The following is a 68263-nucleotide window of genomic DNA, read 5'->3' on the forward strand; positions in this document are numbered from 1 at the left end:
ATGTATATACAGCTGTCGTTGTGTGTACTCATTAACGCCTGACCCATTCCTTAATCCGCTGATTAAATAAAACGACTGACTACGTAATAATTTGTTTTGTAATTTATTTTAATTTAATTTAGCATCCAATTTAGAATTTCTTTTATAATGTCCCACCCTCTCTTCTCACGACAGCTATTTTAAAGTTGTGTTTTAAAGTGACTTTTTAATAGAGTCACTCTACCATCATGTGCAGTCCAAACGATTCGTGATACATTTCCGTCAAAAGAGTATTGTTGTTATAATTTCCCCGAGTAAAAGAGTACAGGGCTAAAAAGATGCGGTCATGCAAAATGTATCGTAAACGTCAAACATGATTGAAACGCGATTTGTAAGACGATCCGTTATCAGAGTAGCCAATAGTATCTCGTTTTCCTGTAACCATCGTACGGCTCCATTCTTTCTGCATGTGGAGCGTGTGCGTAATACCCCACGAACATACGAAACAAGTTACGGGGGAACTATGCTACACACATTTCTCCACACCACAACTAATCGTTGACTCGTATACACGTTAATTGTATAGAATAATCAAGTTTTGTTGTTGTTGTTTGGGGGGTTGGGTGGCTGAATGGTTAGCGTGCGCGCGCTGTATCATAAAGTCTGTCATTGAGTCGACTGGCGTGGTTTCGAATCCCCGGTTGTACGTGACAAGGAGTAGGGTCGCCTGTCCAACCTCATGGGTTTTCTACGGGTCCTCCGGTTTCCTCCCACTGCTAAAAACCCCTACGCGCAAGCGAATTATTGAAATAAAATTAAACCATATGTTAGTCCCGAAATGACCTAGTTTGTGTCGAGTGGACATTAAACCCCATCTCTCTCTCTCTCTCTCTCTCTCTCTCTCTATTGTTGTTTATTACAGATTTAACGTCCAATACAATAAATATGATATTATTGACAGGTTGATTTAATTAAATTATTTACACTTGAAAGTTATTAAAAACACAAAATAAAAAAGTCCTCGGACATAAATAAATTCGCTGTCGTGAGAAGAGAGGGCGGGTCATCTTCTCCCTTTGTCATAATAAAGTTAAAACAGGAGGCCCAGCTGACTGATGTTTGGCGTCATCAGAGCGGATAGAAAAAGAAAGGTTGGGAAAAAGAATCCGTTGGCTTTATGTGGAAATGCGAAGTGCATTCCATTAGACTTTTTCTTGCGTACGGCTTACCACAGATAAAAGTTATCTGAAAAGAAAAAAAGAGCCAGCAGCAACACACACACACACAAAATAAACAATAAAACAAATTGAACCATTTATAGGAATAAATACATTTTTAAACACAGGTTAAATTAAATTGATTGATGTGCACTGTCATTGTTAATAATGGTTGTGTAGGTCCCTATTCCTTTATTTTGTCATTATTTTTCCCTAGTATATTATTATATTAAATCATGCAGTAGACTGAACCGCCATACTGTCCTACAACAATAGTTCCTTTTTTGTAACTAGATATGTAGTTCCCTATCTTATAAAAGCATCCAGGTGGCTTAGGGGTCAACCTGGTCTACACAACCAGTTATCTTTCTTTGACTAGTGCTATTTTAACGCAACTAATTTAACAGTTAATTCCCGATTCTGCTTTGAATTTTGAGTTAGCTTCATAAATTGTATATGACATATTCCGAGGGGGGAAGAGTACATTTTAGAGGGTATATTGAAGTTTGGCATTTTCCATTAAACTTCTTTTCTTTTCCAATTTACTGCACGTAATGATAACATGATTAACGGTCAAATTGTGGCTACATTCGCACTTGACTGAGTTAAATTTATGGTCGGTAATTAAATCCTTAGTTCTTAATCTTGTGATTAACCCACAATTTTTGCGCGATGGGTGATTAATCTTCGTCTTTACAACCAGATCGTTGTTTAAATTGAATCTAAAAGTATTTGCTATGTCCAACTCAATTTTCCATTGTGATTTAATTTTAGTTTTGACGATGCTATTAAATTCCTAACGCTATATTTTAAGTATTCGGTCTCGCAAAGGCTGAGTCCTTTACATGGTATGGTATCCATGTAAATTCTACGGTTTTATTTTTGTTTCGGAGGGAATAAACACTTGCTCGAATATTCTGAACAATTTCTGGTCGAGGTGTTTTTTTGTCATGTATTATTGACTTTATGCTGCTAAGGGAGTCTGACACAATGACTTTTCTTTGAACGGTGGATGACACGATCCATTCGAGGGCTGTGGATATTGCCTTTAGTTCTGCTGTATATATAGAGCATCCATCTGATAGCCTTTTCGATATATTAATATTAAATTCGGGAATGACCACACCTAATGCAGTTTTGGTAGTGTTTGGATCGTGAGACTCGTCCATGTATATTTTCACATGCGATCACCATTTTTCGTTCAAGAATTCCCTCGATAGCAATAGAGCTTGTTGTGGATTTTCTTTTTTCTTAACAACGTTACCTAGGCTTATGTCAAAGTTTGGATTTAAAAAAAGTAGATGGGGCTTGATACGAAAATACCCTGTCAATAATCTGATAGTGGTCTAATCTTAGGTCTTTTAAAAGATCATTTGCTCTGTGACCGAACGTTTTACTCATCAGTTGTTTATAATTATTTTTTACCCAATAATCAATTAGCTTTGTTCACCGATGTTTTTGTAATAGCCTCGTATTATTTGTTGATTGGCGTTTAGACAACATTTAATTGATATGAAATCTGAATATAAATTATTCGATGGATAAACGTTTGTGTTAAGATTAGTTTATAATGTCTACTATCGTTTAACTTCTTTTTAAAAAAAGTTATTTTACAATTACATTGACAGTTTAATAACTCACCAAACGGCATCAGGAACTCCACGATGATCACGTGTATTTCATATTCATGTCCATGAATCCCATGCAATTTTCGCGCCAAAATTTAACCTCGGTTACTACGCCCGTAGTATACACGAAACCGTACATGATAATAAGATTCTCAGCGTTCCCCAAGACTTTCGACTTAAAATAATATTCATAGAGTGTTTTTGGTCTGTGGTGTTTTTCACCACAAGAGTTCCACAAGATATTGGACTTAGAAATAATATCAATTTTTTCAAATTTCTTCTCATACCTCCCTATGTGCCTGTGCGGTACCACATTCCACAAGATTTCTTCTCATACCCCCCTATGTTTTTCACCACAAGAGTTCCACAAGATTTTGGACCTAAAAAAAATATCAATTTTTTCAAAAATTTCTTCTCAGACACCTCTCTGGGCCTGTGTGGTACTACATCCCACAAAATTTTCGACTTAGAATAATTTTGATAGAGTGTTTTGAGTCTGTGGTGTTTTTCACCACAAGAGTTCCACAAGATATTGGACTTAGAAAAAATATCAATTTTTTCAAAAATTTCTTCTCAGACACGCCTCTGGGCGTGTGTGGTACTACATTCCACAAAATTTTCGACTTAGAATAATTTTGATAGAGTGTTTTGGGTCTGTGGTGTTTTTCACCACAAGAGTTCCACAAGATTTTGGACTTAGGAAAAATATAAATTTTTTCAAAAATTTCTTCTCAGACACCCCTCTGTGCCTGTGTGGTACCACATTCCACAAAATTTTCGACTTAGAATAATTTTGATAGAGTGTTTTGGGTCTGTGGTGTTTTTCACCACAAGAGTTCCACAATATATTGGACTTTTTTGAAAAATTTCTTCTCAGACCGTAAGTATTACGGGGTTATCCAAATTATCGGTAAATGCGCTAATTGCTTGGTTCGTCTTCATTTGTCACGTGGCCTATTCAAACAATGGACGCTTAAATGGATCTACGGCATAATACGGCATTTTAAATTCACTCTAAAATATTCCAATCACAAATGTCTAATCTATAACAATGCAAGACGATAATTCGGTGATTATGGTTAGGCCAGTCACATGTTAAGTGGATCGTCAATAGACACTTGTCAACTGGTGGTGTGTGTAGACAGTGATATATTGTACAGACAGTGATATATTGTACAGATAATGTATATACTATGTGTAGTCCCTGTGACGTCACCAGCCAATCAATTGGATTAAGATCGTAATTGACAAATTGAAAAGCCTTTTGGCGTGGCGGGATTAATAGCCGAATTAATTTTAATCAGATTGGTGTGACCCTGCCGGCCGTAAAGTGGATATAGTAACCATTGAATATACGTACCGAAAAGTTTTTTTCACCCATCTTATGTCCACTTTAAACTAAAACATTTTCAGAATGCAGCATTTTCATCGGCTTTGAGGTACAATTTTCATTTAGATTTTTAACCCTTATCCAATGAACATTCCGCATCGTTAAAATATTTAGTTTAAGTTCTTCTGAATAAGACCCCGGGTGAATAGTGTAACCTTTATGCTTGTTATACCTGATCTGGCGGGAAATTTATCCTTTGCCTGTCACAATCAGACAACTGGACGTTAAAACCGCCTCTCATTTTTGTTTTCTTTTAATATTTTTTTTATTATTTATTCATTTTTTTTCATGGAATCACACGGTAACAGGTGTATTAGAAAAATTTATTGTTGCTGGCGAACGGATGTAGCCACTTATTCCAAGCCCCTGATGGAGACGTCGCTTAAATTTCTTAAGAGTTGCATTATCATATTGCAAGCTATTTTATAAATATGCATATATTTTGTTGGTGGATATATAAATTATGTATTCGTATCCCCTGATAACGATAACAAACATACATCCTGGTGCATTCAGATGCTAATTTATTATACAAGGTTTAAAGATACATTATGTAAGATATGGATAACGAGCTGGTTGTTCTTACTATAACAGTTTAATTATAGATAATAATAAATGAATATTGCGAAAATTACTGAGCGAAGTTATGAATGTTTGAAGTTTTTACGAGAAATAGCGTAAATAGGCTCGATTTTCTATTTTAACATTTAACGAATATATTATAATCCACTTAATAGCTAAGCCATCCGATGACCTACAGAGTTAATTATGGGCTTGTTATATAAATAAATGGCAAAACAATAATTTATATACATTTAAAGCCAGGCAAAAGACCTGCAATAGGAAGATTTAAAGGAGCTAAATCACTAATATTTTGGACCTAGAAATTGGCATAAATGGGTCGCAACACATATAATAATGTAATATGAATTTATATAAACTGTTTTACATTCAATCGTGTCCGTTTTACTGTGAATTGTCATCAGTTATGTTCCGCGAAATACGACAGAAGTCTCAACCGCAAGTCAGTTTCTAGCGTCTGGCTATTCCAGTCAACACCGATATTATTTATTCCGCATGCTCTCCAAATAAGAACATGATATCACCGTTTGACATGACTTGTGGAATATGTCTAGCCTCATTCATTGAGCACCTTGTTACAAATGGCGCTGAAACGCATTATGGTACACGATTCGTTTATTTTGACTTAAATATTGGATATCAGAAGCCCATCTTTTCCAGGTAAAATCACAACACCAATGCTGATTTAAATTGCAAAACAAAATCGTGTTTTCAATGTCGAAGATTTTGGATGATATTGAGTTACGGACTTAGCTACTTTAACTCTTACATACTTCATCTTTACTACTTGCCAATGACATCTAACCATATCCGGCAAATTATTTATTTGTCTTTTGCCCATCACTACAATGTATGTAAACATTTGTTTAACGATATTTACATAAAATTAATTCAAAAACCCTACCAGTGGCGATTTTAGAAGGGTATGGGTGTAACATTATCGCGGTAATCGCTTCAAGATTTTTTTTATTATTTAAAACAAATTGTTATGTTTCCTATAAAATATGAAACGAGCCTTTGTGTCTGCAGCTGGATATTTTAGCTCTGCTTATGTTGAGAACCATACACTGGAATACGAAACTTACCAAGATGAGACTAGTTATTAGTGCGTTAGTTGTTATAGCTTGTCTATATGACGTCTCGGCTGACGTGTAAGTATTACTTTATCATATAAACCAGTCTAATTAATAGCATATTATTGTTTCACCATTTCCTTTTCAGTTGATTTGTTCCATTCTGAATACATAGAACTACTTTGAGAATAGGTATCTGCGTTGAATCGCATTTTCAAAAACCAGTATACTATTTTGTAATACCGTTCTAATCGATTTAACTTTTTCAAACACGTGCAGAATACCTAAAATTAATAATTTCGACTTTATTATAAGAAAGCAGAATAAATACTTCGACTGAAATGTGTAGTAAAATGGAGGGAAAAAATTTGTGCTTGGAAACATCTATGTAAAATAATTATAGGGTTTTGATTAATTATTCTCCATTGTCAAAATATTAGCTATGGTATAAGTTAATTCTGAAACGCAAATTAAAATTGTTTATAAATATTGTGACAATAACAAGACATGGGGTATAAAGATAAAGGATAGCGAAATATGAGAGCCGAAACAATATCATTATCTTTACAAATTATTGATTCTAAGTTCATAGCCAAAAATAGAGAACGTGTGCTGGTTGTTTAGATACATTAACGCAGTTAGAGTTTAGCAATCATGTTGGTCATTTGCATTTTTCAAGGATAAATTCTAAAAGCACGTGATGGGAAAGTTACCATTTCATATTTGGCACGGAGTGACCAATCACATGATTAATTACATCATAATTAGCCAATAGAATAATTAATGGGTGTGAATCTGAGAATATATAATTAATAGAATATGCGCTTTAGAGTAGACAGCCATGTAGTTCTCGTAGGGAGAAGATGTAGGAATTTCCATTCTGCATGAGAGAATGACTTTATTATGCTTGTAACTTTGTAACCTATATGTAGCAGTGCTTAATATAAAATGTAGAAGCAAAATGTGGTATTGTTGTTACTGTGTGTAACCATAAACTGAATGAGGAGTGGCAGAATAAATACACAATATTTAAAGTGGAGTCCTAAGAAGAAAACAAGAAACAAACGCGGTCAGAGACAATACTAGACGATCATGGGCTGTTCCAGAATATGTAGTAAGAAACAATGCATGGGTCATACGCCAGAGGTGGCCACCGGTTTCGGATCGCCAGCTCTCCACGTCTGACAGACGACCCATGATACTACAAGTGTCGAATTAAAAGTAGTAATTAAAATGTCGAATTAAAATGTCAATCAATTATCTTCGTGACCGAACTACTTTTAGACAGACAGCGCTACAATCGTATGATTTTTTTTTTTTTTTTTTTTTATATATATATATTACAAACGACATCAAAAATATAATAAATCGTAATTGACTTTTCACTCTAGCCTGACACGGGTTTGTACTGAGGATGAGACCGTAAGTATGGTAGGCTAGATGGCCCCTAAAGAAGTTAATTTGTCCCTGCTATCAATATTCTTTCCCCCTTTCATGTTAATCCTGTAGCAGCTATAGGCTTGTAAGATCGATGATCAAATAATGTAATACTAGGAATCGCAATTTCGCACGTACACTAAATCCACAAATCCATCGATATCTATTTCGTGATTTCTCTAAATCTATAATTTTCGCAAATTCTCATGTATGCTAATTACAAATCAGACGGTATCTAACGTTTCGATTCAGAAGACGTCTTTCCCACATGCTCTTTGTTTATACCCCCCCCCCATTGTCAGTGGTGCCGGACCAATGGCCTGGCAAGGGGCAACGTTTAGTCGTTCGGATGGGACATAACACCCAGGTCCCGTGTACACAGTGTTAAAGATTTTGTTTTAAGAAAATTATTATAATGAATGTGAAGTGAATACAAATACAGTTTTCGATAAATACAAATAAAATGATTTGTAGTATTGGTCCTCGGACCGATTAACTTTATTTGACAGTCCCGTTTATTGTTTATAGCCTATAATATGCGTGTGTTATGGAACTTCTCCGAAAGTTTATCTTCTTGGTTGCTGTTGTTTTAGGTGTGGTGCGGTCCTTCTGTACATACCATCAGAGTACCAGGCAAGCTCCGATTTCAAACGAAGACTCAAGCAATTTTTATCCTTCAACATAAAAGGGAGGTTGGGTGGCCCAATGGTTAACGCGTTGCATCCTAAGGTCTGTCATTGAGTCAAGTGGCGTGGTTTCGATCCCCCGCGTGTACGTGACAAGGAGTAGAGTCGCCTGTCCATCCGCGTGGGTTTTCCGCGGGTCCTCCGGTTTCCTGCCACTGCTAAAGACCTCTACGCGCAAGCGAATTAAATAAATAAAATTTTACCATATGTTAGTCCCGAAATTTAAACCATCTCTCTCTCTCTTCCTCTCTCTCTCTCTCTCTCTCTCTCTCAACACAACAATTATACAATGTGAATGCAGGACAATGGTATGGGAAACTGGAAATGCAGTACCAAGAATTTGTCAATCGTATATGACTTGGTGGAGCCTGTGGCTTTCTTCGAAGAATGGTGTCATCCACCAAGAACACCAACAAGAACCAGAAGAACATGACAGACAAGTTCCTGCTCCAAACATTGTATAGGAACTATCCGCCAAGCACATTCAGGGGGCATACATATCAATTTATCTATTTTGTTGGGGGTGGGGGAAGGGGTAGCTAAATAAGACCGACTGATACAATTGACACAGCCACGAGTCGAGTACCGCAGGTGTGAGCTCTCTAGATGGTCTGGGGGCATGTTCTCCAGTGAGAAAATTTTGAATATAGAGTTCCTGTAATGCCATTTCTTGAATTTTACAGAATTCTGATGGTCAGAAAACACTTATAACATGAGTAAAATTGAGTATACGTATGGGAATTCATGTTATTTATTAAGCATTCTGCAAGAACGTACACAGTACTGCGAATCAGTGACAACTTATGAAAGTGATAATAATTACATCATTTACATGGACCCATATCTTCGATATATTGTTGTGGTGAATATACATAAATTAGCAAAGATTAGCGTCCGTGCATATTCAAGTTTGACCACCGATCGGCGACCCCACATTTACGCCCCTGGGCACATTACCCAGACCACAAACTAGATAAAATGGTGTGAAATTTGATACAAAAGGTGAGGGTATACAAATTTAAAAATATTTACTTTCCTTTTGTTATAGTTGTAGTTATTCGTGTGCCAAGAGTCAGAGATACAGTACTAGCTGTGGTTGGTTTGGTTGGAGTCGTTGTACCAGATACAGGTAGGTTACGGTTGAACATCTCATTCAGGTGGTTGAGTGGCCGCCGGGGGTTGGGATAGCCTAGTTGTCCAGAGTGTCGCGCTTCGAGTTCTAGCTGGTCGGACACCTCTGGCTTGCGGTCATGGTTTCGACCCCTGGTGTGAGGGTATGTGGCCTTGAGATAGAGGCATCTTCTCGATCTTATACTCAGGTTTTATCCCACAGGATCCTCCCACAGCTATAGAATCCTACGCGTTAGCGAATTATTGAAAAAGGGTCGAACCATGTGTTGGTTCCGATATAGCCTAGGTTGTGTCGAGTAAACGTAAAACATTCTCTCTCTCTCTCTCTCTCTCTCTTTGTTGGCCATAAACACTTGCAGTAATTCACCACCAGCAGGAATTCTCCTCGAGGCCCCCCTTCTACTGTCTGTAAGAGTTTCCGCTGTGTTTCAACGTATTAAAATGGCCTGGCGATTCGTTTGATAATTTTTAGCATTTTTTTCTCTAACATTGGAATTTGACTTTCACGTATAACTGATAGTTAGATCGTTTTATATATTTTTTTCTTATATAGTTTTATGTAGTTTTTCTGAAAAGTCAATCTTAAATGCCTGTGTTGATAAATTTCTTTAATAGGAATACCGTCTAAATTATCCCTTTTATATTTACATTTTACATAATATATGCTTCTTTGAGTGGCATTTAGTAATTGAACAGTAACACACTAACACTATTTATGGAATAACAATCACTGGTTGATAAAGACGAGAGTATCATCGTCGAAACGTTGCATGTTAATAAACCAGTGATTGTTATTCCATAAATAGTGTTAGTGTGATAATATAATGCATCTTCAAAAATACGTTTTGAAGGAAGCGAGAAAAAATTTTAAATTAAAAAGATATAGCTACAAGGAATATGTTAAGCCACATTTCGTTTCACGACTATAGAGAAATTTTATGACCAACTGTAAAGTATAGTATCGACATTTAACAATATTCAGAAACTACCTTGAGTTAACGGGTGTTATAAATGAAGCACCCTTGACTTGGATCCACTGGTTGCACTTTGCGACCCAAGCTGCGCCTTTCTCCCGACCCGCAAATTGCCACAAGCAGGGATCCCATAGTTTCCAATGTGCTTCAGGTTTGCTACTACAGGTAAAGTGTCCTACGCCCAAGCGAATTATTGAAATACCTCAGTCATATGTTAGTCCCAAAATTTGTCGAATGGAGGTAATCTCTCTCTCCGTAAAATGGGCAGATTTTTAATTTACATAATTTTTAGGTTTTGTTGGTATGAATTCTGCCCTCATGCATGTTTTTATTTTTACTGTTTGTCAATACAATTGATCGTGCTATGGAATTATGGTATATCCATTAAGATAAACCATATTGAATCATAATTAAAATTATAATCCGAGTGTCTGCATGACGTAAATCATTTAGATATAATAAAACAACGAGCAAGAAATCGTGGGAGATTCATCCAACAAATTATGATAAAATCTGTATGTGAATGTGTAACAGTTCAAAAGGACGTTTTATGTAATTTATAATATAATTTATGAACAGGTATCGTACTGGTACGTGCTACAGAACATGCAGTAAGTAATCATTTGTATTCTTCCATCCATTGTTCATTACTTTATATAATGACTTTATATTAAGGATACATACTTAAATATAGATATTACTTTATATAAACGATACCTACTTAATATATAAAGAAAACATATTTCTTATACAATGGATAAGTACTTTATATAATGAATAATTACTTTATATAATGGATAATTACTTTATGTAAAGGATGCATGCTTCATGTATTAGAAGTACTTACTTTATATAATGGATACTTACTTTATATAATGGATACTTACTTTATATAATGGATAATTATTTTATATGATGGATAACTAATTTATATAATGGATACCTTATTAATTTATAATTAATTTATATAAAGGATAATTAATTTATATAAAGGATAATTAATTTATATAAAGGATATTTACTTTATGTAATGTAAGGGATATAATACTCTTCAAAAAAAGAAACGCATAGTGACATTTCGTTGTCAGTATACCCTCGCTCTACCATCGCCTCGCTGCAACAGGAACCGCGACTCGTCGCTAAACCAAGCTGTTGTGTGTTTGAACCCACTGAAGTCAGCGTATTTCAAGACAACAGCTCTAACGGGACGTCTGGCTCGTAATCCGGTTTTACGCGGGCGTTTATGGACTGTCTGGTCGGAGATCCTACACGGTCCAGGAATTGCTACTAAAGTAGTGGTAGCGGTTGTAAACCGTTTCCGCAAATATCAGGATATGACGATCCAGGGCAGGTGGGGTCACTCTTGTTTGGCCTGCGCTTGGGCGGTCACGTGTTGAACTTCGCTGTCGGTACCTATCTCAAAGGCGAGAAATGGTACTCTGGGAAACATTCAGCAGACATCTGTCTGGGATTCACCTGCTTGCAACTTAACGATAGCATTGTTGCGTTTGTCTTCGTTCAGATGTGGTATCATTTAGCTCGTTTAGTGTTTACACGTGCAACTGATTTTGAAACCGAGAATCCCGGGATTTTAAGGCCTTAGATTTGGGTTTCATGCGAAAAGCTTGCGAAGTTGTTAAACCCATGTTTCTTGGTGCAATCAAGCGAAAACAAATATGGGCAAAAAGTATGACCAGCCACAATTAGTGACCGTACAGTTACAACCAATAATGAATTTCCCTTATTCTTACATAATGGCATTAAAAACAAGTAAGATTTATGGAAACAACGATCCCATTCAAATAAAAAAAAATGATGAAAATGGGCTGTGCGTTTATCTTTTTGAAGAGTAAATAATTCATATAATGACTAATCATTTTATATTATGAATAATCAATTTATAAAATCGATAACTAATTTATATAATGGATAACTTATTTGTATAATGGATAACTAATTCATATAACTAATTACTTTAGATAATGGAAATTACTTAATAGATTGGAAATTGCTTCTTGAAATATAATAAACACGGTGTCCATACTTCTGTTGTACACAGTTTATTACATTGACGTGGGTTGGGTTTGAGGTTAGTATTCCATACAGTTAGTGAGAAAACTGTGTTTATTGTTTTGTGTGTTTTCTTTCATAACAGCACATGGTGCCTATTCGAGTTGGTCCACAACATATGGTTCTTGTTCTAAAACATGTGGTGGTGGCACTCAGGGTGTTACGAAGAAACGATACTGTACCAATCCACGTCCGTCAGGAGGAGGTCGTTCATGTTCTGGCTCGTCCTACAGTTATACAACACAAACCTGTAACACACAATCGTGTCCAGGTAATTCTATACTTTAAATAATTTAAATACTTTAACATCATACACCCTTCCTTTGCATTATTAAGATAAGATACAATTCTATTGTATCTGGACCTCCATTATGAACAGGCGACAGCGTAACTTTCGCAAACATCATTTACATCGTTTTTTATGGGGGGATTTTGGTTGGCTGTTGTTATAACTTGTATATATTTTTTTATTGGAAAAAAGTCCACGGAGCTTGGTCTTCTTGGAGTACACCCAGAGATTCTTCTTGTAGCAAGTCCTGTGGAGGCGGTACTCTGGTCCGGACTTACACCCGTTCATGTAGCAACCCTGCACCAAGATATGGAGGAAGGGCCTGTACCGGAAGCACCACCCGGAGTGAACGAGTCTCTTGTAATACCGCAGCATGTCCTAGTAAGTCTGAAGAATTCTTTAATAATTTAAACGAATATGATATACATTTGTATACTTAGATGCAATAAGTGTTGATGAGACGTAATACCACAGACGTTGCTATGTTACTCACGCAATCATGTTCAAATGTAAGCCATGACATATTGTGGCATTTCGACAGAATTCACATTTTATAATCTTGGTTGCTGTTTTAAACATTCCCATGTTGTCGAATTCAGTTTTTCATGTTTTACAGGACTGACGATTTGTGATGCAATTGCGCGATCGTGTAACATTATTCTTGCTTGGTATCGTTGTGATCTCGTGTTATTACATTCGGAATGACAAATATGAGATGGGCTCTTACATCCTACTTTTCTGAACAAACAGGGCTAATGAAGTAAGGCATACGTCATACAGTGTTCTGTGATTTACAATCATCATTTGATAAACGTGATACACTTCCCTTGCGTATCGGTAAACTCGCATTGCATTAACTTCAACGAAACCCGGAAACGTAGTCATTAACCCAGGACAGAAACTCGGCGAAAAAAAACTTTCTCAGTCAGCATCATGCTCGTGGAGTGTCCTGTAACGATGTTAATTTCTGCATGTTGTTTTTCAGTTCATGGCGGTTTCAGTAGCTACAGATTGACTAATACAAGAGCTTGTAGTAAGACTTGTGGTGGTGGAGTAAAACAACTCACCTACACAAGATCCTGTTCTAATCCAACACCAAGATATGGTGGACGAAGTTGTGTTGGTGCAACTACTAAAACCCAGTCAATAGCTTGCAATGCACAACATTGCCCAAGTAAGTACCAGTATCTTCAAATAACATATTTGATGTTGCCCGGTATCTTCAAATAACATATTTGATGTTGCCCGGTGACATTTGTGAAAATCCCTTGGTTCATGTTACCTCTCATTAATTAGTGATATGAATGAAATGAAATGGGGTTTGACGTTGTGCTGCAACTCATATAGACTTTAATATACACGGATGCCATACACCGCCATTACCCTTACTCTTTCGGACACACCGTATCATTATTAACCTGACATCATTGACTAATGAACCTAGGCAATTTACTAATTTGTTAATTTAACCCAATGTTTAGTATATACAGAATGCGGTTAGAACTTACATTGTAGTCATTAATTAGCAGGTGTGTAACAAGCTGCAAAAGATGTTACAACTTGTCTAGAAACGTGACTATTTCTATTATCCATCAATAATGAATATACGAACCTGGCTAATGATTACTAACTGTTTTAACTAACTAGAATACATTATGTATATAAAATGGCGATGTTGGTCTATTTGTGCAAAATACATTTTCACTCATAATTGTTGTTTGTTCATTAGTCAATTTACAGTGTTCTAATTAATAAGCTGTTTTATTTAATTGATGTTTATGCAACTTCATATGGTCATTTTACAACTTCATATGATGATTTTAATCATTTTACAACTTCATATGATCTGATCATTTTACAACTTTATATGATCATTTTACAACTTCATAGATCTTTATGCATATACATCTGATCTTTTTGTAACCTCATGTTTATTTATATAATATGCAAATACATACGATTTTTATATAACCTATATAAACCTATACTCGTCTTGTAGTGGCTACCAGATTGAGTAAGGCGCTGGCTCACTAACCGTGTAGGTCAGATGGTCTGACAATGAACGTCGTCTAGTCGTCGATGTGACAAAAAAAATCGAAAGACCAGAACTTTACCTGTTGGATTCCTGGAGCTGTCCGCGAAAAATGTCCACCATAGCACACTGCATTGCATCTGCCAGACTTCATTACCCCATCTGATGCAGAAAAGTAGGACGTTAAACTCCATTTCTATTTATTTCATTTTGTTTATGTAGTTCCTGTTGCGTTGGACCTATTATACATTAGATACTACAGGTGAATGTCGTGTGTCTTGTGGAGGAGGCCCCACGACCACTGTGGAGGAGGAGGTACCAAGACTCTGTCCTACTCTAGAATATGTTCAAACCTCAGATCATAATTTCCCTTTATTTTGTTTTGTTTTGCAGTCAACGGAGGTTGGACCGATTATACATTAGATACTACAGGTGAATGTAGTGTAACTTGTGGAGGAGGTACCAAGACTTTGTCCTACTCCAGAACATGTTCAAACCCCAGACCACAATATGGCGGTGACAGTTGTGGCGGCGCAAGTACTAAAGATACACAGGAGGACTGCAACACTCAGCATTGCCCAAGTGAGTGATTAGCTTAAATTTATTATTTATGTATTTCTGAATAACATTCTTTTCACATTATGTGCCGAGGCCATGCCCAGGTAAGAACCCTTAAAGAATAGCGTTACAGCGATTAGCTATATCTGTAACTATTGTAACCGCACAGTAAGGTGTTCATCCTCAGCATAGTTGTGTGTCGAATCCTTGCGCCCTCATACAAAACAGCCTTGCTGTCCACCTAAATGTAAATGAGTTTACTTTTATATAGGTCCATACCCATCTCTAATTAAACAAGATATCATCTTCCAATCTTGATTTTGATTTCATTGTTTTTGTAGTCAATGGAGGTTGGACCGACTATACATTAGATACTACAGGTGAATGTAGTGTAACTTGTGGAGGAGGTACCAAGACTCTGTCCTACTCCAGAACATGTACAAATCCCAGACCACAATATGGCGGTGACAGTTGTGACGGCGCAAGTACTAAAGATACACGGGAGGCCTGCAACACTCAGCATTGCCCAAGTGAGTGATCAGCTTAAATTTATTATTTATGTATTTCTGAATAATATTCTTTTCACATTATGTGCCAGGGCATGCCCAGGTAAGTACCCTCAAAGAGTAGGGTTACAGTGATTAGCTATATCTGTAACTATTGTAACCGCACAGTAAGGTGTTCATCCTCAGCACAGTTGTGTGTCGAATCCTTGCGCCTCATACAAAACAGCCTTGCTGTTCACCTAAATGTAAATGAGTTTACTGTGTATATAGGTCCATAACCATCTCTAATTAAACAAGATATCATCTTCCAATCTTGATTTTGATTTTGCTGTTTTTGTAGTCAATGGAGGTTGGACCGACTATACATTAGATACTACAGGTGAATGTAGTGTAACTTGTGGAGGAGGTACCAAGACTCTGTCCTACTCCAGAACATGTACAAATCCCAGACCACAATATGGCGGTGACAGTTGTGGCGGCGCAAGTACTAAAGATACACAGGAGGACTGCAACACTCAGCATTGCCCAAGTGAGTGATCAGCTTAAATTTATTATTTATGTATTTCTGAATAACATTCTTTTCACATTATGTGCCGAGGCCATGCCCAGGTAAGAACCCTCAAAGAATAGCGTTACAGCGATTAGCTATATCTGTAACTATTGTAACCGCACAGTAAGGTGTTTATCCTCAGCATAGTTGTGTGTCGAATCCTTGCGCCCTCATACAAAACAGGCTTGCTGTCCACCTAAAAGTAAATGAGTTTACTTTTATATAGGTCCATACCCATCTCTAATTAAACAAGATATCATCTTCCAATCTTGATTTTGATTTCATTGTTTTTGTAGTCAATGGAGGTTGGACCGACTATACATTAGATACTACAGGTGAATGTAGTGTAACTTGTGGAGGAGGTACCAAGACTCTGTCCTACTCCAGAACATGTACAAATCCCAGACCACAATATGGTGGTGACGATTGTGGCAGTGCAAATACTAAAGAAACACGGGAAGAATGCAACACTCATAATTGTCCAAGTGAGTGATCAGCTTGAATTTATTATCTATATATTTGTGATTGTATTACATTATGTAACAAGGCATACTGTCGCAAATAAAATCCATGCCCTCAAAGGGTAGCGTTACAGCGATTACCTAGATCTGTAACTATTGTAATCGCTTAAATGTAAACGGATTTAATGTTTTATAGGTCGATACACCAAAGGAGGGGTCAAGGTAGATCATACTTAATATTTTCACATTTCGATGCTTAGAAAACATCGAATACCCATCTTGATTTTTGCTGTTTTGTAGTCAATGGAGGCTGGACTGATTATGCATTAGATAATACAGGTGATTGCAGTGTAAGTTGTGGAGGAGGCACCAAAATTCTATCATACGTCAGAACATGTACAAATCCGAGACCACAATATGGCGGTGTCGATTGTGACGGTGTCAATATTAAAGATACGAGCGAAGAATGTAACACCCACAAATGCCCAAGTAAGATTGTGTTATTGTTTACGATTAGCTTTCGGTTTAAATGATGCACCCTTACCTTTTATGCTATTTGTGGAAGACTTTGTTATTAGAATGTCGTTGGTTTGAGATTTTAAACTGTACCAGATAGGTTAGCGTTAGATTAAAGTCAATGACGGGTGGGCTAGACTGTTTGTAAACACATGTAAGAAATAATGGCTGTTGTTTGTTGTTTGTTTTGGCTATGTTTTATTGCACTTATTTATAGTTCCACTAAAAGAATGTTCCTGGCCACATTTAAAGTTTATGGAGGGTAGTCCGAGTTTGTATTATCGGCTGTTCAACATGTGGAGCTGGCGAAAAGATTTGAACCATTACCAGATCGGTTATCGTTCGCTTTAAATGATGCACCCTCCATTTCCAGTCCTTCGTGGAAGATTTTGCTATTAGACTCCTAGCAACCTTGTTTGTTGGGCTATGTTTTGTGGAAAACTTTTATAGCTTAACTTATCTGTTAAGTAAATTAAAGAATGCTTCCGTACTCTCTTAACAGTTCATGGAGGATGGACTGAGTATACATTATCTACTACTGGTGATTGTTCAACAACATGCGGAGGAGGTGAAAAGATTCTGACCTTTACCAGATCATGTACGGATCCATCTCCTATGTATGGTGGCAATAGTTGTGTTGGTGATACTGAAAGTACTGATACCGAAACCTGCAATGAAAATCCATGCCCAGGTAAATTTATATGTGATTAGAATGGAGCATACATATAGACATATGTTCGAAGTATTATGGCACTGTTAAGTTCAATCCCATGCCATCAATTACGCATGATATATTTGTCAAGTAATGTATACTATTCAAAAAAAGTAGGGGATATTTGATTTTGGGGGCATAATACTAAAATATGCAAATGACTACGAAAAAAGTCACTATAGAACCTAACAGAAGAAACATTTCCAGTTACATGTGACGCCCAAACGCACCAATAGCTACCGCATGGAATGCAGGTGATGCTTGGGATCATCATGGGGGTCCAACCCAAGATTTGCACGACTCTGACTTTGAATGTTACAGTCATTGTGGCATTGAATTCCAGGGAGGAAACATCAGTTTAATTGTTTTAGTGACCAGAAAACAAATTTTGATATGCGTCGGCTTACCCAAAATGAAAGATTACGTGCCCTTGGCATGCTACAGATCGGCACAACACAGGCGGTTGTGGCGCGGACGATGAATGTTTCTCAGTCTGTCATAAGCAGGCTATGGTCCAGATACCGTGATACACAATCTGTACGCGACAGACCACGCTCAGGTCGACCAAGGGCGACAACTCAAGCCCAGGATCGATTTATCCGTACCTTGGCCTTGAGAAATCGTGTCATCACAGCAAATCAGATCAGCGCTCGTCTTCAAACAGACACTGGTGTGAGAGTGAGTGGCCAGACGATTCGGAATCGACTGCATAGGGGTCACCTTCGCGCCCGACGTCCTCGCGTGATCCCTTGTTTGAGAGATCATCACATTCAGGCAAGACGTCGTTGGTGTAGGGATCGTCAACACTGGGATAATCGACGCTGGAGCAATGTGATGTTTTCAGATGAGTCAAGGTTCACTGTTGATTTTTTGGACAGACGTAGGATGGTGTGGCGTCGTCGAAACGAGCGCTTCCAAGACGTTAACGTCATCAGACATGATCGATTTGGGGGTGATTCTGTTATGGTGTGGTGAGGCATCACTGTTGCTGGAAGAACGGCTTTACATGTTGTTGCAGGGCGTGTTACAGGCCAGTACTACCGGGACAACATCTTGGCAGTCCATGTTGTGCCGTTCGCACGACGTCATGGCCGCCGTTTCATCTTCCAGGATGACAACGCAAGATGTCACAGGGCCAGGATCGTTACAGGTTACCTCCAACAACAGAACATCACCACATTACCTTGGCCAGCACTGAGTCCCGACCTCTCCCCCATCGAGCATGTCTGGGACATGCTTGGACAGAGGTTACGTCAACGTCAACAACGTCCTGCCAATGTCCAAGAACTTGCTGCTGCGTTGCAACAGGAATGGGACAATCTGGACCAAAATGACCTTAGACGTCTCATTAGGAGTATGACACGTCGGATCAATGCTTGTTTGGCAAACAGAGGAGGATTTACCCGTTACTGACTTGGTTGTGATGCTGTGGTAACTTTGCTGTTTGACCCCGGGTATCATTTTACCCTTATAATGGTCAGTCTGTGCCTTACTTAGTCTAACGATCATTTGGAATAAATCGATGAATGTGAACTTCATTTCATTCTGTCATTTGTTTCTTCGTCAGTTTCATTAGGTGACTTTAATAACACTTAAAAATCAAATATCCCCTACTTTTTTTGAATAGTATATGTATATCAATTTTTATAAAGGAAAAGAAGAAAAAAGGGCGAGATGTCGCTAACCATTGGGTCCCAGATGCGATCCCGTGGGAAGGTTCCTCGGGATCTAGTAAGGAATAGCTTGTAGCCTTAAACGACGAAACGCCGAGGTCCAGTGTACACGTTGGCCGGCACTTAAAAGAACCCCTGATCGTTTGAACTGGAAAACAGAGTAGACCGTAGAATTGGACAAAAGTACCGGTTGATATTGAACATTAGGAACTTTTGCAAAGGGTTTTAATTTTTGTCTCAGTTAATGGTGGTTGGACAGATTTCACAGAATGGGAAGAGATCAACGAATGTGACTCCCTTTGTGGTGGTGGTATCAAGGAAGAACAACGTGACCGAACCTGCACAAATCCAACACCAGCTTATGGGGGTGATGACTGTGATGGTGAACTAAGCCAAGTACGAAACGTGACATGTAATACCGAAATTTGTGGTGGTAAGTAGCTTCAATATTCATGCTTAACACTGTAAGCTAATACCATTGATTTATGAACCTGGTCCTTCTAGTATTAGTAATGACAATTTTTGTCCTTAGATCATACAAAAGATCATTATTCTAAACTGACGTTTAGTATGAAGCCAAAGGGGTTAGGAAATATACAGTAGTCAGTAATTAGTATGTGTGTAACTAACTAACTGTTAAAAGATGTACTATTGAAGACACAAACCTGAACAATAGTGGCGTGTATCATTAAATAGTCACAGTTTTAACACCTTAGTGACATAACACATACTTAATGACTTATGATTGATTACTAACAATTTTAAGTAAATAATAAACATTATGTATATAAAATGACGTCTTTGATCTGTTAGTGTGGTATATTTTCATATATAAAAGTTATTTGTTGCGTGGTGCATTATATAAGAATTAGATAGAGAGCTGACAGTTATCGCTATAATAGTTACAAATAGGTAATGAAAAGGGAATATGTTGAAAATTTCAGTCAAATCACTTTATTCGTATCGGAGTTATCATCGTTTGCAGAACAGTAAAGTCTCGGTTGCTATTGATACAGTTGTTACGATAATAAACAAAGTCTCGATTACCCATTTAGAATTAAATCATTAACTATCAATCATATTAAAATCTGTTGAAAATGAAAACCATCCGAAATTCTAGATAGTTGGTTATGGGCCTGGCATGTAAATAAATGTCTGATTTATATAACATTTGAGACCTGGACATTTACTACTTCTTGGACATTTCAATCTTCATGTTGATAAAGCCAATGATTCGAGCATAAAGAAATTTTTACTATTGTTAGACTCATTTAGTTTAAAACAGATGTGGATGTGCCAACCCATAGACATAAACACATTCTTGATCTTGTGATAACGAGAGAACATGATTCCATTATTCAACCACGTGACGTTGTTGATCATCAGATATCTGATCGCTACAGTTTATTCTGTGATCTTTCGTTTCCTACCCCTGAAGCAATAAAGAGGACAATAAGTTTCAGAAAAACAAAAAAAAAAACACTCCTATATATTGATAAATTTAGAAGCGATATTAACAATTCATTACTTTGGAGTACCATTGCCACCAAGTCGGATACCCACCAACAAGTGGATTTTTACAATGACATTCTTTCTGAGATACTGGAAAAACATGTTCCACTGAAAACAAAAGAAATCCATTATTCGGCCTAATAAACAATATTGCACTGGCGAAATACGTGACCATAAGAATAAACGCGGGAAAGCCCAGAAAAATGGAGAAAAACCAATCTAGTAGTTCGGATGGGACGAAAAACCGAGGTCCCGTCTACACAAAGGCGTGCACGTATAAGATCCCTTGACAGTCTGAATTCGATATAAGAGTAGGCCGTAGTACCGCTGTCCGGGCAAACTTTCCCTCATAGCACACTGTCTGGCGTATGCCCATCTTCATTAGCCCAGTTCGGAGGGGAACAGTGGAATGTTAAACCCCATTTCATTTCTCTTTGCAACTTTTTGAAATTGAAAGATGAAATCATAGAAAATGTAATAATAGTTAATAAAAAGAACATTGACATCCATTTGACTATTGGAAGTACTGTCATAACCCCATCCAGATGTGTCAGGGATCTTGGTATATTCTTTGACACTTCCTTTGATATGAAAACCTATGTATCGGTATAACATTGGCAAAATTATTCGACACTATATTGACCCTGATGCCACTCAAATGTTAATAAATGTTTTTGTTATGTCATCTTTAGATTATTGTAATTCATTATTGCATTCTCTTCTTAAAACTCTTGTAAGTCAGCTACAGAAAATCCAGAATTGTATCTCTCACCAAACCATCTGACCATATTACACCTGTTCTAAAACAGTTACATTGGCTACCGATTAATCAACGCATCATTTTCAAAATAAACACAATCACTTCCAATTGTTTAAACGATCCTATTGCACCATACTATTTATCCGATTTGATTCAAAATTTGGCGGGAGAGCGATTATAATTATTATTATAATTAAACAACAAATCTGCAATTCGTGCATTTAGCTCTTGAATAATGCATTATTAAAGTAACAATTTCATATTTTTAAAATGTATTAAAATAAAGCCCTAAAATAGATGGTATCTATAAACAGTCCTACCTGGTTAAAGAATAATCCTATTAATCCTATTAATCCTATAATTCACTATAGCCAGTTGAGAAAATGGCAGAAATATCATTTTCAACTTCAAATTCAAACGTTTGAGGATTGCTATTCCATGGTGGGGAATAGGAAAACAAGGGAGGTAATTGGGGTAATTGTGTTATTATTTCCGGTTTGAAGATTTTTAAGTGTGAGAAAGATAACCCATGATCGTATAATAGTGAGTTGACAACCTATTGAGTAAAAGACATAGAAATAATTATGTTTTGACTTTCTTAGAAAATATGAAATTGTAACTTTAAAGTCTCTGATCGTTATTTGTTTTTTACTTAATCCCTTATAAACTACAATATTGTTAAAGTTGGATTTCTAAAAGAGACATGATTTAATACCGTTTAATATCAATAAATGATGCAATTCCGATCAGTATTTACACAGTAACGACAATTTAACGTCTTTGGTACTTTTGGATATTTGGGAAGGAGGTCCATTCAAATTGTTTTAATAAATGTGTACAACAGCTCCGTGGATCAGAAATATATATATATCCTTTGTAATTAAGGGGTGTGATCATTTTTGTAGATCGTCTGCATTAGCGCAGATGGCACAGAGCAGTCGGACGTTAAACTCCATTTTATTTCATTTTATTTTGGGGAATGTCGTCAGTGTAAGTCTTAGAATATCCTTTCTTTGAAACGTAGCCGCTGGCCACATATTGCTGGGTTGTATTTTCCGTGTCAAATATAGATTGATTAACATACGTTTAAATAACCAGCCAATTGCCCTTTAATAAATTAAAACGAGAAGAATCAGACCCAAGAATATTTTCATTTAGAAAGGGTATGGGTGACAAAAGAAACTAATCCACACTGAGTTTATTTAAACCGATATTATTTACATTTAACATCTGGTTTAAAGCATTCTTAAAGTCACTATGTTGTCATGTTAAACTGTGTTAATGTTTTTTACAGTTAAATGCCCGACAGGTCAGAATACATACATAGCTCATAATGGTAATGACTACAGATACTACCAGTGTGACCATGGCGTAGCTAGACTCAGAGATTGTGCAGCAGGAACCATGTGGAGCCAAGATGATACCGTTTGTATTAATGTACCTGTAGTAGCAGCAGCTGCAGCCCCGACTCATGCACCTGTATCCACAACCTGTGACGAATCCCTTGGTCGGGTTGCTGATCCAGACAATTGTCATAACTACAGAGTGTGTGCTGGTGGCAGATATTACACCATGCCATGTGCGCCTGGTACTGTTTTTAACCCCACTCGTCAGTACTGTGATCTATCAACTAACATCCCTGGTTGTAATTAAACGAATCAGTACGGTGTACACTCAGCTAAAATGGAAATTGACTCGATGTTTATCATACCGATGACTCCAAATTAAGGAATACAGAATACTTTCCCCAATAAAAAAAATAAATTATTAAATTGTGTTCTTTGTTGTGTTGGGGGGGGGGGTTGTAGTTTTGAAATTTTATTACTTTGTCGCAGGGACCTTTAGCAGTGGAAGGAAACTAGAAAACCCGGGAAAAAGCCACGAGGATGCGCAGGCGACCCTATACTCCCTGTCAAGCTTGGTATCGAAACCACGCAACTTAGCTGAGTGACAGACCTTATGATCTAAGAATGCACAAACGTTAGACCTTCCGACCACGACAAGAGACTTGGAATTTCAAGTATTTAATATTTATACTAGAAGTAGCTGTTATTTAGAGTCGTATGCAGCAGCAGCAACACGTGTGGTATTATCCAGCGGTAGCTAAAGACGTGTAACAGTTATGGTCTTATCCAGCAGTAGCTAAAGTCCTGTAACATTTGGGGTTTTATCCAGCAGTAGCTTAAGTCCCATAACATTTAGTGTCGTATGCAGCAGTAGCTAAGTTCCTGCATATTTCAGGTCGTATGCAGCAGTGGCTAAGATCCTGTATATTTAGAGTTGTATGCAGCAGTAGCTAATTAAGAGTCCGCATATTTCGGGTCGTAAGCTGCAGTAGCTAAGGTTCTGTAACATTTAGAGTCGCATCCATCAGTAGCTAAGGTTCTGTGGAATTTAAGACTGTATGTAGCAGTATCTAAAGGCATGCGTTATTAAAATACTAAAACTGTTTAAACTCGCATGCGGGAGTAGCTAAAGTCCAGTAACATTTAGGGTCGTACTGTATATAAATATTGATATTTTTTAAACCGCAGCACGGCGATGTTGTAGTACACGAAGAACCATGTACATGTATAATATAGGGTTTCAGCCTAATTTATAGTGCGTTTGGGATTAGTTAAAGATGCATTATGTAAATTTCGACAAAGACAGTGTAGTCTCTATTGTCATTGCGACCGCTTTTACCATAATAAACAAATTCTCGATTGTCCATTTTTAAATTAAATCATTAACTGCCAATCATATTCAAATCTATTGAAAATCAAAACCATCCGAAGTTCTAGAGAGTTGATTATGGGCCTGGCACGTAAATAAATGTGCTATTAATGATTTATATAACATTTGAGACCAAACGAAAGATCGACATTAGGCAGCTTTGGCCCTTACATAATATATACCTTTAACTGTGGTGAACATAAAACATTATTGATACCACCGCTTCCAACCCTCTTTATTCGTAATGATAAATATTCTGTTATATATTTACCCTCAGTCCAGCACCGGATTAACCATGGTGGGGGCCCTGGAGCCTTGAGAACGTGATGGCCCCCATCCTAACGCAAGTGACCAGAACTTAGGCAGTCTTATTCCACACATATGAATGGAACTACATCAAACCCAGTGATACGGAAAGTCATATCAGCGACAGCCGTAACGTTACGACATAGTAACCGACCGGAGTCGATTTTTGACGAACGTTGAACACTTTAAGAACCATGCTATAATAGAAATGCAATCAAGAAATCAGACTATTTAATGTGCTCATGATGTGATGTATGCACGGAAAAGTCATACAGTTAACTAAAATTACGCACGTCAATCTAAGCCAAAACCCAATATGTCTGTTAGTCGTCTATATGAATTTTATGGCGTTCACTGGAGGAGCGCTCGTCTTGTCTACGGCGAATTTTTCAATGGTTTCTTCGACATTTATGATGCGCAGTATATCACACTTAGAGGCTAGCCGCACTAAATACACGAGCCTAACCTGACCTAGCTACGAGAACGTAGCTAAAAACGTTGAGATATACAGTTGTGTTTGTTTTTAGCTACGATTGAGTGCCTTTAGTTACATCTGGCAAATTCATTCTTTTTATTAATACATGTAACATCTTAAAAATAAAATAATTTTATACTATTATGACTAATTAAACTTACAGAGGTCAATGAAGTGACACAGCCCTCGCCTTATTCCAAATAGTCGCGTTTGAATTAATTAATAGTCCGACTTGAAAACGCCATCGAAGTCTACAGTACACGCTTCTTATCATTCGGAAAACCTCGACATCTGGACCGCATCTTGTACCCTACATTTAACCTGGGCTGTATGGCTGTAAATACGGTCCATGGTGATATGTAGCTACACCCATACAATTGTGATGCGGCTATCGGTTTACTTATGTCGCAGTTCGAAGAGTGTGTAGAGCTTTCATTGCAGGGTTGTAGGGAACCGGGTTAACTGAAGTGTGCCGAATGGCCTTTTTTTAATAACAAACAGCGTTGTAAAGTGGCTTCCCAGAAACGGGTTACAGTGCCTCGATTTAAAATACAATGATCTGAACCATTTCAGGTAGGATTATATGCTTAATTGTAGTTGGATGTGGTGGAAATGTTGTAAATAATAATACCCAATCATTGTTTTCATGAAAAATGTTGTCAATTGCGCTTAATGAACCCTATGTATTTCACGTTGGAGTTTGTCAGGTAAAACTATATAGCACCATCTCTTATCTCGAAACACGGAAGTGTTGAAAGATGAGGTTTCTTATCTATTCCTGGCCTATCGTACAAATGTGACAAGTCTTGATGATGGTCGTCCGTTGAATGCCTTTTCCTGGTGGTGATAGTCTGTCAGTTGACGTAAGAAGGTCAAAAACTATTTTGTCAATGACAAGGGCGTTAATCCAGATAGAAATTTAGGAATTAAACTGAACATGTTAAATACATAATATGTAAAGAGCCATTTGGTACCAATTTTGAGACTTCTCTCAAAATCGATTGCTACCATCTTTAACACAACCATGACTTAGATTTTGAACTTTGAATAAGAACTTATATCCTTTAGAATATGAACAAGTATGTACGGACGGACACGCTGGCTGACACGGGCAAAGACAATACTAAGGGAATAATATGAGGTTTAATGTCTTATTTTTCTGCCCTTATCGGACTAATGAGGGTGGATATATGCCATCTAACGGCTCATTGGCCTACTCTTATTACGAATACGAAAGTATACACGGGGCATGGGTTGGGGTTTTTTTTGGTATCCCATCTGGACGACTAGAGGTTGTTCTTTGTAAGGCCCTCCTTTCTGCACCACTGAAACGTTTTCGAACAACACCAGGAGTAAAACTGGGATCTCCTGGTTAGTGAGCCTACACTTACACGTTGAAGTATAAATTGTATAAAATGTATAAAGTGTTTCTAACCAGGTGAATCAGTTTGGGATTGTCAGGTGCACCATGGCCATCAATGTTTAGAGGCCCCTTAGAATGTTAGGCTATATTTTAAAGAGACAATAACATGTAGCACCATAGGTCCTTCTGTCTGACGTGGAGAGCGGACACAGTACTAAAACCGGTCGCCACATCCTACGTAGAACCCATGCATCCATTCTTACTACATATTTCTGTAGCCTTGTGATCGTCTAGAATTTGTCTCTAGCTGTCTTTACTTCTGCTTCACGTTGTGTATTTACTTCTTACAGTTTCTTAAGACGTTTGTCTTACCAGGAATAACAATGCGACAGTTTGCTTCTACATATTATATATATATATATATATATATATATATATATATATATATATATATATATATATAGCTGAACACAGGTATACAAGCATAATAGATAACAATACTAGCTAAAACCATTTCTCGCGGCTGTCTAGGAACTCAGATGTAAGCTCTCTGGAACCTAATAGAAGCCTGTCTTGAAAGGTTCAAATAGATATCTTATATAGCAACCACGTTTATCATGCACAGGAAGCCTGTTCATGGCCCTGAACCTGTGCAATTAACGATGTGATGCAATTAGAATAATTCCACTCACGTGTAATTCTGGTGGTAAATTGTGACACCTGTTTTGGTTTAAGAGCTCTTTTTATGTAACAATATGTCAATTACAGACTAAGTTGATTTATTGCACACTATATATGTGAATATGTTTGAAATTACTAACTTGCCAAAGATATTAATTAATGAAATATAAAGGCATCTTATTTCTCTATTCCTTGTCTATAAATTTAAAAACAATGTCGCAACGACGATAGTGCTACAATTCTCCCCCCTTTAAGAATATATATAAAATATAGATATTCTAACTAATTATTCACGCATCAGGCAAATATAAATGATTACTATACTATAAAACCAAGCTATGAAAGAAAAACACAAACAATCAAAAATCAAAAGTCAAAAGTTGCATGCAAAAGTTCTCCAAAAAGTTCATCACTGTAAAATCCTATGAAAATTCACTAAGCCTAAAAACAAAAAACACAAATTGCCATCAGACCAAGAACTAACTATTCCTAAATTATTAAAACTTTATTTTGCTATTTATTAGTCTAACATTATTATTTCGAAAAATTATTAGTAAATCTTACTTTTAATTAAAATTAAACTTTATTTAATTATTAATAAACTTTGATGTGTCCCTTTAATTATAAATTTCAAACTAACTTTGACCTCATGACCTAACTCGATAAGTAATGGAAAATTTTATAATTACGTTTATGTTTTATAATTTCCGTTTCTGTTTTAGAATTCCTACATTGTTATTTTACATTTCACCGTCAGTAATGTGACCTTTCGACCTAATCACTATACAATTCTAATTTCTGTTTTGACTACTATTTCGTTTTTTTACATGTCAACCAAACAAATATAATGTTATCGTACACCACTGAATGTCTAAAACAAACCGGATCCTTACCTTATTCAAACATTAGTATGACATAACACTATCGAGAATGTCAATCAAATATGGCCAGTTTAACCATGTCCCAAGTGCATGAGTGCACTTTCATCCACAGGAACATTAGTCTATACACATACAGTTAACTTTATCCTATATATTAACGCATAACGTGACTTTTACACACGTCAAATTTAACACAGTGTTAGAACCTATTGTTTATAATAATCTGACCTAATGTCAAATTACACATTCCTAATCATTGCGTACATGTCGACAGCTTAAAGCAATTAGCAGTATATATTAAACGTTAATATTACGTTTCTAAGCAAAAAGGGGGGTTGGATGGCTAAATGGTTAGCGTGCGCGCGCTGTATCATAAAGTCTGTCATTGAGTCGACTGGCGTGGTTTCGAATCCCCGGTTGTACGTTGCAAGGAGTAGGGTCGCCTGTCCAACCTCGTGGGTTTTCTCCGGGTTCTCCGGTTTCCTCCCACTGCTAAAGACCCCTACGCGCAAGCGAATTATGTAAATAAAATTAAACCATATGTTAGTCCCGAAATGACCTAGTTTGTGTCTAAGCAAAAATTTAATTACATAAAATTATATACGGACAAAATCTACCGTATACCTACACTTTTCTAAAAAAAAGTGTCGCATTCTTAACTTTAACCTCCTATAAAACTCGTATTAATGACTTTGCGATAATCTCACAATTTAACGAGCCTATAATTTTAGGTCTTTTTTCCAGGAAAACTATAACCAACATCCCTATTTTTAATTATATGGGATTTTTAACATAACCTAACTTTTTAATCAAAAGTTAAATTACAACAACTCTAAGGCCTGGACTAAGGGACTTAAAATTATATAGCTAATTAACCACACATACGAACGACACAAAAACACAAATTAACGAATCACAGTAGAAACCACGGCCAACTAGGAAACTAGAGTTAGTCACTCACAAATTTCATCCTTAGCTCTGCCGTCGTTCTCACTGCGATCCGGAGACAACATTAGTTCCTTATTTTATTCCCTATTCCGTTTCCTTATTATTCCTATTTTTAAAACCTACTCCCTAAAGACCCCCACATTAACTTTAATTTTACTCAAATTTACTACAGGTCATGTTAACCTGATAATATACACACCTAACCAGTGATATTATTTTGTTTAATATACCTATCAATCAAAACTTATGAATGGCTATAATGTATTTTCTACAGTTAAATTTTAAATACTTAGTTTCTAATCAGATTTTAACTTTAAATTAATATTATTTGGTCTTTAAACAAATTTAACACATCTAATTTACCAAACAAAATGTATTTACCCAATTTTTCGAATATCTTCACCAGATTTTTTTTTCCACCAGAATTTTTCCTCTGTTGCTGGATTGTACAGATCTTTTTTTTTCTTCTTAACGTCTTCAAATCTGTATTCTTCTGCTAAAGTGACTTCTTACCCCAAAGGTCGAAACTTCAGCACGGCACCAAATCGAATATGTAAGACTATGCAGTGCTATGCACTCGCTGGTTAGATGTGGAAAATATGCCGGGAGAACGTCCCACATCCAACGTGTGATGCATACTCACTTTTCTTCTAATCTTCTTCCAAATTTGCTGCTTACCCTAAAGGTCGAAACTGCGTTACGGCACCAAATCGAATATGTAGCACCATAGGTCCTTCTGTCTGACGTAGAAAGCGGACACAGTACTAAAACCGGTCGCCACATCCTACGTAGAACCCATGCATCCATTCTTACTACATATTTCTGTGGCCTTGTGATCGTCTAGAATTTGTCTATATATATATAGCTGAACACAGGTATACAAGCATAATAGATAACAATACTAGCTAATACCATTTCTTGCGGCTGTCTAGGAACTCAGATGTAAGCTCTCTGGAACCTAATAGAAGCCTGTCTTGAAAGGTTCAAATAGATATCTTATATAGCAACCACGTTTATCATGCACAGGAAGCCTGTTCATGGCCCTGAACCTGTGCAATTAACGATATGATTGGTTACTTTAAGTCAAATGATGCAATTAGAATAATTCCACTCACGTGTAATTCTGGTGGTAAATTGTGACACCTGTTTTGGTTAAAGAGCTCTTTTTATGTAACAATATGTCAATTACAGACTACGTTGATTTAGTGCACACTATATATGTGAATATGTTTGAAATTACTAACTTGCCAAAGATATTAATTAATGAAATATAAAGGCATCTTATTTCTCTATTCCTTGTCTATAAATTTAAAAACAATGTCGCAACGACGATAGTGCTACAAACATTCTTGCTGGCTTGACAGCTCCAAAAAATAAAAAATAGCCTTATTCTAGGTACTAGATGTGTTAGTGTCCTACCTGGTGTGTAAATTATCCATTAAATCATATTTTACTTGTCCAGAGGGTTCAAAAATATTTTTAAATCCAAGTCACATTTGAAACGCTTTACGTCAGGCTTTTCAAATCATTTGGTTGAATTTTTCCAATTTTTTTAAATTAGGTGTGTTAAGATGAAATTTGTATCATCAATTAATTGGAATATTGTAAAATAGTGCAATTTGTTGACCAGAATAAAGATTGGGACATATTATTCAGTTACAACAAGAGTGGTATTGAGCCTTTAACGTCTGAATTCAACTATTTTTATCACTCTAATTGAAACATAGATCCTATTTCGTTTCGTTTTTTATAGTTCAAAATTTCGTTAACTTGTCATTACTACACTAGGATCTGGAAGAGATGCTATACTACTGACTTTTTGGTTGAAGTGAGGGATTAGCCAATGAAACGGTCTGTTGCGATGCACGGAACTGTGGGCAAACAACTTGAACGTAAACGCTGATTGATTAACCAATGTCTGACGTCATAGGGTAAAAAACCGCTCGTACGACCCATGACGCGACCTTTAAGTACAACTGGACAGATCTTCATGTAGTGTAGGCAATCGAAAGTATAAAAAACCAACGAAATGAAATATAGATCTGTATTTTAATCAGATTGTATTTTTATATAAATACTAGCAGGATACCCGGCTTCGCTCGGGGGTCATAACTCCAATACCGGAAGTGGTAGACTAACGCCACCTGGCCTATGTTACTCCCCGGTCCGAGATACCCCTATACCCCAAATTTCAGACTCGGGGCAGACCTAGTGTAGCCGCCAACCCCGAACAGACAGACTTCGCTCGGGGGCCATAACTCCGAAACCGGAAGTGGTAGACTAACGCCACCTGGCCTATGTTACTCCCCGGTCCGAGCTACCCCTATACCCCAAATTTCAGACTCGGGGCAGACCTAGTGTAGCCGCCAACCCCGAACAGACAGACAGACAGACAAACAGACAGACAGACAAACGACAGTCACAAATATTAGTATAGAGTACTGTATTTCGATTGGTGTGATAATACATCATTTGAAACGAATTAATCAACCCGGCGTTCGTCTATGACCCCGTAGTGACGGATGAATTTGGCATTGTTGAACATAAAAAGTGGCTATACTCAGGAATTGGACTTATCGGGTATCGTCGATTTCTTTTTAATGCAGTAAATAAAGCCACGTAAACATTAAAGTTCACTGAACACCAATTTGATATTGGACAAGAAACATTGCTTAGCATCCAGTGATTAGAGATTGTATTTCTATGTTTAATCTACATTATGTATTCAGATCAATACTCAATAATATCCTTTATAAAATTCAATTGCAATATGAACTTTTGTTTTAGAGATGAGGGGTTGGGGGTGGGGGGCTAGGTAGGTACCCTAATTTACTTGCTTGTACTGACGATAGAGATTATATTAGACACACATTACCAACGCCCATTAACAGACACTTCTAAAACACTTAGCAAGCATATATCATATGTTGAAGAAGTGCAAATATTTACCGAATACTAGGTATTATCATATCCCAGGGTCTATAATCCCTTTTAAATAGGTTATATGACACTGTTTACATTGATAAAATATATACCCTTTTAATAAGAAACTAGATTAGTAATATTTCTCGGAATTTATTAAAACATGTTCGACTACGTCTTAAATAATCTCGTGGTTTCAAACGAGCTTCGTCAAGGTGCGTGGGGTGGGGCGGGGCGGGGGACGGGTCTAGTGATTTAACACGTGCATTTTAGATCATAGGGTCTGTCACTGAGTCAAGTAGCATGGTTTCCCACCCCAGATTGTACGTGACAAGGAGTAGGTGGTGGGTGGTCTAGTGGTTTAACGCATGCACTGTAGATCATAAGGTCGGTCATAGGGTGATGTGACATGCTTTCGAATCCCCGCTTGTACGTGACAAGGAGTAAGTGTTGGGTGGTCTAGTGATTTACCGCGTGCACTTTAGAACATAAGATCTGTCATTGCTTTCAAATCCACGCTTGTACGCGATAAAGAGTATGATCGCCTGCCCAACCAGTCTCGTGAGTTTTCTCCGAGTCCTCTCTCTCAACAAATGAAATGTTTTGAACAAGAACTGGCGTACCTGTCACTTGTTACAGCCCAATGGACTGATAGTGTGGTATTAAACCATAAGTAAGCTCATTTAAATTAGACCATTGGTCACTATTGAATTACTCTATTGTGATTTGTCAACACCAGACATGAGCGTATTAATTAACGTACCACAATAGCGAAATCAAGTTAGCTGTAATGATCTCATTAAACACGAGAGGGGGTCGGGTGGCCGAATGGTTAACGCGTGCCCGTTGACTCACAAGGTCTGTCATTGAGTCAAGTGGCGTTTCGATTCCCGACTTTTACGTGACAAGGAGTAGTGTCGCATGTCTAGTCCCCGGTTTCCTCCCACTGCCAAAAACAACTCTACGCGCAAGCGAATTATTGAAATAAAATTGAACCATATGTTAGTCCCGAAATGGCCAAGTTTGTGTCGAGTGGACGTTAAACCCCATTTCTCTCTCTCTTAGTCTCTCTTGCTGTTCTTTGGGACGAAGCTCATCGAAAAAAGCCAAAGGGTCGGCCAATCCAAGTACTATCGACATGAAAATTGTTTGTTCATTTGACAATGCGCCGATGTTTGATATGACGTCACAATTTTAAGATGGCTACTTTAACGTCAAGGTCTGGTCCATAGTGCAAGCTCACACTTGTTTATATCTGATCTGGCGGTAAATTTATCCTTGACATTGAACGTATCGAAGGGTGACATATTCATGATTATCATATTGCAAACAGTTTTGTAAATATAAATATATTTTGTTGTTGGATATATAAATATTATGTATTCGTATACCCTGATAATGATAACAAATATACATCCTGGTGTATTCAAAAGACCTACATTAGGCAAATTTAGCGCTTACATTATGCATCTTTACTACTTGAAAATGACATCTGTATTATAAATAATCAATTCTTGGAACTACAATGTGCACAAACATTTGTTTAACAATATTTACATTGAATTAATTTCAGGGGAGGTAAGGGTGTAACACTATCGCGGTAATCGCTTGGTTTTTTATTGACAAACAAATTATTTTCCCTATAAAATAAGAAACGGGCTCTTATTTCTGCAGCTGGATATTGTACGTCTGCTCATTTTGAGAATCATACACTAGAATACGAAACTTACCAAGATGAGATTAGTTATTAGTGCCTTAGTTGTCATAGCTTGTCTATATGACGTCTCGGCTGACGTGTAAGTATTACGTTTACATAATAAACCAGTCTTATTAATAGTATATTATCATTTCATTTTCATCTGATTTGTGTCATTCTGCACACAAAGAACCACTTTGAGAATAGATCTCTGCCATGACTCGCCGCCATTTTCAAAAATCAGTATACTATTTGTAATGTAGTTCTAATCCATATTACATCTTCCAAACACAAAATAATAAATAAACAATTTCAATTTTATTAAAGGGAAGCAGAATAATTAAAATTAGCAATTAAAATTTCGGTCATTTATCTTCATGGCCGAGCTACTTTTAGACAGACAGATAACTATCCGCTAAAGACATTATGCGTATCAGAACTAGAAAAAATAGCGGCCAGATTTGATCTAAAAGTTGAGGATATAAAACTTTAAAAAAGTATTTCCTTTCCTTTTGTTATAGTTGTAGTTATTCGTGTTTAAAGAGTAGAAGATATAGTACTAGCTGTGGTTGGTTTGGATGGAGTCGTTGTACCAGATACAGGTAGGTTACGGTTACACATCTCATTCAGGTGGTTGAGTAGCCGCCGGGGGTTGGGATAGCCTAGTTGTCCGGAGTGTCGCGCTTCGAGTTCTAGCTGGTCGGACGCCTCTGGCTTGCGGTCATGGTTTCCATCCCTGGAGTGAGCGTGTGTGGCCTTGAGATAGAGGCGTCTTCTCGATCTCGTACTCCGATTTCCTCCCATAGGAACGACACCTGTGCGTGCGCTAAGATAATAAAAATAGAAATATGACGCATGCGCTTTAAATCATGACGTCAAGTGGCGTGTACGTGACAAGTTGCATTGTAGCCTGCCCAACGGTTTCCTTTCACTGCTAAAGAACCCTGCGCTCTAGAGAAATATTAAAATAAGATATCGCCAAGTTTGTGTCGAGTGGACGTTAAACCCCATTTCTCTCACCAGTTCCATTCATAATCTTTGGCTCAAGCCGGCCCAATTGTATTTGTAGTTCTAAGCCATGTGTAAAAAAATAAGCCACTCAATTCGTGTGTGCGATGATTTGTTAAAAGTTTCAAAACATTTAGAATTAACGTTTTGGGGAAGAGAAATTTACTAAGAACTTTGATTTCTTAAACTCGTTTTTTATCTGAATCAATGGGAGGCAGAATTTCTAATAGGTGTTCCCTAAGAACAGAAACAGGCAGTATGTTATTTCATCAGTCATCACTGATGTTTATTCCAAGCCAAGTTGGGGATCCTCGGTGGTTTAGTAAGTAAGACGTATGCTAGCTAACCCGAAGATCCCGTGTTCGATCCATGCGCTGGCTGAGAAAGTTCATTGGGATTTTTCCGGACAGAGGGCATAACACGGGGCGGCGTATAGTCGTTTGATGGGACGAAAAACCGAGGTAATAGAACCCGTGGCAGTTGGAATACGATATAAGAGGAAGCCATTTCGTTTCCAATGTGTATTCCTAAACACAATTATACCAGTTGAGTGAGAGGTGATGGAAGCCTGGGAATATCGTTCCAAGAATTTTGGCAGTTTAATATATAAAATATTTATTCTTAATTTTATGACTAAGAATATAAAATTATAAATCTGTTTCACTTCAGTTCTTACCGAGGCACCTGTACCAAAACCTGTCGTAAGTTAAAATTCACGTTAATACAATTACTATACATACATTATGCAAGAGCGAAATGTATATACATCATAAGCCCATGGTCATCTCCCTTGGCCGAAATATTAAATGTATAAGAGCACGGGTTCCATTTGATAACGGATACTCGAGACTTTGTGTATTATCTTTGCATTGATACTTGACAATTGAGAATATTTTGGCAAAATCTTGATAAAATTATAAACATAAAGTAATAAAGTAATTTAACTGAAATTTTCAATATATTCCTCTTTCATTATCTCTGTTTATATACATCTTCCATAATATAATGCATCTTCAAAAATACGTTTTAAAAGTAACAAAAAATTATTTTACATTAAAAAGATATTTGGTTCAAAAAGCAACATACAATTGTCGCGGACGACATTTCTATGAGTAATTTGTTTATTCTCATTATATCTTAGGCAATGGCGGTTGGAGCTCCTTTACAGAAACCGGAACCAGAACCCCTTGTACCGCCACATGTGGGACAGGAACACAAATCCGTACTCTAAGTCGATCCTGTACGAACCCTTCACCTTACAATGGGGGTAGAGTTTGTTCTGGTTCTAGCAGCAAAGTGGAAATAATGGAGTGCAATCCTCAACCATGTCCAAGTAAGTATTCAACTTCAAACCTCCCGGTTTTAATCGCAGTGCTTCCTCCTTGTCAGTGGTTCAGGGACAACGCTTAGTCGTTCGGATGAGATGAGTAACCCAGGTACCGTGTACACATTGGCGTGCACGTAAAGGAACCCTTGGCAATTTGAAGTATGAAAGCATGTAAGGTCTCTGAGAACAACTTAGTGACGCGATGGAAACTGCCAGGCTGGGGGAGGGTCGCCATGAGCAGTTTGGGCGCATCGAGAGCGTACTGATGAACTGCATAGCTAAGGCGACAGTGAGAGGGTAATAAGTTGGTCAAGAACGTACTGTAAGCTGTCCCATCTCATGAATTTCACAATTGTCGACGATGTCACTGCGCTTTGGTGAACATTTTCAAAGTTCGAGAGCGCCAATCGGTCGACGACTGATCGCAGTACGGTGTGAGGTTTGTGTCCTACTTTTCTGCACCGACTGGGGTATAAAGACGAGCAGATGCAATGCAGTGGGCTTTGAGGGAAATTATATCCCGACAGCGGAACTACGACCTACGAAGAAAGCCAAGTTATGTCATTGATGTGTGTAAAGCACCCCAAAATAATGATTAGTTTTAAAAGTTCAAAGATTGGAAGTTCAAAGGTATATGGGAATACCAGGCTTCATCCAGAACCAAAACCCAAGACGGTTACCCAGTAGCTCAGTGGTAAAAGGCCCCTCGTTCGATCCCGATGTTGGCTAAGAAGGCCCCTCTGATTTCCCCGCGTGGTTTACTTTGTCAGTGTTGCCGGACGAAGGATCTGACAAGGAGCGGTGTCTAGTTGTTCTCATAGGCTGAAATACCTGGAGTTGGCGGAAGATTAGCCCGTAGCGACGCAAATTTTCTCTCATAGCACACTAAATACTCGTCTTCGTTTTCTCAGATCATGGAACTAGTTAGTATTCTAGTTCTATGCTCAGATGGTGTAGAAAGGTAGAATATTAAACCCCATTTCATTTCCTTAGTTAGTGCTTATAAATCTGCTTTAACTGAATTTTGTTTTCAGTAAATGGTAATTGGTCGGATTTCACAGAATGGGAAGAATATGATGACTGTACCGTCATCTGTGGTACTGGTACAATGGACCAGTGGCGCTCAAGAACTTGTACTAATCCCAGCCCTGCTTTTGGAGGTGCCGATTGTATTGGTGTTAGTTTGGAGAACAGAACTATCGAATGTAATACAGAAGATTGTGGGGGTAAGGACAACGAAATCATTGTGAAATTAAATTTGTTGTTCATTGCTTGCGGAGCCGCCATGTTCGATGTCGGTGTTCGCCGAGAACGGTCACCGGGATTTTGCCACTTTTTATTCGTATAGGACGAACAACCGAGGTCCCGTGTACACAATGGCCTGTTGTGTTGTCCTATAAAGGTGTTTTGTTCTAATGAACACAGCGGACTTCACTACTTAAACATGCATTATGCAAGAGTAAAATATGCCTACTACAGGTCTTTCTTTGTGCCTGAAATCTTATCTAGAATATTAATTGGACATTAATTAATTAATAAGACCATAATCAACTCTCGGTGTCATCGTTAGCCTGCGATATTTACTGGATTTGAATACCTTTTGTCTGATTATTTAACTATTATAGCGAGAACCGTCAGCTCTGTATCTAATCTTACATAATACCTCTTTAATTGAATAGTATATTCGGTTTTTTCAGCTAAATGTGCAAACTTTATTTTCGTATTTCCAGAAAAATGTCCAAATGATACAGTTACCTATTTTGATCACCCAGAAAACAACAGACGGTATTACCAGTGTGATAACAACGTTGCTAGGAGACACGACTGTTCGCCAGGCACGGTCTGGAATAATACACAACACACCTGTGTTCATGAAGCCTTACCAGTACAGCCTGCAGCACCGGTTCATTCAACCCAACCCCCGGACGACTTCTGTAGTAATGGTCGACTTTTAGCCGCCCACACAACAGATTGTTCCAAATACTACATGTGTTCCAATGGACGACGAGTCGGAAACGCAATGTCTTGTCCTGCCGGACTCGTTTTCAGGCAGTCTACGAGCGGATGTGATTTTGCCTATAACGTCCCCGGGTGTTAGGCAATGCTGACATTTTTTTTTTTCTTGTAATTTGTTCAAATTTGTTTTTCCTTTTTAAACGGAAACGTGGGGGGGAGGGGGGGGGTACTTGATTTATCACAGTATTATTTGTCGATGCATGTGAACGATGGAATTAAAACTATATAAATGGGATTTAACGTCCTACTTCTGCTCCGACTGGGCTAAGGCAGACAGGGAAATTTTGCCCCGTCAGCGGAATTTAGGCCTACTATATGTCAGTGGTTCTCTTACGTGCATATTAATATGTACAAGAGACCTTAGTATTTCGGCCCATCAGAACGACTATACACCGACCCCCAGACTGCACCACAGACAAGAGGGAACCACGCCGAAAAACTCGATATTTTATTTCTTTAGGTCCTCGTATGGTGTGTGATCTCGTCGGGATGGTTACTTGGGATTTCCGGAGTCGTTTCCTCTTATCAGTTGGGCAATGGCCTGGCACGTACAAACGTCTAGACGTTCGGATGGCAACATGTGCCTAATAGCTTCCAATAATATGTTAAACCACATGGAGGGATTTTATGACCAACTGTAAAATAAAGTATCATCACGTGATCCGTATGACTGACTTTAATCCACGAGAATCTATAGCTTTTCAATTTGTCATTGAATCAGTATTGTTACAAATAAACATAATTAATTTACAATATTATGTAAACAAACAAATGGAATAAATATATTTCTTCCGATGATTGATCTGGTAAAGTTATTGACAACGTGAAAGGAAAAATGAAATGAAATGAAATGGGGTTTAACGTCCTACTGTTCTGCTCCTATGCTGGGCTAATGAAGACGGGCATACGCCATACAGTGTGCTATGAGGGAAATTTTGCCCGGGCAGCGGTACTATCGCCTACTCTTATATCGAATTTCAACTGCCAAGGGATCTTTTACGTGCATTCCAATGTATACACGGGACCTCGGTTTTTCGTATCATCCGAAGGACTATACAGCTGTCCTTGTCAGGCCCTCCGTCCTGCATCACTGACAAGGGGGGACCACGCCGGAAACAACGTGAAAGGAGGCTGGGGGATGGGAGCAGCTTGCGTCTACCCCAAATGATTCCAGTCCAATTAAGTATATAGTCAACACAAACCAAACATGTTCGTTCTGACTTGGAGCCACTGGTGGCACTTTGCGATCCCAAATAGTATTTCTCCCAACACATTATTTGCCACTACCAGGGCTATATCCCATTTCCCAATCTATATAGAGGCCACGTTTTGCATCGATTTCTGGTTTGCTACCACAGCTAAAGATTTCTAATTGTTAATCCCAAATGTGTCGACTGGACATTACCCCCCCCTCTCTCTCTCTCTCTCTCTCTCTCTCTCTCTGAAAGAGGTAAGTGAAGCATTAGTTCATATTTGGGATTGAAAGATCCTTGCATTACGAGGAGCCTTTTAATAATTAGCCTACATATTAACTTAATATAATACAAATAAAGATCAGCTGATTGTAGGTTTGTGGTTTACTATTACGTCATTATATAGATTAATATCATTAGATTATTGATTTTATTTCATATATTGACTTCGCTTTTTACGATAGGAATAAGAAAGTGGCTTATAACGCACTTAAAGGCTTATAACGTGGATTTGTTTAAAGAGTGACAAGTAAAATTATCTCAAACTATTTGCCCTTTCTGAAAGCAGGAGTCACGCTGGTTCAATCCCGGTGTTGGTCGCGATATGCAATTTGGATTTACCACCTTTGTTCTCCCATGTCAGTGTTGTAGGAAAGGGGGGGGGGGGTCACGAAACTCACGTCAGTGTTGTAGGGGGGGGGGCTGCAAGAACCAGTATCTAGTCTCATTCGGATTGTACAAAAACGAAAACCTGAGCTCCCGTATTAAGTATGCGTGCATGTGAAAGAAACCTTCGCAGTTGGTACGCCGCTAACGTCGTATGGCGCAGAAAAGTGGGACGTTTAGCCCCAATTAAGGACTCTGTCAGGCAGTCTGGATAGTTACATTTCCGTCCGAAATGATTACACTAAATAATATGGGGTGTGTTAGAATGAATTTTAAACAGAACGAACGTGTCATATGAATGGGGAAATAAGCATGACATCTTGATTTATAACGTACGCCTCATTTGGCCACCATTAAATCTCACGCCTCTAGAGAAACGTGGCCTGCAATTGAAATGTTCCAGGCAAAGTTTGTTTGGACAATATTGATTGTATTGTTTTAAAAAATTTAGCTTTATTAACGCCTCAAATCAAAACTGGTACCAGCATGCTATGCCCCGTAGACGACGCCCGCCATCACTAAAATGTAGCGAATAGTCCGGCCTTGATTTTAAAATCTAATGATACTTGGTTAAAAAGGCAGCCATCACTATAACGACTAGAATAAGCAGGGTTCTCACAGAATTATCCAATCTACTTTATGGTTTACCCGACGTTTGTCTCCATTCAAGTACCAGCTATAATATGACAACTAGCATTAAAGATGCATTATGTAAGAGCTAAATCTTCTTATTGCTGGTCCTAATTTTGGCTTCAAATGTTATATGAATTAATAAACCATCTACGCTATATCTTCAAACAGCCATAACTTCTCTCAGAATAAAGTAATTTGAATGAAATGTTCAATATATTCACTTTTCATTATTTATTTTTGGACTATTATATAAAGAATGTCCAGCTCCTTTTCTAAAATTTACATAATGCATCTTTAAATACTGCACTAAATACAAAATAAATAGCACAATTATTTTTTTATTATTTTTTTAAATGGGTTTGCAAGGTTATTAACCCAATTTCATTTCATTTCATTACCTCCGAGTAGGACGTTAAACCCTATTTCATTTCTTTACCTCCAAAAGGCGCAAACCAAACTTAGACTCCATTTGTCAAAATGCTGTTAACACCGTTGGACACCAGCGGAACCATAATGCGGGAGAGCGGACACTGCGTCTAATACAAAATCATTAGCGCCATCCCATGCCTTATCAAACTATAATTATGAAGTCATTCAAAACTGTATAACTTCAAACGGGTGGTGTCCCATAGCGACCACAACGCAAACACACAGACAAACAAATGAAATAAAAGGAAACGACTGTTTAACGTCCTACTTTTCTACTCCATCTGGTCTAAATTACCCATTAAACCGAATTAGATCTCAATACGTTTTGAAATATGTTGCCAAACAGGTCCAAACTGTAGCAACTGTTTACGAGCTGATTAAGAACTTCATGGACGGGCTTGGACGGAAGATGGCTCTAGAACTTTGAGCCTTTTCCGCCGTCCTGCATTTAGTGGCAACGTACTCATTTCGAGATGGACGTACTACGAACTCAACTGCCGTACTATGAACGTGATGTAGTCGAGTATCAATTACTAGCCGTTTGATTGTAGCTCAACCGCATTACGTTGGCAACATGTTTCTACATTGTTCCCAATAGGTTCTCCGTAAGTTCTACTCCTTTTGGGCCTGAAATGTTATCCAAATTATCGACGTGAAGTTAGCTTGTTGTTCGTTGTTCGTTATTCGCCAATATTCCCAAATAGTATTTCTCCCAACACATTATTTGCCACTACCAGGGCTATATCCCATTTCCCAATCTATATAGAGGCCACGTTTTGCATCGATTTCTGGTTTGCTACCACAGCTAAAGATTTCTAATTGTTAATCCCAAATGTGTCGACTGGACATTACCCCCCTCTCTCTCTCTCTCTCTCTCTCTCTCTCTCTGAAAGAGGTAAGTGAAGCATTAGTTCATATTTGGGATTGAAAGATCCTTGCATTACGAGGAGCCTTTTAATAATTAGCCTACATATTAACTTAATATAATACAAATAAAGATCAGCTGATTGTAGGTTTGTGGTTTACTATTACGTCATTATATAGATTAATATCATTAGATTATTGATTTTATTTCATATATTGACTTCGCTTTTTACGATAGGAATAAGAAAGTGGCTTATAACGCACTTAAAGGCTTATAACGTGGATTTGTTTAAAGAGTGACAAGTAAAATTATCTCAAACTATTTGCCCTTTCTGAAAGCAGGAGTCACGCTGGTTCAATCCCGGTGTTGGTCGCGATATGCAATTTGGATTTACAACCTTTGTTCTCCCATGTCAGTGTTGTAGGAAAGGGGGGGGGGGTCACGAAACTCACGTCAGTGTTGTAGGGGGGGGGGGCTGCAAGAACCAGTATCTAGTCTCATTCGGATTGTACAAAAACGAAAACCTGAGCTCCCGTATTAAGTATGCGTGCATGTGAAAGAAACCTTCGCAGTTGGTACGCCGCTATCCGGCCAAAAATTATGTCATAGAACGTCGTATGGCGCAGAAAAGTGGGACGTTTAGCCCCAATTAAGGACTCTGTCAGGCAGTCTGGATAGTTACATTTCCGTCCGAAATGATTACACTAAATAATATGGGGTGTGTTAGAATGAATTTTAAACAGAACGAACGTGTCATATGAATGGGGAAATAAGCATGACATCTTGATTTATAACGTACGCCTCATTTGGCCACCATTAAATCTCACGCCTCTAGAGAAACGTGGCCTGCAATTGAAATGTTCCAGGCAAAGTTTGTTTGGACAATATTGATTGTATTGTTTTAAAAAATTTAGCTTTATTAACGCCTCAAATCAAAACTGGTACCAGCATGCTATGCCCCGTAGACGACGCCCGCCATCACTAAAATGAAGCGAATAGTCCGGCCTTGATTTTAAAATCTAATGATACTTGGTTAAAAAGGCAGCCATCACTATAACGACTAGAATAAGCAGGGTTCTCACAGAATTATCCAATCTACTTTATGGTTTACCCGACGTTTGTCTCCATTCAAGTACCAGCTATAATATGACAACTAGCATTAAAGATGCATTATGTAAGAGCTAAATCTTCTTATTGCTGGTCCTAATTTTGGCTTCAAATGTTATATGAATTAATAAACCATCTACGCTATATCTTCAAACAGCCATAACTTCTCTCAGAATAAAGTAATTTGAATGAAATGTTCAATATATTCACTTTTCATTATTTATTTTTGGACTATTATATAAAGAATGTCCAGCTCCTTTTCTAAATTTTACATAATGCATCTTTAAATACTGCACTAAATACAAAATAAATAGCACAATTATTTTTTTATTATTTTTTTAAATGGGTTTGCAAGGTTATGTTCAACCCATTTCTTTGCCTCCGAGTAGGACATTAACCCAATTTCATTTCATTTCATTACCTCCGAGTAGGACGTTAAACCCTATTTCATTTCTTTACCTCCAAAAGGCGCAAACCAAACTTAGACTCCATTTGTCAAAATGCTGTTAACACCGTTGGACACCAGCGGAACCATAATGCGGGAGAGCGGACACTGCGTCTAATACAAAATCATTAGCGCCATCCCATGCCTTATCAAACTATAATTATGAAGTCATTCAAAACTGTATAACTTCAAACGGGTGGTGTCCCATAGCGACCACAACGCAAACACACAGACAAACAAATGAAATAAAAGGAAACGACTGTTTAACGTCCTACTTTTCTACTCCATCTGGTCTAAATTACCCATTAAACCGAATTAGATCTCAATACGTTTTGAAATATGTTGCCAAACAGGTCCAAACTGTAGCAACTGTTTACGAGCTGATTAAGAACTTCATGGACGGGCTTGGACGGAAGATGGCTCTAGAACTTTGAGCCTTTTCCGCCGTCCTGCATTTAGTGGCAACGTACTCATTTCGAGATGGACGTACTACGAACTCAACTGCCGTACTATGAACGTGATGTAGTCGAGTATCAATTACTAGCCGTTTGATTGTAGCTCAACCGCATTACGTTGGCAACATGTTTCTACATTGTTCCCAATAGGTTCTCCGTAAGTTCTACTCCTTTTGGGCCTGAAATGTTATCCAAATTATCGACGTGAAGTTAGCTTGTTGTTCGTTGTTCGTTATTCGCCAATATGAAACAACTCGTTGTTCGGGTATAAAGAGAGATTATTAGAATCTTTTTCACAAGACTTTGAAGATTAATGAACCAATTAGGCTAATAAAAACCCACTCCCGGCGTATTCTCTATAAAAGTCTCTTTATTATATTACTAATTCCATATCTGGTGAATACCGAACAACAAACCAGCTCGTTGTTCGGTATTCGTGAATACTGAACAACCAACTGGCCCCTTGTTCGTTATTCGCCAATATGAAACAGCTCGTTGTGCGGGAAGAAAGAGGCGTTGTTATTATATTATATTACTAATTCCATATCTGGTGAATACCGAACAACTAACCAGCTCGTTGTTCGGTATTCGTGAATACCGAACAACCAACTGGCCCCTTGTTCGTTATTCGCCAATATGAAACAGCTCGTTGTGCGGGAAGAAAGAGGCGTTGTTAGAATCTATTTACCAAGACTTTGAAGTTTTATAATCCAATTAGGCTCATAAAAACCCACTCCCGGCGTATTCCATACAAAAGTTCCTTTATTATATTACTAATCCCATATCTGGTGAATAACAACAACAAACCAGGTCGTTGTTCGTTATTCGCGAATACCGAACAACAAACCACCTGGTATTCGAGAATAACGAACAACGAGCTGGTCTGTTGTTCGGTATTCACCAGATATGGAAATAGTAATATAATAATGGGACTTTTAAAGAGAATACGCCGGGAGTGGGTTTTTATTAGCCTAATTGGTTCATAAATAGCTGGTTTGTTGTTCGTTATTCACCAGATATAGAATTAGTAATATAATAAAGGCACTTTTAGAGAGATTATGCCGGGAGTGGGTTTTTATTAGCCTAGTTGGTTCATAAATAGCTGGTTTGTTGTTCGTTATTCACCAGATATAGAATTAGTAATATAATAAAGGCACTTTTAGAGAGATTATGCCGGAAGTGGGTTTTTATTAGCCTAATTGGTTCATAAATCTTCAAAGGTCGTTAGAATATTTATTCCCAAGACTTTGAAGATTTATGAACCAATTAGTCTAATAAAAACCCACTCCCGGCGTATTCTCTCTAAAAGTGCCTTTATTATATTACTGATTCCATATCTGGTGAATAACGAACAACAAACCAGGTCGTTGTTCGTTATTCGCGAATACCGAACAACGAACAACGAACAACAAGCTAACTTCACGTCGCCATCTAAATTATAAATTAGACATTAATTAACTTACCGAGACCCGACTCAACTCTCGGTGCCATCGGATACCTGCGATATTTAATTGATTCAAATACGTTTTCTGCTGGATGCGGTTACCGTAAAAATGGATAATCGAGACGTTATTATCGTAACAACGGTATTAATGACAATCGAGATAAGCTGATTCCTTGGTTCAGGGTGAAGTAATTTGACTGATATTTTCAAAATATTCATTATCTATTTTTAACTATTACAGCGAGAACTGTCAGCCCTTTATCTAACCTTATGCCTTTATTAATTATGGAAAAAAAGAAGGCTAAATAGCCATGGGGTTTTTCCCTATCAAATGAATTAGTAACACAACACTACAGTATTATTATCCATAGAATATGCAAACAAATTCAATACTAGTAAACTTATATGATACACAATAAGAAATACTTAAAGATATTCGATAACGAGTTGGCAGTTCTCACTATAATAATTAAAAACTAGATAACGTAAAGGCAATTTGCTGAAAATTTCATTCAAATTGATCCACTATGAACCGAGAACTAAGCGAATGAAATTTCTGCCTAGCTTCGGTCATCATAACAAAAATCAGTACGATAAACAGCATAGTCTCGATTATCCACTTAATCGTTTAATCGAGAAGGAAAGTTATGCAGTAAATCGGCTCACAATCCACTTAAGATCGCAGGCTAGCGATGCGATCTAGGGTTGATTATGGTCTGGATAGGTTAATTAATGTCTAATTAATAATTTAGATATCATTTCAGGCCTAAAGAAAGACCTACAATAAGCAGATTTAGCTCTTGCATAATGTATGTTTAAACAAAAAATCACCCACCCCCAAGAAATATTATAAAATAAATAAACTGCTACAAATTTATGTAATGTAACACGTCCCTAGTAGTACGACAATTCCGTTCGTAGTACGTCCACTTCTTTTTAAGTAAGTTGTCTCTCCGTATAAATGCACGCCGGGGAAAATCTTGAACAGGTTCAAAGTTCTAGAGCACCCTGCCAGTCCAAGCCCGTCGATAAACTTCTTATACATGTCGTAAACATGATCAGTCCGTTCGCACACAGTTTGAGTCCGTTTGGTGACATTTTCCAGAACGTAATGAGTTAACTAGTTTGGTGGGGTGGGGCCTTGATCAGCACAGTTTGTAGGGTTTAACGGGCATGAGGAATGGCAAGAACGCGTTGGATTTCATAGCCCTTGAGCCAGGACGGGATTGCACACGCAATCGGAGCGCGTTGGAACGCGATAAGAACGAGTTGAACTGTCTCTGAACAGGGTGGTCAGGTAACAAACTAGTTAGAACTAGTTAAAATCAATTGCAGACGTTTTGGGAATTACGACCATGAGCAGAGTGCTTGAAAATGGTAAAATTACCCGATCTGAACTTGATATGAACTAGCTATGGACGGGGTGGGCCCACAAGCGAGATAGACGTATTATAGACACTATTTGCACATACTACCCCGACCACAGCCCGTTTTACGATTTTCCAGGACGGGTAAGGGAACTTTTTTGAACTTGTCACGGTGTGATGGGGGCTTAATAGAGACGGACACCCGACACTTTACCCGGACAGCGGCGCTTCAACATATTCTTGTTTGAAATTCTAACTACCAAGGGTTCTTTTACACGCAGGCCAATGTGTATACTGGACCTAGGTGTTCGTCCTATCCGAACGACTAGACACCGTTCCTTGAAACCAAACAAACAAACCTGTTCATTATAATGAAATGAAATGGGATTTAACGTCCTACTGTTTTGCTCAAACCGGGATAATGAAGACCATCATATGCTATAAAGTATGCTATAGGCCAGGTCGGGGTTGTACACGCAATGCCAATAGGAGCGCGTTCGAACGCAACCAGGACTATTAGTCAGCTGCCCTTTACACGCAGGCCAATGTGTATACTGGACCTAGGTGTTCGTCCTATCCGAACGACTAGACACCGTTCCTTGAAACCAAACAAACAAACCTGTTTATTATAATGAAATGAAATGGGATTTAACGTCCTACTGTTTTGCTCAAACCGGGATAATGAAGACCATCATATGCTATAAAGTATGCTATAGGCCAGGGCGGGGTTGTACACGCAATGCCAATAGGAGCGCGTTCGAACGCAATCAGGACTATAAGTCAGATGCCCTTGTTAGGAGGAACCACGCCGAAAAATCATGATGAATTTCTCGGCCAACCCCGAGACTGAACACGTAACCTCCAGACTGGCGAGCCAGCCTCTTCCTCACTCAGCCACCGTGACTCCTGTACATAATACAACATCAGGACTACCACTTTAAGATAACCCATGTTCGATTCTTGACGTATGTATTAATAAATTTAAGTATTATTTCTTTTTCAAATCATATCAGATTAACATTTGTTATTTACATTTAAGCTCTACTGCATATGACTAAACATCTCGAAGAAACGATACTCCTTTTCGGCATGCCAAACAAAACAAACCTTAAACTTAAACAAATCTACAAAACCAACTTAAGAAAGAAATCGATCTGAAATTACAATAATTACATGTTAATTCCCGGCTTTGTGTGTCAGTGGGGGGGCGAATGGCTCCAAGTACCAATCGGTCTCCGTTTTACTCGGTTGACTATAAAATCTGGAATACTTTTAAAGTGAAATAATTCGGACCGAATCACCATCAAGATGAGAACTGCTGCCTGTGCCCTTCTACTGCTGGTGTGTTTCTATGAGGTGTCTGCCGACTGGTAAGTTTTACAATAGAATAACATCACTGCTTTAGGCAGACCATGCTTTAGATACAAATAATAGCCTGTTATTTTAAAGGTGCGTTAAGTAATATTTAGATAAAGAGCTGTACGTTCTTGCTAAAATAGTTCAAAAACAGGTACTTTATTCTGGTCGTAGTTATGACTGTTTGAAGATGTAGCGTTGATAGTTTAATATTGTAGGAACGATACTTGTCAACCGAGATTAAGTATCTAGCGGGTGTTCAAATCCATTTAAATCCAGACCATCCGATGATCTAGAGGGTGAATTATGGACTTGTCATTGGAATAAATGTCTAAAAAAATAATTTAATAACATTTGAAACCAAAAATAGAGCTGTAAGCTCTTACATAATGCATCTTTAATTTTAAGATGAGGAATGTGGGTATAATGGCGCATTCGCTCGCTAACATGGAAGCCCGCGGCTCGATCTTGGTGTTGGCCGAGTCAGTTTCGGTGTGCCCTTGTCAGATGTGCAGAGCGGAGGGACTGACAAGTAAAAGCGTCTAGCCGTGATTGGACGACAAATCAAACCCGGGACCGAGTGGTTACTGACACAGCGAAATACTCACTCGTGTAGATCATGCCACGGATGGACGAAGAATGTTCCTGTGAGTATGGCGCTGGGGATTCTAAAGACGTTAATGTTTTCACGTAGTTTGGGGTCCCTATTTGGTCTTGAATTTACCTCGTCTTTGATGAATTGGTAAATTTGTGTATAAGCTAGAAACATAAGGATTGTCTCTAAAAATCGCCATTTACAGTCAGTTTTTCATAAGATTTTTCGCACCCGGGACCGTTCCTGGACCATGCTTTAGATTTGTGTGCCATTCCTTTCCGGCTGAGGGGTAAGTGTCCGAATGGTTTAACGCGTGTGCGTGAAATCACAAGGTCTTTCATTGAGTCAAGTGGCGTGGTTTCGATTCCTGCATGCACGTGACAAGGAGTAAGATCGCCTGTCCAAACTCCTGGGTTCTCTCCGGGTCCCCCCCCCCCACTGCTAAATTTCTTTTATAAAAATGTGCTACCTGTCCATCATTGGACGAGTCGGAGCAGAACAGTAACACATTAAAGTAGCTGATCTTACCGGGAAAAGATGGGCTTTTGATATCCAATGTAAGACAAAATAAACATTTTACCATTGGTACACGAATCGTGTACCTAATGCGCTTCAGCCCCAGTTGTATCAAGAGACTCGAGGGACGGAGCTAGACACATTGTACCAAATCAAACGGCGCATGAGACTGCTGGCTTGTTTCGCCGAACATAACGGATTTGAAATTGGAGTGAAACGGAAACCATTGAATGTAAATCAGTTTATATACATTAATATTACAGTATTATATGCGTTGCGACCCACTTTTGTCAATTTCTAGGTCCCAAATGTTAGCGATTTAGCTCCTTTAAACCCATTCCTTTCGTGTTATTTTAGGTGCAGTTACACATGTCAAAAGAAACAGAGATATAGTGTAAGATGTGGCTGGTATGGCTGGAGTAGATGTACCAGATATAGGTTCGTCTTAAACACATCCGCATCATATTGTTAAAGTTTGCACACACTGTTAGCTTGTTACTATTGAATAATTATGATCGGTTACACATATACTAAGTATAGTTTGAGAAGTATTTATTCCGCTTCAATATAATAAAATTGAAATGGTTTACTTATTGAAATTAGTGTTTTTGTGTATAACATATGTGAACCGGAGAAGGACCGCATTAAAAAAACAGTATACTTATTGTTGGATATGTCAATGTTACAGTGACAGGATGCCGAATATTGCGAAATATTCAATTCGTCATCTCTCTGTAAATAGTGAACGCAATGAAACCATTTTTGACGGACATTCCCGTTAGAGAATCAACTTTCACAAAATGGTAGTGTCGAGCGGGGTTACAAATCTCATGATTTAACCATGATAAAACATACAAATATTCATGGGTAGATGTACTCTTTTCTTGAATTGAACCGATTCCGCTCAGGTCACTGTTTTACTACAATACCATTTACCACCTTTTCAGATCTGTTTCCGGAACCTGTACCGAATATTGCAGTAAGTAATATTTACTGTCTCACTTTTTTGTACCCGATGGGTTAATAAAGACGGACATACGCCGGGCAGTGTGTTATGAGGGGAAATAGTGCCTACCCTTTCTGCGAACCTCACCTTCCAATGGTTATTTGGTAACAACGTGCTCACGTGTCCCTAAGAACACACTGCATGGCGCATGCCCGTCTTCATTAGTCCAATTGATGTGGGAAATAAAATGTTTAATTCCATTTAATTTCATTTGAATTCATGTGGGATGACATTTCGCTACAAGCATGCCTAGAGCAACTGATACCATTTCCATATATAGTATGAGGGAGGGGCCGCGGTGGGTCATTAAGTAAGATGCTGGCTCGCTCACAAGGAGGTCTACTACCCATTGGTCTTGGCTTTAAAATCAAACTTCAGAATATCGCTTTATTTGGATTACCATAATATGATCCGGTTTTTTAAAACAAAATGTCAAATGGATATAAAATATATCCGGCGCAAGGGGCAAAGTAGGCGGGGAAATTCGCCTACCACCGGATCTTAATGATGATTTTCAGCATGTCTAGACCTATTGATAATACTTCTCATAATATAAAGCTGTAATCATCTGTTTATATGAATAGAACATGGAGGTTGGACAGAATACAAGGAAACCGGAACTAGAAGCTTATGTGGTGCTACCTGCGGAACCGGATCCCAGATCCGTACTCTAACACGAACCTGCACCAATCCATCTCCTTACAAACGTGGTAATACATGCGATGGTCCATCGAGAAAAACAGAAATTGTTGATTGTAATCTTCGACCATGCCCAAGTAAGCAAGTTTCTTTTGTTTTAAGTTTTGTTTTAGAAGGAACTGGTCCCAAGCGCTACTCATAGCGTTGTTCTTCTTGGTGGGGGGGGGGGCGAAACGCTTTGTAAAAGAAGCACATGGCTACACCCTTTCAAGTATAATCGACGTGAAACTTTACATGCACGATCCTTGATAAATTGCACGTCGCTTGACTTCCATATTTTATATGACGCCACAATTCCAAGACAGCGGGGGTGGTGTCATGATTGGTTGCTTTCCCATAGGGTACGCCCTTACTTGTTATTGAGTAGGGAGGAGCTGCAGATTTATTTCTCAAGATGTCGGCAACGACGTCTTGCTCCTAGGTTACGCTCATACTTTAAGTAAGGTAGGAAACTGCTGGGTTATTTCTGGCTTATAATGTTTGTTGGGTTGGTGTTCGCGGACCAGTTTTTGCATGTGGTATATTTTCAGTTTTTGTCGATAGGTAATTTTTCATTCTCCATAATAGAGGTATATGAGTAGTCTCCTATAAATTACCCATCTATAAGGAGACTGGAAGTGCCCTCTCGAGATTTTTGTTCAAAGGGTGAATTTTAGTCATTTCCATAATGTCGAGAATACCGATACCGTAAAGAAACCAATTTCATTTTCAGTTCATCGGGGTTCTTGATCACCACTTGAAGAATCACAAAAAGATGTTTTGTTCAGAATTTGAAAACTTGGAAGCTTTAAAAGGTGTTCTTCAAGAGCAAAAAATCCAGTTGATGTTGCTTAACATGTTCAATTACAAATGTTTAATTATTTTATTTTACCAGTTAATGGTGGATGGTCCGATTATTCAGAATGGGAAGAATATGACGAATGTAGCGCCATGTGCGGTACTGGTAAAATGGACCAATGGAGATCCAGAACATGCACCAACCCATCCCCTGCTTACGGTGGTGCCAGTTGCAGTGGAGCCAGTCTGCAAAATAGAACAATTGATTGCAATACCGAGGAATGCGGAGGTAAAGTTTGACATATATGTCTCAATATGTGGGTTTGGTTGATTTGTCTCACACACCATGGGAGCCACTGTGGCTCAGTGAGTAAGACGTGTTAGCAGAGAAAGTTCATCGGAATAATCTGACGTAGTTCCCCTTTGTTAGTGATTCATGACAGCGGGCCTGGAAAGGGTCAACGTATAGGTTTCTCATATATCACCTTATTAGAATTTAGTCAATAATTTCCAAATAATTGGCTTTGGGGTGCATACATGTATCTTTATAATCACCAATAGATTGCTCATTTTAGTAGGTACGCAACATAATTAACCCTGTTACCCAGGGACTCTCTCTCACTGTGAATATGAATAGACGATAAGACCGAACACCATTAGACCGCCACCCCCACCACGAACATAACCACGACAATTATATTATGCTAGCTTCCCACTGTCGTGTGATGCGTTACGATAGCACTCTCTCCCCTCTCTCTCGCTCTCTCCCTCTCTCTCTCTCTCCAATTTAGTTAGGATTTTCTCGTCTTATTACAGATCGATGCCCACCGAACGTTGTTAAATATTTCGACCATCCCGAGAACGAGAAAAGATATTACCAATGTGATAATGAAGTGGCCAAGAGACACGACTGTTCACCAACTACCATGTGGGATCAAGAAAAACACACTTGTGTTCATATCGATGAAAGTATCCCAGCTGCTCCAGCACCTGAAACCGAAGATATCTGTAATGGCAAAGTCCTTGTCGCTGATTCCACTGACTGCACCAAATTCTACATGTGTGCTTTTGGCAAACGAACCGGAAATGCTCTCTCATGTGCCCCAGGCCTCGCTTTCAATCCAGAAATAAGCACATGTGATCATGCTGCTAATGTACCCAATTGTTAGACGAACTACATTCAGAGCTCAAGAAAATGGTTATTAATATGAATTCAAATATGGTTTTAAACTGTGATTTTCATTATTTTACTTTCACTTTGTTAACTTTTTTTTACGAGGCTGAAACGCAGATCAAATCGTCTTTGCTATAATAAAAATTAAATCTAACATAACATAGAAGACTTTATTTGACATCATAGGGAGGGCTGGTTGTTTTCTTTAATGTTATAGAACTGGTCTTCCGGGGCGTGGTGACTGCTGATTTTGCATGAAAAACAAGACACGGGGTGCGGGTAGGGTTTGTGTGGAATGTGTGTTTATCGATTTGTAGCACATCTGAAACACGGTAAATGGTTGACACTGGTCGATCTAATCTCGACCCAAAGATACGTTTACCCTTTCTTTATCTCTAGTAAAACTCGTCGGCCATTTTGAATGCCATGTGATGTAACCTTCCGTCGGTCGCTTCACAAAGATCCAAGCTGGCAGCTCCAACTTGCGTTTCTTTAGAAATTTCAGGTATTTGGCCGAATCACTCACATGGCCGACGGGTTTTAACAACGATAAACAAAGGGTAAAGTTATCTATGGGATCGAGATTGTGTTCGATCAAAATGAATATGGCCGAATGAAGATCAGAATATCCCAACAACGTTGAAAACCCGCATCGTAACCACGTGATTGTGTGCCGTTCGGATTTAGATGGCGTTTAGTCCTACCCCATTCAATTTAAGGAGCCCTTCCCAATACCACCCCTCCCCCCACCCCACGGCTAACGGAAGATGGAAATGTGTTTAAACACAATATTGAGCAAAGTGGAGGATGATGACATGTGTTTAAGACTACATTGATCCGTTAGTACACATGATTTATTCGGGAAATATATTTAACAGCTCTCCTTATCATACAGATTCCAGTTTTAATCCATGTCTGTGTTGACAGGACAGATTTATTAGTCAAAGCAGGGTTGGGTACCGAAATGGTTAACTTATGTGCGTTGCTTGAAAAGGTCTGTCATTGAGTTAGATGGCGATGTTTTGATTCCCAGCTTGTACGTGACAAGGGGGCGGATCGTGCAGGTGCATTATTGAAATAAAATTAAACCATATATGAGCCCTAAAATGACCTAGTAATTGTCGAGTGGACGTTAAAACTTCTCTCTCTCTCTCTCTCTCTCTCTCTCTCTCTTCCCATAATCAATTCATTGGATTAATATTATGTTACGCTGACCGACTTAAAAATCGAACGGTTATAAAATATTGTAAACAAACCTAGATTTATTTGTTTATTTATCTACTGACCGTGTATGTTGTTTGTGTCTCTGGTCATCGGTTGGACATTGATCAGGTGTATAATGTCCCCCGTCTAGACTATGTCATAGTTCTATCTCTATATCTGCATGACCTCAAACAATATCAGGGTCTAAGTCGAAAATTTTGTGGAATGTGGTACCACACAGGCACATAGGGAGGTATGAGAAGAATTTTTTGAAAAAATATCTTATGGAACTCTTGTGGTGAAAAACACCACAGACCAAAACACTCTATCAAAGTCGAAACTTTTGTGGAATGTTGTACCACACAGGCCCAGAGGGAGGTCTGAGAAGAAATTTTGGAAAAAATTGATATTTTTTCTAAGTCCAGTATCTTGTGGAACTCTTGTGGTGAAAAACACCACAGACTCAAAACACTCTATCAAAATTATTCTAAGTCGAAAATTTTGTGGAATGTAGTACCACACATGCCCAGAGGGTGTCTGAGAAGAAATTTTTGGAAAAAATTGATTTTTTTCTAAGTCCAATATCTTGTGCAACTCTTGTGGTGAAAAACACCACAAACCCAAAACACTCTATGAATATTATTCTAAGTCGAAAGTCTTGTATTTATTTTCAGAAACCCAGTGTCTTGTGGAACTCTTGTGGTGAAAAGTTCCACACAAATGCCCCCAAACCTTGCCATAGATGATCATTTATTCATTCAAAACACTCATTCATTGACAAAAAATAAAGCCTCGCGTTGCATCATTATATTATGATAGGTTATGTCAACGACCAACCATGATCTATATCATAGGTAACATATGGTGCAGTTTATCGACCTTGTAGATCTTAAGTTTTGTTAATATCCTGACCTCTTATTTTGCAGCTATGTTGTTCTGCAAACCCCCGTATCATACGAACTGGCAGATATTTTTTAGAATGAACTGGGGTAACAAAATAACAAAAAATACACAATTAAGTTATTAAATCTCCTCGGTTTATATAATATACGGTGCATGAATTCAAAATGATAAATTTGCGATTTGCTATGCACACATTCGTGTTACTAAGCTCCTAACGAGGAATAGCAGCTGTTAAATATTCAAACAGTATCTCCTGATACATTCTTTGGACAGGGAACAAATTCTGAGATCAAAATATTACTGATTGACCTATGAGAGAGAAATGGGGTTTAACGTCCACTCGACACAAACTAGGTTATTTTGGGACCAATAGTCTGGTAGTGAACGGGTTGAACCTTACATTTGCGTACCTACAAAGTTATGCAATTTCTATATCTATAAGATGTGTGTAGAATCAGAAGCTGGCACAGACAGCGTTCGTGTCATTCGGATGGGACGAAAACCGATGTCCCGTGTACACATTGGTCTGCATGTAAATAGACCCTTGATAGTTGAAATTCGATATAAAAGTAGGTCGTAGCGCCGCTGTCCGGACAACATTTCCCTTAGAGAACACGATGTGGCGTATGCCCGTTTTCATTAGCCCAGGCGACACAGAACAGTAGGACGTTAAACCCCATTTTATTTTACTTTTCAATTAAAATAGGTCACAAACCGCTCTTTTGGGCGTCGTGAATCACAATGTTTTCAAAAGGTGAATAAAGGGTAAACAAGTGTAGGTCAATAAAACCTATATACCATGTTTAATATATTGTGAAAATGATGCAAGATTCAAACTCCAATATAAACAAACAACAGATCATTATGTGATGTGAAAAACGGGTCAAGGAAGTATAGGTCAAGACAACCCATTTACAGTGTATAAAGTGATGCAAGATTCGCATACTAAACTTAGGCTGTCTGTCTACGGTATGCTCAGCTAGGGAACAGACACTAAGATAGTTGACCGACATAAGACCTAAATCGACGATTTTAGTCGAAAACATTACGATTACTTCGAGAATTTTGAGAACTATTTATTCTACTTCCATTTAATGAAATTAAATAATAATGTGTTTATTTAGCCTTTGTGTGTATGCCAGATGTGAAGCCGTATTACAAAACAATATACTAATTTTTGGATGTGGCGGCCATTCAGGACAGAGATTTATTCTCGAAGTATAAAGTAGATGGATGTCTGTGTGAGAATGGCAAGATTCGAATTCGTATATTAACAGTGAATCATTACTTGGGTGTCAAAATTTGAAGAAAGGTGCATGCAAGTGTAGATAAGTGAATCATATTTATATATATTTAATATATGATGCAAGATCTGAACTCATATAAAAACAAACAAAAAATCATTATCAGCTGATGAAATCCACACCTAATGTTGCGTGGAGACTATAGGAATGTTTCAGATGCGCTTTCTTTAAACATTAAATTCCTTTGAATTTACAGAATAAAATGTCAACCAAATTTTACACAGTTTGAATAAAAAAGTTTGACATTTTGGTGAGAATAATATACCATACAGCTGAATTTAAAGCGATCTGGTGTTTAATAGAAATCCTATAGTACAAGTTAGCCAATATTGCCATCTGTCACCGTCAGTTGTTTTCAGCTTTTATTTGTAAAGAAAGATCCATACACATCAGCCGATTTTACTTCGCTTCGATATATAGAGTGTGTAGATTACAAGTGAATCGAGGGTATCTATAAAAAAGATTGCATCTCTCACGTTATCGATACAAACAATTAAAACGGACGTGCATCGCTCACGTTATCTATACAAATAATTTGAAGATTTGTGCATCCCCTACGTTATCGATACAAAGAATTAGACGAGTTGTGCATCTCTCACTTTATCGACAGAAACAATTAGTTGTGCATCCCTTACGTAATCGATACAAACAAGTAGAAGAGGTGTGCATCTCTCACTTTATCGATACAGACAATTAGAAGAGGTGTACTTCTCTTACGTTATCGATACAAACAATTAGAAGAGGTGTGCATCTCTTACGTTGTCGATTCAAATAATAAGAAGAGTTGTGCATCTCTCACTTTATCGATACAAACAATTAGAAAGATGTGCATCTCTCACTTTATCCACGAAACAACTAGAAGAGTTGTGCATCCCTTACGTTATCGATACAGACAATTAGAAGAGTTGTGCATCTCTTACGTTATCGATACAAACAATAAGAAGAGTTGTGCATCTCTTACGTTATCGATACAAACAATAAGAAGAGTTGTGCATCTCTTACGTTATCGATACAAACAATAAGAAGAGTTGTGCATCTCGCACATTATCGATACAGACAATTAGATGGGTTGTGCATCTCGCAATTTAGCTATACAAACAAATACAAGATTCTCACGTTATCTCCACAAACATATTTATATTTTCTAAATCTTCTAGTAGCACTTCCAACCTTATTTTACTGTAGTTTTGATTGTTTAAGTGGCATGGAAACGCCAACACGTTTGGTGTGGACGTAGAAGAACCGTTGACTGTAGGAATTCGATTTTGATGAACAGCATGTCCGTCTTTATTATCCCGCGACATTATCCTCCATAGCAAACTGCATGACGCATGTCCGACCTCAATCGTCCGGTTGATGCAGACATGTGAAACGTTAAACTAAATTTCATTATACGGTGTTTTTATTTATATGATCAACGGGGGGTTGGATGTTCGAATGGTTAGCACGTCCACGCTGTATCATGAGGCCTGTCATTGAGTCAACGAGCGTGTTTTCGATTCCCCGGTTGTACGTGACAAGGAGTATGGTCGCCTGTCTGACCTCGTAGGTTTTCTCCGGGTCCTCCGGTTTCCTCCCACTGATAAGACCCCAACGCGCAAGCGAATTATTGAAATAAAATTGAACCATGTGTTAGTCCCGAAATGACCTAGTTTGTGTCGAGTGGACGTTAAACCCCATTTCTCTCTCTCTGTATATATATATATATATATATATATATATGATCAACGTCATAACGGGACAAACAAATCGACAGCCAACGATTATTCGCCCGGAAACTGAAAGCAAGTGTAAAACATGCAGTGTGTGCCGGGATTTTTAAAATAGAGCTAGCTGGCGATTATTCGCCTAGTCTTAAAGCCATTGTAAATCGTACAGTGCGTGGTGGGCTTTATAAAACAGAGACATAAAGAGTCGGCAAGTCACCTGTTACTGTACGATCGATCCCTTCATTGACTTACAAATTGATTCAACGTGAAGGAACCATGCCCATTAGCTAAATTGGCAAAGGAAACAACAGTCATCGGAATTCCGAAAGTTGCATCATTTTTGACTTGTTGACGAAATGTTAACATTTAATCATACAGTAAGCTATCACGAAGTGCGAGCGTGATGCTGAACGGGATACATAATTAACACCCATTCATAAGCTTGATATTATGATGAAATTGGTATTATTTTTCTAGCCTACTTCATTAGCCCAGTCGGTGCAGAAAAGTAGAATGTTAAACCTCATTTCATCTCATTTCAGTTGTACCTTTCTGCCCCAACCCACTTAACGCAGACGGCCATATTGCATGCAGTGAACTATGAGGGATATTTTGCAGGCAGCGGCTTACACTTATATCGTATTCTGATAGTCAAGGTTTATTTTAAATGTACGCCAATCTATACACGGGATCTGGGTTATTCGTCCAATCTGAAAGACTATATACACCCTGCACCCAACCATGATGATAAACCCGCGGGAAATTCCTCTCTCTGCCAATTCCGAGATCAGACACCTGACATCCGGGTTACTCAATTAGCACCTTACTCACTGAGACAATATGGCCCATGATTGTGTTGGAAGATGCTAACTGTAGTCCCTTTGGGAAGGTTCGGGAATTTCCGGAGTCCACAATGGCTGCTCTGTATAAATGAGTATTTTGGTGAATACCCTAACCCAAACCATTTTTAGAAGACTAAACTTGGATCCAATTTATCTTTAAATCCTCTTAAATGGGTTACGGTAAGGGTTAGTATTCTCAATTATATAAAGCTGCCATTGTGCACTTTTATTATAATTATAATTTATAATTTCATAATTGTATGATTTTATCTATCATGATGTATAAATCTATCTATCTACAATACTGACAAACAAATTGAATTTGTGACAGTTCTTGACGAGAATATGCGCCCCTTTCACTGCAGGACAATTGTTTCACAAGCAAATATTTACTGCTCATCAGTTTGGATGCAAGGGCCTCAGTGACATCTTCAGGCTTGGATTAAATGGTTAATATGGACTAACAATCCCTGGAGGTGGCCTTCGTGTCCGTCCCAATCCGCCATGCCAAATCCACCTTCTAACTGAAGAAGAATATGTGAATATTGATCAAGCAAAAGTTCCATACGAGGTATAAAACTGAACAAAAAATACCACGTGTTCTTAAGATGTTTAAATTCCTATTTTTTCACCCACCTGATATTGAAAAACAACAACACGACAGAGATATTGACTTTACAGAAAAAAGATTACCAACCCCCTGACATTGCCAAATTGATCGTTAACCCATAACAACAAATATTCATTAATACTTATTTCTAAACAAACGCCACATTGATAAATCGTATTGTCTAAAAAGCATTCTCCGGGAATTGTACTTTTACCCATTACACTAATAATTGGCCGAGTGGTTAACGCGTACGCGTTGCATCCATCATACGGCTGTCAATGAGTCACGTGGAATGGTTTCAATTCCCCGCTTGTGCGTGACACGGAGTAGGGTGGCCTGTCCAGCCATAATATAACGATAGTAACAGACTTGAAAAAGCAGATCAAAATACATTTATTTACAATGTAAGCAGCTTTGTTTGGTATAGGGGGGTTGGATGGCCGAATAGTTAACGCGTGTGCGTTGTATTAGAAGGTCTGCCATTTAGTCAAGTGATGTGGTTTCGATTCCCCGGTTGTACGTGATATGGAGTAGGGTCGCCTGTCCATCCTTGTGGGTTTTTCTCCGGGTCCTCCAGTTTCCTCCCACAGCTAAAAACCCCTACGCCAAGCAAATTATAGAAATAAAATTCAACCATATGTTAGATACGAAATTACCTAGTTTGAATCGAGTGGACGTTAAACCAATTTACACATATAATGTTATGTTGTTCCGTGTGTTTGATTATATAATTAATTGTTCCTATTTGCATTAAAATATTACAAATACTGGGCACGACAGGTAAAAAAGATAAAACTCTGCACTTCTCTTCCCGAGTATCATGACTTGAGCCAATGTGACAAAACGTAGCATATATCAATATCCCGCCTCTTCGGGGCAGCCATATTGGGAACAAACCCCCTCTTTATGTCACGGCAAAGTTTTAGTTCAATATGAACATTTTGTGTATATTAATTGTAGATTATAACAAAATTGCTTCAGGTGCTTCTTTACGGGGATGACATATACAGGGGTGGTTGTACATGTGCGTCCCATCCTCGCATAATATGCTTACATCACGACATAACTTCCTGACGTCATCCTTTCTCGCTTGGCATATAAAACAACAGAAAGTACTGACGTCTAACAGAGATAATACTGCCTATAATGACCTTGTTTTTGTATTGGTATACCTCGCCTGCTATATTTATAATTTCTCAGCGTCTGTTACACTTTGATCCCACGCCTAATAAATTGATATATAAACAAATGACAGATTCTCGGTACACAATCAAAAAGTCGAACAGAGCACGTTCTCCCCGAGTGATTCCTTTCCAACAAGAATTTCAACCAAACAAACGTCTACACAGAACCACGTGACTTTTTCTAAGATTTCAATAAAACCCAGTTCCCACTGTCGCAATTTTCATTCAATTCAACAGTCAGTTAAAGATCGTAATAGTTTTTAAAGTAACGCTTTCATTTTTGAAAATAGATTGAAATATGTCGGATTTAGAAATTGTTCAAGTTACCGCCCAAAGCGGCTATGATTCCATCAGTTTAGGTGGAATTTTCCGTGGTGCCAGAGCCAAGCAGACGTCCAAAATGGTTGAAAAGGCGCAGGTTTGTCTTGCAGACTTCGATTTTAAAAGTGCAAAGAGTATTTTAACGGAAACATCTGAATTCTGCACGGATCTTCATGACCAAGATTATCTAGAATGGGTTCTGGCAGAAATTAACAAATACGAAGAACAAAAGATTCCAGCAAACTGCCGAAGTTCCAGGGAACTTGACTGGTCAAGTATTCAAAGCCGACCGATGAAAAAAAAATCTGAAAGATTTCAAGATCTTCCGCAAAGTTTAATTATCATTAGGGTCGAGTCAAATCAACACGGCGTTCAGTTTTTCGTGGGAAGAAAATTGCTGTCCGAATTATACAGAAATGCCCAAATCAGCGAGTTGCATTGTAGCTTAGTAACAGCCAATATGTTGTTAGGGTGTCTCGAAGACCTGAGAATTACACAAAACGCTGCGAATATATTTTACCGACCATTTAAACACGAAGAAAAGATGAAAATAATGAGAAATATGATTGACAATATGGCGAACGTTGAGATTACCTATCCATTTCCTATGCTGAGACCTGACACAAAAGAAGAACTTGTTTGTCCAACAGAAGGTTGGGACGTTGACGCAGACTTTGCCGAACAGCTAGAAGTAGGAGAGGTTATCCTTTGGCAATATTCTTTGGAATTTCTTAAAAGTCTTGGGAGTGAAAATCTCAGAGTTTACGATCCCGCTTGTTCCAATGGTCAGTTTTTGGAGAACATGAAAGCCGAGATGCCGCACAGTTATTTCATAGGTCAAGACCTGAATCCGTCGATGGTGAAATATGCTAAAAATAGAATTGATGAAGTTCATTGCGGTAACTGTATGATACCGAAAGCCGACAAAGAAAGTGTCGATGTGGCATTTTTTAGATTTTTAAATTCAGAAATAGTGAAAACCGATGACGTTATTCCGTTACTAACGGCCGTTGGTGATGTCATTAAACCTGGTGGACACATGGTTATATTTGGTCATACACCCGTTTTGCTGTCGTCATCGGAATTGAAGATGTTACCAGGGTGGCACGTGCTACAATCGGTTGGTGGAGGTAAAAAATGGAAAGGAATTTTTCAATTTTATGTTATTAAAAAAGACCTTTGTTAGGCCCTACTTAAAAATTTTACTTAATTTACCTTTGTTATAGATTGCTTTATTTATTTTATTCTTCCTTTCTTTTAGTTTGTGCCAAGCATAATATGTGATATGCTAAATGTAAATAAATATTGTTTTATTACAATTCATAGTAATAGTATATAATTGTAAATTGTCCAAAAATTATTATGTCTTGTGAGGACGACTTTGTTACTGATAATTTGCAGATTGTGGCCGCCTGGTGAACTCGCTTCCTCGTTCGTTTGTAGGGTTTTACGACCGCTCCCATCTTGTGTGATATCGCAGACAAACTCGCTTCATTTTTGTTTTACATTATATAAAGATAAAAAAAAATATTGTTATTGTTGAATGTCAGCTAATAGTTTATATTATTGCGTGTAGTGTTTTGACTATACATGTAGTACGTCATTTATTCATTGTAAAATATCTTATTTGCATGAAACATACAGGTGGGTTTTGTATGACTCGTGAAACTTCTAAAGTTTATTGTAAATATAACCATTTGTATACAAACTTATATATAAATAAAACACCTTTAAGATAATCTTTGAATGGAATTTAGTAACTGGTTGGAGTAACAACTATACGCATACTTATGAAAAACAGTTACTGGTGTTATTTAAGGCGACGTTTTGAAGAGTATTCTCTCAACGTTATCAAGCACTAGTAGCTGTTTTCCATAAGTATGTGTTGAAACTTTAATATAGTTTACATGTTTTTAGTATCGTGGGGTGGGAGTGAAGGAAGTAAGGGTTAACTCCCTACTTGTTTGGGTGGGTTGAATGGCTCAAAGCCCTGTATAGGGAAAGTTACGACAACTCATTTACAGGCGCCATTTTGGGTCCCAACTATGGCGCCATAAAAACTATGACGTCATGGCGTCATGTAGGTTTACTTAACAAAACGTTTTATTTTTTTCTTGGTATAACGTTTTACGGGCTACAATTTATACTAAACAAATTGCAAAAGAAATCAATGCGGTTTGGTTCAATGATAATATGTCAGACAAAATCATACTCAAAATCGACCAAGGCAAAATGACATGATTAACATAATTCAATTTGGCGTTCTTCGGGAATTATCGAGAGCGCTATATCGTAATCAGTGTCTTTCAGTGGTGGTAGGATAAATAATTTATTTTTAAATTCCCCAAACACAGAGTGGTTATGCAAGCGAAGTGTGTCGAAAAATCGAATTTGACAAAACATCAATTTAAAAATGTATTTTTCATTTGATGGCGGGCATTTCTTTCAAAGTAACTGCCAAATTAAAAAAAAAAAATAAAAATAAAACCACATTAATTTGGTAATAAAAGGGCAGCGATAATCTTAAAAATTTAATTTCGAGAATTCTTGATGGTAGAAATTCAAAATGGTGGAATTTTCATTAATCGTCATTTCTTTCCGTTGGGTATGACTTGTAATATGTGGTATATTAATCACGAAATGACATAGTTGCTCTTAAATGAATATATTGTTAACGCGCTTTAAACATCTAGATGCAAAAGACACGGTGTAAAAACTTGATGTTATAAAACACATAATTTATTCAGCTCGACGCAAGATTTGAAATGAATAGATGCGGTTCGTTTAACTTGAATGTAGATATATCATGCATATATAGGACCTTTCGGTTGAATCATATCATAGGAATATCTTATTTGATAGTTCCATTTAGCCTATACATTTTCATGTTTCACTTGACTAAACAAAACATTGTGTAGGAATCTAGGCTTTTATAGATTAAACAAAACGCTGATAAATGTTGAGATGTGTGGAACATGCTCGAGGCGATTTGTAACAGGCACGATGTACTCTTCAAAAAAAAAAGTAGGGGATATTAAAATGCAAATACCTATGCAGGTTGTAATATGTGTAGTCATGGACACTAGACATGCTTTGAGAGTATGTTTACATATGAAGAACTTATCGCCCCAACAGAACCACTGAGCGGCACATGCGACACGCAATAGCGCCATACACGAGGGTTCATTGTCAAATTTGACACTTCAAGGAAGGGTTGATGAAAACTGCCGCGTGCTGGTGTATCTATCCATGTTTGCTTTCCTATCGGTTCTTGCATAATAGCGTATCTTTGCTTTAGTGTGTTACGTTTAATTTGATCGGGAGATGTGTTCGTCGACGTCAACGGACAACACTGCAAGAATTAGCTGTCGCACTGCAAGAGGAGTGGGTCAGATTGCCCCAAATCGTGATTGGACAGTTCATTAAGAGCATGCCTCGACGAATTGCTGAATGCCTGAGGATTGGTGGAGCAATTACTCATTTTTAAGACAAAAATCAAAAACGTTCATTTTCACTTTTGACGGTGTATCTATTTGCGAGTGTAAAGGGACCGTCAGATAAGCCGCCCATATGAAATGTTTATATTCATGTGTAGGGCACTGGCCTTTTATTAACATACACTGGTTACCTCTAATAAAAACAGCAGTGCATTTCCGCAGTTTTGTATTGTTTCTGAATATCCCCTACTTTTTATAAAGAGTATATATTTGATACTAGTTGAGCATCAGAAAAACATGATTATTTCACTGGGTATGGGACGCAAATACCCAAAGGTGTCGGACAAACTCTAAAGCAACTGCGTCTCCTTCACTGGGCACCTCCAATGTATGTCTACCTGTGGAATAACATGTACATTATTTGTATCTGTTAAATTTGTGAGGTTTATATATTAGATTAATATTATTATTTACTCATGGGCGCAGGGGCGGATTGAGGCCGGGAACCGGCTCGGGCTCCCGTGTCGGAGCGGCCCCTTTTACTGACCGCGAAGCCCGGATGGGGGGTCCAGGGGCTCTCCCCCATTAAATTATGAAAAATGAACCCCAAATATGCGATTTGGTGGCATATCTGATTATAATCTCTGTCAAAATTCCTATGAATGTTGCAGCTTTAAATTTGCTGATTTAGCTATTATAATGTAAGATGTGTGAATTATATGATGTTCATCTGAATTTTCCAGCCCTTTTTTTCCCTTGTCAGTGGCATGACAAAAAGCATCTAGTCGTACGAATAGGATAAAAAAAAAAGGCGTATTCGTCGGTTGGTGCAAAAAGGCAGGACGTTAAACTCGATTTCCTTAAACTGTCCAGGTGCGGACAAACAAAAGAACATTTCTCCCGTGTTTGTGACAACACCAATGTACATGAACGATAACGAAAGGTTAATCTGACCTTCGATGACCGAACTACACTAAACAGCATGTTTGAAAGATAATCCTTATCAGAAATGTGTGAGGAGCTAATGGTGTAGGCTATGCACTTTAGATAATAAGGTCTGCCACTGAAACAAATAGCATGGTTTCAATTCCCAGCATGCCCGGGTCCCTTGATTTCTTCCTGCTGTTACAGACCCCTACACGCAAGCAAATTATTGAAATTAAATTGTACCATATGTTAGTCGAGAATAGAACCATAATAGTTAATTTTCCTTAAAATCCCGTATCCATTCCTCTAATCATTAATAAAGATCTTTCACTCCTGGAATATAAAGTCCAACCGTAATAAAACATATCATTAAAGCTATTGTGATTGACCGCCGCATACCGCAAACTCAGGGCTATTCAATACTTACCTATACACTAACAAAACGACGCTAATTTAAAGTGAGAGAGAGAGAAATGGGGTTTAACGTCCACTCGACACAAACTAGGTCATTTCGGGACTAACACATGGTTCAATTTTATTTCAATAATTCGCTTGCGCGTAGGGGTCTTTAGCTGTGGGAGGAAACCGGAGGACCCGGAGAAAACCCACGAGGTTGGACAGGCGACCCTACTCCTTGTCACGTACAACCGGGGATTCGAAACCCCGCCAGTTGACTCAATGACAGACCGTATGATACAGCGCGCGCGTGCTAACCATTCGGCCATCCAACCCCCCCTAATTTAAAGTAGCTAAGTCTCTAACTCAATATCATCATACACGTTGTCATACACGTTGAAAATACGAATTATTTGTCAATTTAAATCAACATTGATGTTGTGATCTTACCAGGAAAAGACAGGCATCTGATATCCAATATTTAAGACAAAATAAACATTTTACCATTGGTACACGAATCGTGTACCATAGTGCGTTTTAGCGTCATTTGCAACAAGTGACCAGAAAGAACGAGGCTAGACATATTCAACTGGAGAACCTGCTCAATAGACTGGAATAACCAGACGCTAGGAGGGTGGGGGGGGGCTGGAGGAACTGTAGTCAATGGTGGGTGGGCTGAATTTTAGGGTAGAGTTCAGATAATTTTGAAAAATTATATTCTGTTTGAGTAATAAAATAGAAATATTGAGCATTTTGTTTTGTATATAGGAACATGAATTTCAAGCTTTATTCAAGGTACAAATCCAAGACATACGGTCACTAATTAAAAGGCTATATGATAAACTTTTAGCCAAAAGTCGATTTTTTAAAATCTAAATTAGAATCTCTCGGTCACCCAATGTAACTTTTGATCTCGTACCCAGCCCCCAGCCCCCACCCCCACCCCCACACTCACACACACACACCCTAAATAGCCGTCCAGTGCTGCGAGAAGGCGGTAAATGGGGTTTAGCCCTCAATCTACATAATGCCTGAAAGTGGTCATTTCGAAACTTACGTTTATTTATTCGCATGCACGAGTCTTTAGCGATAGAGGGAAACTGGAATTTTTGTATATGATGATGATGTAATATTCTCTTTAAATATCTGATATAATATGGTGTTGTTTAGTGTTGATTAAGGTTGTCCAACGATTAACGGAAAAATACAAATATAAATTCTGTCAAAATCGCAGCAAGTCTCAGCTAATAAACTACGGCACTGATGAAAATCATAATTACAACAAACACTGGCAAGTAATAAACTGTTCAAGCCAAAGGGACAAGGTTCAGGATGCAAAAGGCATGGGAATATTTGCTATAATGGCTTTACGTAGCATAAAACCACTAGTTAAATAAAATATAAATGGAAAATACTGAAAATAGTATACACATTACATAATTACATAAAACATTCCAATCTGTTTGACAGAGGTATCATAAAAGTCTTCTAGTATTGTAGCGGGGCTAGCGAATATTCACTGCTGATTAGTGTGAAAACATTCAACTTTGAGACTAGTATAGTTGGGGGGTTGGATGGCCGAATGGTTAGCACGTGCGTGCTGTATCATACGGCCTGTCATTGAGTCACCTGGCGTGGTTTCGAATACCTGGTTGTACGTGACAAGGAGTAAGATCGCCTGTCCAACCTCGTGGGTTTTCTCCGGGTACTCTGATTTCCTCCCACTGCTAAAGACCCATACGCGCAAGCGAATGATTGAAATAAAAAGACCTAGTTTGTGTCGAGTGGACGTTAAACCCCATCTCTCTCTCTCCCCCTCTCTCTCTCTCTCTCTCTCTGGTATAGTTCATAAAGTAATTAAAGGCTTTAAGCAATTTACATTAAAATGTAAACAAATGCTTCCATGCCATGACAAAATGCAACACAGAACTGATGCGATTGACATAGGCGTACGAGCCAGGTGGGCAGGGTGTCCCCCCCCCCCCTAACTTTCGGGCAATCTGACTTTTCGGGCAGACGGGTAAAGTGAAAAAAAAATTATTTCATCTATATAGTTGACAAAAGAAAGTGCCCGAAATCTAATAAAACATTAATTTTACTTTCAATACCATAAATTTGTCCCTACTCGGTAAGCTCTGCTCCTCCGCTCTCGCAGAAGACCGGCACCGCCGTCTGTACCCTGAAATTTTTCGGGCATTGTGGGTTCTTCCCCCCTAACTGTCATCGAGCCCTTACGCCTGTGGCGACTGACAAGCCTAAATGACATACACTATCAAATAAATAATACAAATGATATAAATACCGTGTGTTATGCCCCTCTCTAACATTGGGGCGGTTGGATGGCCGAATGGTTAGCACGTGCGTGCTGTATCACAAAGCCTGTCATTGAGTCAACTGGCGTAGGGTCGCCTGTTCAACTTCGTGGGTTTTCTCCGGGTCCTCCGGTTTCCTCCCACTGCTAAAGACCCCTACGCGCAAGCGAATTGTTGAAATAAAATTAAAAACCATATGTTAGTCCCGAAATGACCTAGTCTGTGTCGAGTGGAGGTTAAACCCCATTTCTCTCTCTCTCTCTCTCTCTCTCTCTCTCTCTCTCTCTCACACATTGGCTGACAAGAACAGGGGG

General features: G+C 38.2%; 3 protein-coding genes across 3 annotated transcripts; all 3 read left to right on the forward strand.

Annotated features, from left to right (window-relative positions):
- The first annotated feature begins 5736 nt into the window (after nucleotides 1-5736).
- Nucleotides 5737-23480, forward strand: LOC126812029 (coadhesin). Its single transcript, XM_056098326.1, has 14 exons — nucleotides 5737-5947; nucleotides 9041-9121; nucleotides 10677-10708; nucleotides 12253-12438; nucleotides 12649-12837; nucleotides 13442-13630; nucleotides 14882-15070; nucleotides 15388-15576; nucleotides 15893-16081; nucleotides 16399-16587; nucleotides 16864-17052; nucleotides 17582-17770; nucleotides 19706-19897; nucleotides 23031-23480. The coding sequence occupies exons 1-14, from the start codon at nucleotides 5847-5849 to the stop codon at nucleotides 23387-23389; spliced, it is 2463 nt and encodes an 820-aa protein (XP_055954301.1). The 5' UTR covers nucleotides 5737-5846; the 3' UTR covers nucleotides 23390-23480.
- Nucleotides 23481-33709: 10229 nt separating this feature from the next.
- On the forward strand, nucleotides 33710-38861 carry LOC126828732 (hemicentin-1). Its single transcript, XM_050558709.2, has 6 exons — nucleotides 33710-33823; nucleotides 34245-34325; nucleotides 35401-35432; nucleotides 35873-36064; nucleotides 37093-37284; nucleotides 37789-38861. Exons 1-6 carry the CDS (start codon nucleotides 33762-33764, stop codon nucleotides 38154-38156), a joined length of 927 nt encoding a protein of 308 aa, XP_050414666.1. The 5' UTR covers nucleotides 33710-33761; the 3' UTR covers nucleotides 38157-38861.
- Nucleotides 38862-47915: 9054 nt separating this feature from the next.
- On the forward strand, nucleotides 47916-52923 carry LOC126828739 (coadhesin). The gene is made up of 6 exons (XM_050558718.2): nucleotides 47916-48048; nucleotides 49503-49583; nucleotides 50093-50124; nucleotides 50736-50927; nucleotides 51725-51916; nucleotides 52444-52923. Exons 1-6 carry the CDS (start codon nucleotides 47987-47989, stop codon nucleotides 52794-52796), a joined length of 912 nt encoding a protein of 303 aa, XP_050414675.1. The 5' UTR covers nucleotides 47916-47986; the 3' UTR covers nucleotides 52797-52923.
- The last annotated feature ends 15340 nt before the right edge of the window (nucleotides 52924-68263 follow it).

This window comes from Patella vulgata, chromosome 1, assembly GCF_932274485.2.
Source record: "Patella vulgata chromosome 1, xgPatVulg1.2, whole genome shotgun sequence".
NCBI lineage: Eukaryota > Metazoa > Mollusca > Gastropoda > Patellidae > Patella > Patella vulgata.

Coding starts and splice junctions, on each gene's coding strand:
- LOC126828732 (XM_050558709.2), top strand. CDS start 33,762: ATGAGATTAGTTATTAGTGCCTTAGTTGTCATAGCTTGTCTATATGAC. Junction 34,326..35,400: donor AGTCGTTGTACCAGATACAG/GTAGGTTACGGT, acceptor GTTTCACTTCAG/TTCTTACCGAGGCACCTGTA. Junction 36,065..37,092: donor CAATCCTCAACCATGTCCAA/GTAAGTATTCAA, acceptor TTTTGTTTTCAG/TAAATGGTAATTGGTCGGAT.
- LOC126812029 (XM_056098326.1), top strand. CDS start 5,847: ATGTTGAGAACCATACACTGGAATACGAAACTTACCAAGATGAGACTA. Junction 10,709..12,252: donor TACGTGCTACAGAACATGCA/GTAAGTAATCAT, acceptor CTTTCATAACAG/CACATGGTGCCTATTCGAGT. Junction 16,082..16,398: donor CAACACTCAGCATTGCCCAA/GTGAGTGATCAG, acceptor TTGTTTTTGTAG/TCAATGGAGGTTGGACCGAC.
- LOC126828739 (XM_050558718.2), top strand. CDS start 47,987: ATGAGAACTGCTGCCTGTGCCCTTCTACTGCTGGTGTGTTTCTATGAG. Junction 50,928..51,724: donor TAATCTTCGACCATGCCCAA/GTAAGCAAGTTT, acceptor TTATTTTACCAG/TTAATGGTGGATGGTCCGAT. Junction 51,917..52,443: donor CAATACCGAGGAATGCGGAG/GTAAAGTTTGAC, acceptor GTCTTATTACAG/ATCGATGCCCACCGAACGTT.